The sequence below is a fragment of the Megalobrama amblycephala genome, linkage group LG15 (assembly GCF_018812025.1).
Source record: "Megalobrama amblycephala isolate DHTTF-2021 linkage group LG15, ASM1881202v1, whole genome shotgun sequence".
Lineage (NCBI taxonomy): Eukaryota > Metazoa > Chordata > Actinopteri > Cypriniformes > Xenocyprididae > Megalobrama > Megalobrama amblycephala.
In genome coordinates, this window is record NC_063058.1 from 280,793 (window position 1) to 352,881 (window position 72,089).

A 72,089-nucleotide genomic window follows, 5' to 3' on the forward strand; every position below is an offset into this window, starting at 1 on the left:
TGAAACCTGATTGGAAAATGTCCATTATATTATTGTGAGTTAAAAAATCTATAAGTTGAGTGTGGACAACTTTTTCTAAAATCTTACTCATAAAGGGGAGTTTTGATATCGGCCTAAAATTTTTGAGATCCTGACTATCCAAGTTAGTATTTTTTAGCACTGGCTCAATAATGGCCCGCTTGAACTCAAGTGGTACTATGCCAGCTTGTAGGCTACTGTTGATAATTAAAAGAATGCTAAGGCCAAGGACATTGCCTCTTTTAACAATTTAGTAGGGAGGCCATCATAAATAGATGTAGTAGATTTTAAATGCAAGACAATGCCCTACAACTGTTCCAAGGAAACCAACTTAAACTGACTCAAAACTGGGAGAGAAGATCTCTCTATTATATTAAACACTGTGTGCCCTACTCCTGATATACTCGACCTGATCAGATCCACTTTGTCCACAAAAAACTTCAAAAAAGCTTGGCATAAGTCATGAGATGGTCTTACGAGTACACTTTTAGGCGGGTTTAACAATTTTATCTATGGTCGCAAACAGCACTTTAGGGTTGCTCACCCCTTGTGATACAATCCTTGAGAAATAAGATGATCTTTCTGATTTAACTGCATTTTGATAATTTCTCAAGGATTCCCTAAAAATATCATATGAGATTTGTAATTAATTTTTAACCCACGGACGCTCAGCCAGCCTGCAGACCCGCCTAAAACCCTGTGTTACCTCATTTAGCCATGGTCGCTAATTCACTTTTTGCCTCTTCACCTTAAAAGGTGCAACAGTATCCAGAATCTTACTACATACATGATTAAAAGAGTGTACCATTTCATCTGGTGCTGTTACAGGCACTTCAGAGACACCATTTACAAGCTCTGCAGCCATAAAAGCAGCAATAAAAGCATCATGTGTATGATCTGTAATGACTCTGGACATTTTTGGAAGAAAAGAAACCTAACAGGCTTATGATCCGAAATAGGAATCTCATCAATGCAAATACTCTCAAGGCTTATACCCAAAGATAACACCAGATCCAGTGTATGCCCATGGACATGTGTATGTCCCATTACAATCTGGGTGAGATTGAAAGAGTCAATCAAAATTAAAAAATCCTTAGACATGGGTTTTTCTGGGCAACAAACATGAATATTAAAATCTCCCATAATCAGAATCTTGTCAGCACGTGTTATAACACCAGATAAAAACCTTAAAAATCCTTAAGGAATTCCTTACTCTAACCAGGTGGCCTATAAACTAATACGCAATACACTGGCGTAGACATGTCAACCTTCATAACTTGAACTTTTTAAAAGGATTTAAGGATTCTCAGTGGGGAGCTGCTTACATTTAAAGCTGTAGTCCGCAACTTTTTTGGTTAAAAATGATCCAAAATCAATTTTTGAGCAAGTACATAACCAGCCAGTGTTCAAAACTATCCAATGATCTTGTCTCGATTCACAACAGTAAGCTTGTAATAATGTTTTATAATAAGAGCGACATGGCGGATTTCCGCGGGAAATTTGAGCGTGCAGCAGTTCCTGTGCGTCATTACATCACGTCCGTAAACAAAGGAAGGAGTCCCGACTTGGACTGTGGAGTGGCTACAGAAATTGAAATCTACAGGTAACACTAATACACACTAAATACACAGTCACACAATGCTGATGTTGTTAACAATAACAATTTGAGAACAATATAACAGTAATAATAATTTGCACGGTTTGGTGTGATCCGAACTAAGCGATCGTTAGATTTAATCATCATTGGCAGCGTGATTTATTGTAGGCCTGATGCTTTTTTCCCTCAGTTGGTCAAAACAAAAGTGGCAGACATGATACTTACTTGTTCAGTTGATATTTTCCAGAGAAAATTCTTATATTGGTCATACTTTCAAGACGTAGAGTCTGTGATTCTGAAGTTCAGCATCCACACCGGTGCGGTGACTGACAGCAAGCATTAGATTCATCCGCGCTGTAGGGCCTCGTTCAACAGAACTTACCAAATGATGTTATCAACAGGGAACATGACCAAACAAAGCTTCAATTGACCAAGGATCCATTCGCTGACCCCAAAATCCCCGGGGGCACTGGATAGCTCCTAATTCCAGCTAGTCAGCATTAAGAGAAATGGTAACGTGACTTAAGAACAGAGAATATCTGTTTTGAGGCCTTCCTGATCACATTAAAATTATAGACCCTCACAAAACCCTTTTGTATCAAACAAACAGAACAGGAAACACTAATTAAACGGACCTGAAAAGAACAACGGATCCACACAGACATCCTCCTGATTAGGAGTCCATTTTGACCCGGTCACTTGTGACTCCGGTCGCTGTTCAATGACTCTATGCTTACAGACTCAATCTTGAATCTCAAATGGACAATCACTGAGAGATCATTTTAAACTATATTCAGAATAACAAATGCTATGATGTGATTACTAACATGTTGGATTCGATGCATTATATGTTTGTATTCCCGTATGCATTTTCTTTCTCTTGTAATCACTCTTTTAATTAGGTCAGTCTAGTAATGTGTGTGTAAGAAGTGTGTCATGTTTGAGTTCTAAATACAGGATTTATAATTATCTTTAATTCTGTGTGCATGAAACATTGAAATACAGTATTAGAAAGATATTGTGAAACATTATAAAGTTGTTAATAAAACAGGAGAATGTTCCGCGGATATCACGCGATGTAATCAATAGACAATAGACAAGGCGTGTCTAAGCTCCGTATAGCAACGTCTCATTGGAGGATCGCATCTGAAGGATGGAGCCAACTTGCTCCTTTAAAACTATGCTGTCCGAACAAGCTAGTCGTTGAAGCACCGATACTTTGACCACGGCTGAAAAGTTGTTTGGGTTATGCTGAAAAGAAGTAGATGAAGAACCGCTACTTTGACCGTGGCTGAACTTTACATCTTTACAACTTTACATCTAAGCTGCTTTGTCCCATCTAACGACCGGGGCTGATTTTCCATCTAAGATCGAGTCGCTGACTATCTTCATCCACGAGCCGCGCAGCTGATAGCCTACTTCTCATCCAACAGCCGTCACATCTCACAGTGAAGCACTGTATCGGAGCTTGATTCGTTTTGCCATGACCACGTGATCGGTGACGTCCGAAGCTTCGTTTTCGCACACAACCACATGACTGCTTCGTATTCTGGGCTGCGTTCAGCCCTGACAAAATGTTGCAAAATGTTTTTTAAACGGAAACGGTGGTGCGTTGAACACCCTGTTCTGATGACGCAAGAGTTGCAACTATGGCAGCTGAGAAGGCCATTCTTTGTGTTCTTTTTGAAGAATTTTCGGAGCCTGATGAAGTTAGTATAAATAGGTGTTTAATACTGCAAAATACGCTCGATGTTACAGCCACTGCCCTTGCTGTCCAGAATAAAAGAGAACATCCCAATCGAGTGAAGGGATTTGTGGAAACTTATAATTATTGTGATACAACACTTGCCTTGCATTTCAGGATGAAAAGACAAACATTTCAGGTGAAGGATAATCCACTTCTTACCTCTGTGCTGATCTAGACTGTGTTGATCTATATTATTTTTATTGTTTGTATTAGGCTTATAATAGAGTGCCCCAGGGATGACGCGTTTTTGTAGGCAAAACCCGGAAGCGAGTTAGCATTTTAGGGCTTCCGGTTCCAACGCCATAAAGTCTATGGATTTTTTGAATGGGTTTTTGCTAAATCGCCTGAAATAAGGTCTGTGGTTAACAAAGCCTCTAAATACTTTCACGTTTTGATCTATGACATAAAACACACCAGTTATAACCCACTTGTGATTTTTTAAACTTTTACTGTGTCTTAAAATCGGCGGTTGCTAACAAATTGCTAAAAGGGACTACTTCCTTTGGCGGGGTCTTTAGACGTCATCATGACAAACGGGACATTTGGACAGCATTTCTCATGAAAAAGTGGATAAGTATTAATAACAGTGCAGATCATAATTGTCACAGACACGTCAGGTTCCACCTCACTGCAGTACCCACGCACTCAATCACCAGCCTTCTAATCACCGCCACCTGCACGTCATTAACTCTGCAATCACCAGCACCATAAAACCACCACACTCACACACACTCACTGTCCGGTCTCGTTTGCACTACAGCACATGTATGCTTACCTTAAGGACTCCCAACGACATACTTACCTGCTCCAGCGATCCCCTTCATCTCCTTCGTCTCCTGTTCTCCTCGTGTGCCTACCTGCCTGTGTGTGTGAGTGTCTCCACCGTCTTCCTCCAGTGCATCTCTGCTTCAGCTTCTGCAAGTTTGAAAAGGACAGTATTACATTCCATTCATCTCTCAAGAACCTCATATCTGCTTACTATCACTCAGTGCTCTGCTTATTTTGCAATAAACTCACCTGGTTTGCTTTTACATCTGTCTCCGTGTCTCTGTACGTAACAGAAGACCGGACCATAACAACTTCACAGCATGAGCACCAACGATCCATTTCAAGAGCTCGTGGACGCGCTGCGCCGAGCACTCACACCACAGCCATCATCACCGTCACCCATCAACGCGGCTGCTTCCGCACCCACCATCACCGCTTCTTCTCCAGCATTCACTGCCAGTCCCATGGCCAAACCGGCGCCCTACAGTGGATCGGCGGAGGAATGCAGCGGATTCCTTCTCCAATGCGAACTGGTCCTGGAGATGCAGCCGCACCTCTACACTACCGACACAGCAAAAATAGCATTTATCATTTCGCAACTGCAAGGTAAGGCCCTGCAATGGGCAGACTCCCTGTGGACACAGAAGGGCCCTGTTATCAAGTCTTACTCGGCGTTCGTCTCTCACTTCCGTGAGGTCTTCGGGAAACCTCTGGCGGACTCTTCGACTGGTGAGAAACTCTATAATCTGAAGCAAAGAAATCTATCTGTTAACGATTATGCCTTGCAGTTCCGAACGCTTGCTGCCACCAGCGGATGGAATGAACAAGCCCTCATCACTACTTTCCGTCAGGGGTTGGAACCCAACGTGCGGCTGCATCTCGCTGCATACGAGGACTCGATGGGACTAGAACGCTTCATCCAACTCGCCATCCGCGTGGGTTCTCGTATGCAGTCGTGTCTCTTAGAGCACCAGGGCCAGTCATCCACCACCAACCTCCTCCGTCGGTCCGAGCCCGTCAGCCCTCCAGAACCAGCCAACGAACCCATGCAAATAGATCATTCACGTCTCACACCGAATGAACGACAAAGAAGGCTGACCCTAAACCTGTGTTTATACTGTGGATCTCCGGGGCATGTAATCTCCACATGCCCAACTCGTCCTCCTCGGCCCGTGGTGAGTGCAATTTTCCCCTCCATTCAGAAAATGAAACCACTCACTACTATTGTAATTCTTACTGCTGCAAATGCCTCTATTCCAGTGGTGGCGCTCCTCGACTCAGGGTCAGCAGGAAATTTCATCTCAGGAACCCTCTGTCGTCAACTCAAGCTCAAGATATCCCCGTCTCCGACTAGCTATCAAATCCACTCCATCACGGGCAAACCCCTGAGCCGTAAGAACATCCGTCATTGTGCGGGACCTCTTCAACTCTGTGTCGGCATTCTGCATACGGAAAATATACATCTGCTGGTTCTGGAGGAATCCACCGCTGACGTGGTTCTAGGGCGCCCGTGGCTGGAACAACACAACCCCACCATCTCTTGGCGCACGGGCGAAGTCCTGAAGTGGGGCGACCACTGCTTCCCAGACTGTTTCCCAGCGCTTCCCGTTCCGAAATCTCCACGCTCCAAGTCTCTCGCCATCAATGCCACGTCCATCGAAAGCCCTGTAGAGAAGCGCTCTGTGGATGTTCCCCCGGACTACGCCCCCTTCAGTGACGTCTTCTGCCCGCAACGCGCCTCCAAGCTTCCTCCACACCGGCCATGGGACTGTGCCATCGATCTGCTACCGGGTGAGCCAGTGCCCAGGGGACGCATCTACCCCCTTTCACAACCGGAGGAGAAGGCCATGGAGGAATACATCAAGGAGGCACTCGAACAAGGTTACATCCGCCCGTCTACTTCCCCTGCTGCTTCAAGCTTCTTTTTTGTGGCAAAGAAGGACGGAGGCTTGAGGCCCTGCATTGATTACCGTGCCCTCAACAAGATCACTGTTAAATTCCGCTACCCACTTCCCCTCGTCCCAGCGGCCCTGGAACATCTCCGCGGTGCCACTGTGTTCACTAAGTTGGACCTCCGCAGCGCGTACAACCTCGTCCGGATACGTGAGGGGGACGAGTGGAAGACCGCCTTTGTCACGCCCACCGGACACTACGAGTATCTCGTCATGCCGTATGGCCTGGTCAACGCCCCCTCCGTATTCCAGGACTTCATACACGAGGTGCTCCGGGAGTTTCTCCACAAGTTCGTACTGGTATATATTGATGACATCCTCATCTACTCCCGGAGCTTGGCCGAACATCGCCACCACGTTGCGGAGGTCCTCCAACGCTTACGGCAATACCATCTCTTCCTTAAAGCGGAAAAATGCTCCTTCCACCAGCCCTCTGTCCATTTCCTGGGGTATATAATTGATCACAGTGGCATCCGGATGGACGAGGGGAAGGTCTCCGCTATCCAGTCCTGGCCCATTCCATCAACAATCAAAGAACTCCAACGCTTACTAGGCTTCTCCAACTTCTACCGCCGATTTATCAAGAACTACAGTACCATCGTCAGTCCACTCACCAACCTACTCCGTCATCAGCCCAAGTCTCTGTCCTGGTCCCCACAAGCCACCAACGCCTTCGAGACCCTTAAAAGAGCCTTCACCACCGCTCCCCTCCTCGTCCACCCTAATCCAGATCTCCCATTCGTCGTGGAAGTGGACGCCTCCACCACCGGAGTGGGAGCGGTCCTTTCACAGCAGCAGGGGACACCAAGTAGACTCCATCCATGCGCCTTCTTCTCCCGCAAGCTCAACCCGGCGGAGGTCAACTATGACATCGGTGACCGCGAACTCCTGGCCGTCAAACTTGCCCTTGAGGAGTGGAGGCATTGGTTGGAGGGGGCTACTCATCCCTTTCAAGTTCTCACTGATCATAAGAACCTAGAATATCTGAAAGCTGCCAAAAGGCTCAACCCTCGTCAAGCTCGCTGGGCCATGTTCTTCTCAAGGTTCAACTTCTCAATCTCTTATCGCCCTGGTTCTAAGAATACCAAAGCTGACGCCTTGTCTCGTCTCTACTCCCCTGAAGAAAAGCCTGAAGTTCCTGAAACAATTCTACCGGAGTCCATCTTCGTAAACCCAATCCAGTGGTCAGAGGAAACCATGCCCTCCTCCAATGCCTCCACACGCACTCCGCCGGGTTGCCCCCAAGGCTTGCAATACGTCACACGGGCACGTCGCACTCCACTCCTGCACAGCACCCACTCTTCACTTGGCACTGGCCACCCGGGGGCCAATGAGACCCTCTCGTTGCTCAAACAACGCTTCTGGTGGCCCAACATGGCCAACGATGTCAGGAGGTACGTGCAGGGCTGCAGGGAGTGCGCCATTTCAAAGAGCCCACGCCATCTTCCCACCGGCAAGCTTCTTCCTCTGCCCGTTCCTGAGAGACCCTGGTCACACCTGGGAGTGGACTTTGTCACTGACCTCCCTGTGTCTGACGGTCACACATGCATCCTGGTGGTAGTAGACCGCTTCTCAAAGTCCTGCCGTCTGATACCCCTGGAGGGTCTACCTACCGCCATGGCCACTGCTGAGTTGATGTTTAACCATGTGTTTCGCTATTACGGAATTCCTGAAGACATAGTCTCCGACAGAGGACCCCAATTCGTCTCTCACGTTTGGAAAGCCTTCTTCTCCCTCCTGGGTGTGACCGTCAGCCTGTCATCTGGGTACCACCCTCAGTCGAACGGGCAGACGGAACGGAAGATTCAGGAAATAGGCCGCTTCCTGCGTACCTTCTGTCACGGCCACCAGAACTCCTGGAACCAGTACCTGGGTTGGGCCGAGTACGCACAGAACTCCCTCCGCCAAGCCACAACTGGACTAACACCCTTCCAGTGCGTACTCGGCTACCAACCCCCACTGTTCCCCTGGGATGGGGAACCCTCCAACGTCCCTGCAGTCGACTACTGGTTCCGGGAGAGCGAGAGGGTTTGGGACTCAGCTCACCACCAACTGCAGAGAGCCCTGCGCAGACGCAAGATGGCAGCCGACCTTCGGCGCTCCGACGCTCCAGTATACCAACCGGGGCAGAAGGTCTGGCTGTCCACCAGGGACATCAGGATGCGTCTGCCCTGCAAGAAGCTGAGTCCCCGCTTCATTGGCCCGTTCACCATCCTTCGGCAGATCAACCCCGTCACCTACCGACTCCAACTCCCTCCACAGTACAGTAGGATTCACCCCACATTTCATGTATCACTGCTGAAACCTCACCACCCTTCTGTTGTTCCCTCCACAGAACCTGACGTGACAGCCGCCGAGCCCCCCTTCCACTCATCCTGGAGGACGGCACAGCTTACGTGGTTCGAGAGATCCTGGACTCCCGGCGCCGTGGTGGTCGACTCGAGTACCTCGTCGACTGGGAAGGCTATGGCCCCGAGGAACGCTCATGGGTCCCCAAGAATGATATCCTTGATCCTATTCTGTTACAGACCTTCCACACCAACCACCCAGACAGACCTGCTCCACGCCCCAGAGGAAGACCACCACGACGTCGGGGTCCGCGGCCCTCAGGAGCGGGCCGTGGGAGGGGGGTACTGTCACAGACACGTCAGGTTCCACCTCACTGCAGTACCCACGCACTCAATCACCAGCCTTCTAATCACCGCCACCTGCACGTCATTAACTCTGCAATCACCAGCACCATAAAACCACCACACTCACACACACTCACTGTCCGGTCTCGTTTGCACTACAGCACATGTATGCTTACCTTAAGGACTCCCAACGACATACTTACCTGCTCCAGCAATCCCCTTCATCTCCTTCGTCTCCTGTTCTCCTCGTGTGCCTACCTGCCTGTGTGTGTGAGTGTCTCCACCGTCTTCCTCCAGTGCATCTCTGCTTCAGCTTCTGCAAGTTTGAAAAGGACAGTATTACATTCCATTCATCTCTCAAGAACCTCATATCTGCTTACTATCACTCAGTGCTCTGCTTATTTTGCAATAAACTCACCTGGTTTGCTTTTACATCTGTCTCCGTGTCTCTGTACGTAACAATAATCAGCGAGCATGTTTTTAAATAAAGTTGTTTTTTAAATGCAGTTTGAGGAAGTTTGGTGGTGGTGACAACGTTGATCCGCGACCATGGTGTGCTGTAGTCCGTTTATAGCCAACTGTTAGCCTTTTATATCTGACGACTTTATTTAGGCTTCAAAATCTATAAATGTTGTGTTAACTTGTAAAGATTATCTTGATAGACAAAACGTGTAAGTGTCATAACCCTTTGTTAAACACAGAGCTTTTCTGTGATTTTCCAAAAGTCTATGGGAAAAATGAATAGGCTTTCAGTCGAGGGAACCCGTGCGCCGCTAACTTCCGGGTTGGCCTACAAAAACAGGTCATCCCTGGGGTACTCTATTATTGCTGATCACTGTTGTTGTGCTTTGATATTGTAATATTTACCATTATATAATCAGAGGAGTATAGAAAAGTTTATGAAAGTGTCACTTCTCAATACAACAGCAAAATATATAAGTATAGTATTTTTATATTACATTAATACTCATTGTGCAAGCTGTCTCTTTAATACCGCGTGGTTTATATCAGTGGCGTAGCCAGAATTTTATTTTTGGGGGGGCCCATCTAAAAATGAGGGGGTCGCTATATATATATATATATATATATATATATATATATATATATATATATATTTATTTATTTATTTATATATATATATATATATATATATATATATATATGACACTAATAATGACTACAATGACACTAATTCTTAATTTCTAAAAGAAATGCAAAATCAGTCGGTAGTTATTAATAGAATAACGAGACACAAACCTTTACATTAAATCGCGCTTGGTCCCATTTATTTTTGATCAAAGTGCATACTACATATACAAACTTTTACTGTCAAAGTGCGCACACGCAATTCTTGAGTGCGCGCCACGAGCACAGTATAATGACTGATTTGACAGTCGTGTTAATTTTTCTGAGTTTTACCGACATAGCCTGACAACACCTCATCTGACCGCAGTTCACTGTTGTTCAAGTGAAGCTCCCTCGTCGTCACCTGCACCTTTTCCGCGCTCGTTTGACTTGCGCCAGGCGCTGAGGCGAAGTCGGAATGCGCGTCTAAAAAGTGTCCCGTTTGTTGTGTCGTAAAGAGACAGTTAAACACAGCGTTTTACTTGGCGATGTTTTAAAAAAAACGATTTTTATTTTTGGTATTTTATATGCTCTGTTGGTGGTTTGTGGAGTAGCGACACCCGGGAGGGATATTTTTTTTATCCCCACCAGGGATAAAAATAATTCAGCAGAGGCAGGGATACATAGACCAGACCATAAACCATTTATAAATTAATTTTAAACAATAAAAGGTAACACTTTATTTTAAGGTGACATTAATACAGAGTAATTACCTCATTAAGTACTTAGTAGTAGACGGTGTAATAACATGCAACAAAATGTACTTAATATGTAACTAAGTTATGGAACAGAATGTACTTACAGATTGTAATTATGCACATGTAATAGGCAGCAACTGTTACACTTATGTAACAGGGCGAGTCCGTTACACAGCTACCTACTGATGTAACAAAAGATCTTGTTACATATGTGTTACAATGTAATTATATAAAAAGTACTTAGTACTACACAATGTAACAACAAGTACCTACATATGTTACTAAGGTGTGGAAAAGCCTGTGGTTACATAGGGTAATTTTGTATGTTCTGTAGGCTGCTACACATATGAAAGGGCAAAGTTGATTACACAGCTGTTGGTGTAACAGGGTGATCCAGATCTTTTTAATTATTTATTCTCACAAAACACTGCTACATCAGAAGAACATAATTCTTGCCACAAATCATTGCTGCTTACATAGGATCTGCATGAGCACAGACCATCCCAACAGAAGGTAAAATGGTAAAACAATAGCTTCTCTTCCTCTTCTTTCCATATGAATTGCTATGAGCTGCATAGATGGACGTAAGTCAGATGTGAATGAATCAACGGCTTACAACCTATCAAGTTCTGTAGTAGGCCTATGTGTTGTACTAAGCCATCTTAGTTTGAATTAACTCGTCACAGCTTAAATAAATGCGCTAGCTTCGTAATAACAATTAAATTATAGAATATTACATGGGATAAGCATAAAATAAAGTGTATCAAGAGTGTACTTAAGTGTACTTCATGTATATCTATATACCTTATCCATCTGTAACATAGTTTGAATTGACTCACTAGTTCACAGTTTAAATACATGCACTAGCTTCCTAATTACATTTAAATTACAGAATATTACATGGGATAAGCTACGTAAAATAAAGTGTATCAAAATTGTACTTAAGTGTACTTCATGTATATCTATATACCTTATCCATCTGTAACGTAGTTTGAATCTACTCACTAGTTCACAGTTTAAATACATGCACTAGCTTCCTAATTTCATTTAAATTACAAAATATTACACAGGGATAAGCTACGTAAAATAAAGTGTATCAAGAGTGTACTTAAGTGTGCTTCATGTGTATCTATACCTTATCCATCTGTAACATAGTTTGAATTGACTCACTAGTTCACAGTTTAAATACATGCACTAGCTTCCTAATTACATTTAAATTACAAAATATTACACTGGGATAAGCTACGTAAAATAAAGTGTATCAATAATGTACTTAAGTGTACTTCATGTGTATCTATACCTTATCCATCTGTAACATAGTTTGAATTGACTCACTAGTTCACAGTTTAAATACATGCACTAGCTTCCTAATTTCATTTAAATTACAGAATATTACACTGGGATAAGCTACGTAAAATAAAGTGTATCAATAATGTAATTAAGTGTACTTCATGTGTATCTATACCTTATCCATCTTTAATATAGTTTGAATTGACTCACTAATTCACAGTTTAAATACATGCACTAGCTTCCTAATTACATTTAAATTACAAAATATTACACTGGGATAAGCTACGTAAAATAAAGTGTATCAAAATTGTACTTAAGTGTACTTCATGTGTATCTATACCTTATCCATCTTTAACATAGTTTGAATTGACTCACTAGTTCACAGTTTAAATACATGCACTAGCTTCCTAATTACATTTAAATTACAAAATATTACACTGGGATAAGCTACGTAAAATAAAGTGTATCACACATGAATAACACTTGTGCACTCAACTGTGTGGTAAACAGAGCGGGATGTGGAAAATTATACCCAAATCTTAAGGTCCGGTTTCATTAAGCCAGGATTAGGCCTTAGTTCAATTAGGACATTTAAGTAGCTTTTAGAAATGTTACTGGTGTGTATCTTGAGACAAAACAATGGCACTGACATATTTTAAGATACATCAGTGCAAGTTACTTTCAGTTAAAACAGCTCAAACATGCATTTTAGCTTAGAACTAGCTTAAGCCTTGTCTGTGAAACCAGGAATAAGTGTTCTTATACTTTCTATCCACCTGCCTACCAACACATTGATGGAAATGAATGATGTGAGTAGATTTATACAATTCAAAACCTTTATTATTAAGCTTTAAAACAATGGAACACTAGAATAGAATGGCTTTTAATACATTGCTAAGCAAAACATATTACTTAAACACATTTTAAGTGCATTCTAACATAGTGGAACTGCTTGTGAAACAAATTAAATGAATAAATAAAAAACAAAAATAGCCCCAATATAAAACTATAACATTATTAAACTATTAAATATTAAGGGGCTTATCTGTATTTGTACTTGATTGGCAGAAGCTTGCCTTTAGCTTTTAGCTCTTCAATTTTAGTGCTGACCTCTGGAGTCATTGACTCCGCACAACGCTTAGAGTAGTCTAAAAGCTTCTCTTTTCTGAGGTTAAATGGTGGAAGGCTCTTTAAGAATTTTGGACATGCAATTGCAATTTCTGCCAGGGGAGCAGACAGCGCCAGTGTGTTCCGATCCACACCTACCATTTTAAATGCCTTAGTCATGCTCCCCTGACTCTTATAGGCCTTCATAACTTTATGGTACCTATGTACCACATCATCAGTTGTGCGAGCTGCAAAGAAAACAAGAAAAACAGAATTATCAGCCATTCACTTTAAATGGACTACAATAGGATTGAAATTATATATTAAATAGCATTGCTTTCTCCCAACTACTTTTCATAGGCAGTATTATAAATAATCAAAAATATATCAAAGATAATTATTCATTGTTATTCAATATACAAAAAGAAACTGGGTTGGAACCACTGCAGTAGACTACAGACCAGCAGAATTCTTTAAATAGTTTAACATTTTTTGCAGTTGCAAAATGGTTGCCAACCACAGATATACCGTTTAAAGTACCTCTTGCCATTGCCAGAGGATGACGGTGCTTCTTTTTACTTTTCTTGTGGGGTTTCTTCATTTTGGAGAATGAAGTAGATGAAAACAAGGAACTGGAGGTGGAACTGGAGGTGGAGCTGGAGGTGGAACTGGAGGTGGAGCTGGAGCTGGAGGTGGAGCTGGAATCATCTGAATCTCAGGATTTGTACTTTTTTGATTTCCCTGCCCCCAAAAAACATCACATTATAAAATCTACTTTTTGTGTGAACTGATTTTCATTGTTATTCTATATTTTTATTTCTTTTTTTTTATTTTTATTATTAAGTGCCTTCACACCATAAATAAGCCTCAACTGCCACCCAAAGAAAAATAAATTTTACTTTGGATGTATTTGAGCTTATATTAGCATGTGTGCTATCTCCTGACAAAGCTATAGCTGCATGCAAAATTAGTTTAGTTTGATCAAGTTCTTTAAAGGGGTCATGAAATGGGGGAATCAAATTTTCCTTTATAATTCAACATTTGACATACTTTGCAAAAAACAGCTAATTTGAATATCAGCCCCATCCTGATGTTGCAACACCACAATAGAATTAAAAGTAATACAGAGTGGCTCAGGTACAATAATTGACACTAATGGTGCAACATGCAAGCAAACATGTTAGTTATAATGTGTAATCTGTGATCAATGATTGTTCTGATATGTAAGGACTACTTTGCTGCTAAATTGTTTTTGGTGGTTTACTTTATACATTCGTAAATCAAAACAGTGGTCCACTTCACGTTGTTTAATACAGAAATCTTAGTAACAAACTTGTATAACTAGAATTTTAAAAAGTGGACCTCTAGGAACATTATAAAATAATAAAAAGAAAACATTTCATTGACCCTTTACAACTAGTTTAAAAAAGGATATAGAATATACATGTACTTTATACTGTTTTTATTGGGTCACTTTCTCTTTAATTACATGTCTAACATAACAGACCTCACCCAGCCAGTCACCAACCTGTTCTTGCTCTCAACTTTTTCTTCAAGGTGTCAATTTCCTCTTGCTTTTTCTTAATTTTTTTCCGCAGTCTTTTATTTTTCTGCTGCAACTTCAGGGAGCTGGTTTTATCTACAATCAACAAAATATTCAATGTACAGTTAATGCATTTTATTTATGAAGCATTTAGAAAGAGGTTTAATGAAAGTGCTAAATAAGATTTCAATAAGAGATTTAAAAGATAAACATAAGTTAGCATAATGACATTTAATAACATTTTAACAGAAGGTAAAAAGCATGATATTAAAAATAACTGACTAAACTAAAATCAGTGACAATATGTGATAATAATAGTGGACTTGAAAAATACATGTTAATAAAATAAGCAATGGATGGGTAGGACCTAATGTGCATTCCCTTTTCTTTTACCAGTTAAAATTTAAGGAAGTAGCTGCTTTTTATGAAGACACTTATCTATATTTCTAAATTTCAATTGAGGAATGCTTACATTCCCAGAATCAAGGCAGAATACAATGAAATAAACTCTTACCACTGAACAGAGTCTCATCACACTGTTCACTCTCCTTGCTGGACACATGATCTTCATCTTCCATTCTCTGGTCTTCTCCTACATGCTTCTCTAACGTTACTTCTTTAGCAGCTTGCAGATCTTGTGTCACATTTTTGGGGCTCTCTACAGTCTCTTCATCCCATATTTTTTGTCCTCTCCTTTTCACTCTTTTGCTGGCCATAGTGGACCTGAGTCCGAATAGTGATGTACACATCAGATATGATGTAAACCACATCATTAAAACATTTTTTTGCTATGGTATTTAGTATTAAAAAATGGTGAATCTTCATTTTTCTTAAAAGTGTATGTATATCTGCACAAAAGAGACTAGCAAGGTTCGTAGTAAAGCAGTCAAATGAGACAATAATGCAGTCAACAATCCTATACATAATTTAATACATTTCGATCTCACCTTACTGTATATTCTTCTAAAAAAGTATATCTACCAACAAAAACACTATTACTTACCAGTTGTGTAGGTGTCTCTCCAGGATTCTAAGCGATTCCTTTTCTAACCAATAAAGGCCGTTACTAAGGTCACGTGATAACGCGGTTCGATGACGTATATTACACGTATAGAAATAAACCGCGCAGGTAGGCAGCTAGGCGCGAAATTTAAAATATGGTGTCTTTACATACAGTATCACGACTGCACGAAAAAAATGATAAGATAAAGCTTATCAAATGGATGCAGCGAAAAAAATTATTAGCCAAAATAATGCGATGTGGACACTGCAGAAGAAAAATGAAGTTTGTCAAAGACAACAGAATAGATGGATATGCCTGGTAAGTGGGTTGGAGAAAAAAGTAATTTATTTAAATGTATTTATTTAACAGTTAGGCTACTGATTACTTTAGTACAATCAATCTTCTTTTTTTTTTTTTTTTCTTTTTTTTTTTTTTTATTAAGGGTGTGCAATCGCAAACAGAGCCACGTCCAAAAGAAGAAAAAATCGATCAGGACTGGATCGATTTTTTCAGGATCCCATAAAGGACTCCATGAATGGTTAATGTTTATTTACAGGTGAGTTAATGTTAACGCAATTTCTACGTTTTTTTTTTTTTTTTTTTAAATCATTAAACACAAAACATGCTTTCTGAGAAATTAAAGTAAAAGTAAGTTACCAATCAGACATGTTACAGGGTTTCCGTGATTGTTTGATCAGATTTGGGCCATAAAGAGGCTTCAGTAACTTAAAATATTATAACGTTAGCAGAAGTCTTAATTATAATTTCGAGTGTTATTCTTTTTTTCGCGGACGAAAAAACAGCATATTCCACTGGCTCGCGGTTTCAGAACATTTAGTAAGTGCTTGCTTATTAAAATGAACCTTTGATGCATTATTATACTGTTTTATACGTGCCTTATAAATGTTGGTTGTAAAAGTGCATACTTAGTAGTAAAGACAAATAACATTATTTAACACATTCAATATATAGATTAACTATAGTGTCAACACAATAATCCTTATTGTGTTTCTTTAAACTCAATTTTATACTAGGAAAACACAATATGATCAACCTCTAATTAGTATGTATTGATATTTTAGTATATAAACCAAGTTTAATATATATGTATAGAATGGACCATAAATTAGCCTGTTTTGCAGTTAAATGCATGCCCCAACCTGTTTAAGTAAAATAATCTGAGATACACAATTTATTTCCTTATTGTTTGGGTTTTTTTCTGTAAGTACATGTGGTATTTAATCGTGCAGGTTTAAAAGTTATTCTAAATTTGATGAAACTGCAGAACATATCAAGAATTATATCTAAAATGTTTTTTTGTTTTATTTGAATGCATGGCAAAAAAAATAATCTATAAATATATATTATGTTTTATAATTTAAAAGTTTAATATTTAAAATTTCCATTTCCTTTTAATAAGGTTGGGGGGGGGGGGGGGGGGATAGTTTTCAGTGGGAAAGTGTCATAAAAGCATTTATTTCTGACACTGGTGAGGCTTTAAATTTTGTAAATACTAACTTGGTTGTTTTATAGGTTTGCACAAGGATTGAGATTACGTCAGATTGACATGATGGAAGACGGAGTGGCATCCAGTTCAGCAACACTCTCAAAAATGACCAAAAAGCTCAGAAAGGTAGAATCTATATGCTTGAAACAATAAAAGCTGATGTAATAGTTCGCTTTTTGTGGTTACTAATGGTGGTTTTTAATTAAAAGGTGTGCACAACTGCATTGAGAATGAAAATGAAAAGAAAGCATCAATTCAAAATTGGAGGGCACTCAAGACATCGTTTTGTTGTAATTGATGAGTCCAAATTCAGTCATAAAAGAAAGGTACTCAAATAAATGTTTTTTTAGTTTTTTTTCCATCTCAAATCTAGTTCAGTAATTTAGCATTAGCAGAACTGCATTTGGTTAAAATTTGATTTTGTGGGCACACTTATAAGATCTATTGTGTATTTGTGTGTAAATAACTGAAATTGTGTATTTCTTACAGTATAACCGTGGACGGTATGGTGGTACCTGGGCAAGACATGGATGGGTGTTCGGTCTGTTAGAAGTACACCACTGTAGCCGAAGGCCTATTCTTAAGATGGTCCCTTCACGAGCACGCAGAACTCTGCTTCCAATCATTAAGCGGCATGTGCGCAGAGGTTCAACAATTTATAGTGATTCCTGGCGGGCATATGTACAGTCCCTCACTACACAAGGCTATCACCACTATCCAGTAAACCACAAAAACAACTTTGTGGATCCACAGACTGGTAGCCACACTCAACACATTGAGAGATACTGGCAAACAATTAAAGGACAAGTGTGGAGATTAAGGGGGAACCGTACTGAGAAAATGCTGAAGAGTCACTTAAAGTTTATTGAATGGACATATTGGCTAGGAAAGAAAAACAAGAAAGGCATCTTTGGAAGGCTAATTCAGGACATAAGTCAAAAGTACAGAGTGTGAATGGACTGTGACCTCAGTGGACTTTCAAGAATACACTTTAGAGAGTATAATATACTATAGATTTAATTAATAAAATATGTATTATCAATTACCATTAAAGTTTGTGAAACAGTCAATTTTAGCAGATGGTTATATGTTGTATTTGATGTAAAGGTCTATAATTTTTGAGTTTTTGAGGGTAAAAATAAATATATTTACATTTTGACTTTTCAATTTATTAGTCACCCCTTTGTGTTTACTGGCAGGTGGACAGAAAAGGCAATTCATCACATCAATTCAACTCTAGACTATTGAGTTAAAGCACTTTATTCTTAAATTTAAATGTAATTAGGAAGCTAGTGCATGTATTTAAGCTGTGAACTAGTGAGTCAATTCAAACTATGTTACAGATGGATAAGGTATAGATACACATGAAGCACACTTAAGTACAATTTTGATACACTTTATTTTACGTAGCTTATCCCAGTGTAATATTTTGTAATTTAAATGTAATTAGGAAGCTAGTGCATGTATTTAAACTGTGAATTAGTAAGTCAATTCAAACTATGTTAAAGATGGATAAGGTATAAATACACACGAAGTACACTTAAGTACAATTTTGATACATTTTAATTTACGTAGCTTATCCCAGTGTAATATTTTGTAATTTAAATGTAATTAGGAAGCTAGTGCATGTATTTAAACTGAACTAGTGAGTCAATTCAAACTACGTTACAGATGGATAAGGTATAGATACACATGAAGTACACTTAAGTACAATTTTGATACACTTTATTTTACGTAGCTTATCCCAGTGTAATATTCTGTAATTTAAATGTAATTAGGAAGCTAGTCCATGTATTTAAACTGTGAACTAGTGAGTCAATTCAAACTATATTAAAGATGGATAAGGTATATAGATATACATGAAGTACACTTAAGTACACTCTTGATACACTTTATTTTACGTAGCTTATCCCAGTGTAATATTCTGTAATTTAAATGAAATTAGGAAGCTAGTCCATGTATTTAAACTGTGAACTAGTGAGTCAATTCAAACTACGTTACAGATGGATAAGGTATAGATACACATGAAGTACACTTAAGTACAATTTTGATACACTTTATTTTACGTAGCTTATCCCAGTGTAATATTCTGTAATTTAAATGTAATTAGGAAGCTAGTCCATGTATTTAAACTGTGAACTAGTGAGTCAATTCAAACTATATTAAAGATGGATAAGGTATATAGATATACATGAAGTACACTTAAGTACACTCTTGATACACTTTATTTTACGTAGCTTATCCCAGTGTAATATTCTGTAATTTAAATGAAATTAGGAAGCTAGTCCATGTATTTAAACTGTGAACTAGTGAGTCAATTCAAACTACGTTACAGATGGATAAGGTATATAGATATACATGAAGTACACTTAAGTACACTCTTGATACACTTTATTTTATGCTTATCCCATGTAATATTCTGTAATTTAAATGTAATTAGGAAGCTAGTGCATGTATTTAAACTGTGAACTAGTGAGTCAGATTCAAACTACGTTACAGATGGATAAGGTATATAGATACACATGAAGTACACTTAAGTACACTCTTGATACACTTTATTTTATGCTTATCCCATGTAATATTCTATAATTTAATTGTTATTACGAAGCTAGCGCATTTATTTAAGCTGTGACGAGTTAATTCAAACTAAGATGGCTTAGTACAACACATAGGCCTACTACAGAACTTGATAGGTTGTAAGCCGTTGATTCATTCACATCTGACTTACGTCCATCTATGCAGCTCATAGCAATTCATATGGAAAGAAGAGGAAGAGAAGCTATTGTTTTACCATTTTACCTTCTGTTGGGATGGTCTGTGCTCATGCAGATCCTATGTAAGCAGCAATGATTTGTGGCAAGAATTATGTTCTTCTGATGTAGCAGTGTTTTGTGAGAATAAATAATTAAAAAGATCTGGATCACCCTGTTACACCAACAGCTGTGTAATCAACTTTGCCCTTTCATATGTGTAGCAGCCTACAGAACATACAAAATTACCCTATGTAACCACAGGCTTTTCCACACCTTAGTAACATATGTAGGTACTTGTTGTTACATTGTGTAGTACTAAGTACTTTTTATATAATTACATTGTAACACATATGTAACAAGATCTTTTGTTACATCAGTAGGTAGCTGTGTAACGGACTCGCCCTGTTACATAAGTGTAACAGTTGCTGCCTATTACATGTGCATAATTACAATCTGTAAGTACATTCTGTTCCATAACTTAGTTACATATTAAGTACATTTTGTTGCATGTTATTACACCGTCTACTACGAAGTACTTAATGAGGTAATTACTCTGTATTAATGTCACCTTAAAATAAAGTGTTACCCAATAGAACGTTTTGTCATAACCTAAAGTAAATTATCCCTACATATTGTTTTGTTTGATTGTGTAATTTGCTTTTTGAATCGTGGAAAAACCGTTATTTCTATTCTAAAAACTACAGATTATCCAGACTCATAACCATTTTGATTACACTCATGCTGATATTGTACTATTTGATGATCAGTAGTGGTTCGCTAAATATAATAATTCAATAAGCATTCAGGCTACAATAAGCACTTAACTTTTTAAAAATATATATTAAATAGATAATAAAAATATCTAGATAGCTGGCTGACTAAAGTAGGCTAAGTTTGAAAATGATATAATTTGTACATGGAGTTATTATATAAAAAGATACTTAATTTCTTTACAATTTATAGGTGTTATTTTAACAGTCAGTTATGTAAGTTTGATGATTAATAGCTTCTAGCAACATTAAATTCAGGAGAGAAGACAATTCTAGAGAAAAAGCATGTTTGATTTACATATAGGCCTAACAAAGTTTGTGCGCGCACAGCCGCGCATGCAATATCTGAGCGAGAGCAAATAACGCCACGGAAACTGCCTCAAATTAAGTATAATGACGAGAAGAAAGCTGTGTGCGCTACAGTCAGAGGTTCTTGATTCTCTAACGACTTTTTATTGGTTAAAATGAATGGAGAGTTAGGAGCCCGAGCACCCACCGGATTTCACTGCATTGACATGCGCGTCTTGGAAACGGGAAGCCTCGGGTGCCGCTTCACATTGCCACTCACTGCATAATAACGAACTCTCACGCGCAAAGATATAACAGCAGAGGCTACGTGCAACACGTGAAATAATCAAACCAATAAGTCTTAAAACAGCTGTTGCATTTTACCGCGCAGCATATGCATCAGTGTAACAAATAAACATAAAAATTGAAAAAATCGCTCAGAAATCTGGGGGGGCCTGCATGTTAATGAGGGGGCCTAGGCCCCCTCAGGCCCCCCCGTGGCTACGCCACTGGTTTATATACATCTTGCCGCTGATTGTGCTGACATTTCTGACATGCCCACCAAACAAGAGAAAACATATCTCAAATCCGTTGCACACCGTGTCGTTCAACCCGGAAAACGTAGCAAAAAGTTGTGCACCGGTTTGAGCTTGAATGTGCCCCTGATTCACATAACACGAACCCTTGTGCAGATGTGAAGTGTCATTTGCTTTTTAGCAAAAGAATATGCCATAATACGAATAAATATTTACATGTGTTCAGTTCGTATTTATTCCCAGTTCATACTTCATTCTATGACAATCATTTATTTTGATAATATATGCCAAAGCTTGCCTATTTCTCCCCCCAAATTTTATTCAGACTCATTTATTCAAATTGTGTGAGTGAAATGACTTTTTTTTATGTATAATAATAATTTACATTGTTTTATACGCTTTTCATAGCACAAACTGATTTATTACATGAAACAGTCCAAAAATAGCTGGGTCGTCTGGGACACAAAGGCAGTTTTTCCACCTTTTGACCACAAGATGTCGTTAGTGTGCACTGTGTTGAAAAGCTTTGAGTAATGAACCTTTTTATGATACACTTGAGGGGAAAGCCTCGGTGCTTCACAAAGCTTCATTTCGCTATCACTACATCCAACTCCGAAACACTCCGTGAACTATCTGACCAAAGTCTCCAAAGAAGAGAGCCGCTCAAGCCAGACGCTCAGAACAGCGCGTTTCACCAGCCGGCAACTTCCTTCAAAGCTTCCGCGCAACCCAACGCCGGGCTTCCCTGAGAAGACGTCACCGCAAAACAGCCAATCCGAGTTGGGATTCCGCTCAACCAGAGCCACGAAACACCCACCTACCTCCGCTGTCAGAGTGAACGCAGGTACAAGCCAAACTTCTCTCTCTCTCTCTGGAAACTGGTGAAACTCCTTTAAACCGAAAGAATCAAGCCAAAGCGCTGTTTTTGTGATTTTCCTCAGGTTACGAGTTAAGTTAGTACTGAACTTGGGAGTTTTCATAGCTCATATCAACTCCGCGAATGTGTGTGCATGTATGTATGTGTGTGTGTGTGTGTGTGTGTGTGTGTGTGTGTGTGTTTAGCCTTAGTTTCATGTAGTCATTAGAAGTAGTCAATAAAGCTTTGTTTTGATTTTCACATATACGAGTTTCTTGTGCTGTGTATCAAGTTACTGTCTTAAACTTAAAGATAAAGTTACCTCTTGTTTATAATAATAATCATAATAAAATATTGTAACTGTTGGCCACAGAATAATATTCTATCCAGAATTGATGAAATACTGTAACCTCAATTTTTCGCTGGACGAATAATTGGTTGAGTGTTAAATATTAATTCTGAATCAGTTACAGTGACTCATTTACAGTTGATTTGATTCTTATTCCCTGTAACTTAATTACCCCTCTTTATAATTAATTGAGCTAATAAATAGGCGAAGTCCTACAGCGCTGACGAGCTGCGGCGAGTCACAACGATAACTGTTCCGCATATGACTGCAATGGCATGTTTCAAACAGAGATGGCGACAAAGAGGAAAAATCGCGGACTGCAGTTTTAAACAAATTACTAAAAATAGCAGCTAGACCTCCCCCACGATTATTTATCCACAGGGTATGTAAAAACTGGCTGTCCAGCGGTAAAAACTCAGCTACAGGACTCATGTCATTATCGTTTAGCCAAGTCTCAGTAATGAAGAGAAAGTCCAGGCAATGAGTAATATAAAAGTCATTCAAGTCTTATTTACAATAGAACGGGCATTTATTAAACCCATGTTCACAGTAGTCGAAGCAAGACATGTGCCCGTGGAGTGAGCACCTAGCTCACCGGAACCAACTCGTTTCAAGTGGCGCAGATTTGCGCAGTCCACCCCTCTGCTTTCCCACCGCCTCATCCACGTAGTCCGGATCAAAGGTGGCCAAGATGCAGGAGGGACCACAGGTACAGAGAAAGAAGGCCGTATCTCCACAATTCGTCTGCATCCACAATCTGACCTCAGTTTCTCGCTTTACCATAATTCCCACACGCGTCCCCCGTTTCCTCCGACGTCTAGTGAACCAGCATGCACAGCCCGGTGAACCACACAATATAAAAGGTAAGTGTGGTATCCGTCTCTGCTCAGCGAACAGTTTTATATGGAAATCGCAAGTGTTAGTATCCGATACCATCTGTCGAAGGTTTAGTAGATAAACCTGATCGTACATCAGCCGTAGACAGTCAATGTGATTTAAGAAGCATAATAAATCCAGAAAACATAATGTAAGCAGTCTATACACGGAGCGACGGCACGCCAAAACACCACCTGGTGCCATCTTGCTCGCGCAATTTGGGGACATTTCTGCCAAATTTCTTTGAGAAATGAATAGATGAAATAAAAGAATAACAAGTAATAAGATGAGTAACAAATAATAAAAATAAAATTGTACTAGAGGACTTGGATCTGTGAAAATTTCACTCAAACAGAAGTGCCGTGACACAAACACAGAAACTCTGGTTAAAGCAGGTAAAAACAACCTCCACTGGAGCAGCTGAGATGGACTGACCCACAGAAGAGGTTAAAAGGAAAGAAAAGTGTACATTATTTATAACTGGACCCTGGAGCACATCTAAAAAAGATCCCACTGTTCTTTGAGATGATTCACGTCACATCTATAACTGTCCTAATACAGCCAAAACATGAAATAAAATCAGCAATAATAAATTATATTGGGCAGATTTACTATTAGCCAAGCAAGGAGAAGACACCATCAAAAACTGTAAATGATTTAAGATAATCTTCACAGTAGTAATGTGCTGAAGTATCAGTGACCGACTGTGATCAAGGAAAAGCTGCAGCTGCTCCAGAACGACGCAGAACTTTATCGGCCGAGGGTCAGAAGAGCAGAAGATCAAGAGCGATGTCCGATTGTGAACAAGTTGATCTTTCCTGATGAATTGTTTCAATGATTCATTCATGAACTGGTCTGATGTGATTGCAGCTATTCTTGAGTCAGAAACTCAGTCATAATCTGGGATATTATTGGAGCTTGAATTTGTAGATTTTCACAATAAATCTTGGTAATAAAATAAAAAGTTTGCTGACTTGCAGATTAACACATATTAAATGTCTGCAGTAATCTTTCCTATTAGTGCTCACTAATGACTCGACTATGAAGCTTGTTTAAATAAAAACAAAAAAGATAACTGTGACTTTTTAGCTCACAATTATGACTTTTTTCTCACATTTGCAAGATTTAAACTCACAACTGCGAGTTGTAGCGAAAATTAACTCAAAGGGGAAATATTAATAATTATCCATAACTCATTATGATTATTAATTATGATTAATTATGAATATGCAAATCCGTTAATCAGATTAACTGGACGTAGCTACATTAAAATTAACATTACAATCAGTTAACCTGTTCGTCCAGTGAACGCTCAGTGTTGATTGTCGTATTAATTCTAAGAAATGTCAATTTCCAAGTTATGGAAAAATAATATTTCTTATTGTACTGTACTACTCAGAGCACGTAGTCCGGATCTATCACTTAAGAGGCAATTCATTAGCAGACGGAGTCAGAACCAAACGTGTATTGTGCACAATCTTTATTAACTAACTCACAAACACATAACTAAACTAACAAACACATAACATAACATACATAAAGGGTCTCACACACACACACACAAAGGAGTGGCACTGTTCGCTGGTTTTTAACCTCTGGTCAAAGTCACACCTCTCAGTTGTTGACCGGACCAATGAAGATGTTGTAATTCTGGGTGGCAACACCCCTCCTGTCAGGGCTTTTACAACCCAGAAAGATTAACAAGCTGAGTTCTTGAATCAGAACTATTAAATATTCTTTTAATACTGATGTGTTGCACAGGTATGGATGTACCGCATACACAAGCATTTAAATCTTCCCGCTACGAACGTATAGATACTAAACATGACATGATTGAAGTTACCGTGCAGGTCATAACATTTAACAATCATCAAACATGTAAATACAATGAGTACAATACAACATCAGTAATAATGGATACCATTTCCTGAGAAGGAATCATTTATAGCACAGTCTGTCTATACATTAATGCCATAGAGTCTGTGTTCTGTGTGGAAAATGCAGGGAAGATGCAGATTTTCTGTGTCTCTACTCTGTTCTCCATGCGGCAACCACATTCCTCAGCGCAATAAACTTGTAACTGAAAACTTCCCGGGGGATGGGGACAGACTCCAGAGTGAGCTTAAAACTATTGGTTAACTAACCAATAATTGTGTCTGATTTGCCTCAGTCATTACAGAGTTATACAGTCAGAATTGAGTTATAAAGTCAGATTTGTGTGATATAAACTCACAACTGTGTGTTACATAAACTGGTGATTCTGATCATGAGTTTTTAATCACACAATTCTGACTTTATAACTTGTAAATGTAAGTTTAGAACTTGTAAATCTGAGAAAAGTCATAATTATGAAGTGTAAAGTCAGAATCGCTTGATAAAAACAATTTTGAGTTATAAGATATAAACTAACAATTATGAGAAAAAAGTATGAATTGTGATTTTATATCACACAATTGTAAGAAAAAAGTCAGAATTGTGAGATAAAATGTCACAATGACCTTTTTTATTGTGTATTCAGTGGCTGAAACAAGCTTCCATACTAGTCTGACTAGTGCTGGCTAGAATAAATAAAGCTTGTTCATCGATCAGTATTTGATGAATTTGTTATTTTGTGCTTTAGTGGATCGGACAGTTGAGATGGACAGAAAAGCGTAGGGTGGAGAGAGGGGAACAGGATCGGTGAAGGACCTCGAGACGGGATTCAAACTCTGGTCAGCGAAGGAACAGTTGTGCTGTACGTCAGTGCATTATCGCTATCAGAGCTGACATTGATCTGGAGTACTGAAAACTGACTCCAGAACTGTTGAGCTGTGTGTGTACCTGGATGAAGGATCTAAAGATTCTCAATAGCATTCATTTTTACACCATTTATCATTTATTCATTATTCTATTATTATTATTATTCATTTATGTCATTTACATTACTTATTCTTTTACTTATTGATAGACTATAGATCTTCTGGCAGTGATTCTGTGTCCAGTATATATTTGAGAGAAGGTTTAGGGGTAGATTAGTGAAGGGGGAGAGAATATACAGACTGTACTCTGTTTCCACAGCAGATCTTACTTTGGGCTGCATGCGGTCAGTGCCTGTGATGAACTGAGCATGACCAGAACCTTCTCTGGACATTCCTGTGTCTTACTTTTGTTATTTACTGTTCAGTCTGTGGAAAGGAGTCCAGTTAGGAGGACAAAGGCTCTAGAAGCTCATGACGCATGTCCAGATCTGAATTCTGAAGAGACTCATGTGAAATCATACAGGAGAGAAGCCAGTCAGTTAAGTTTGTGTCAAAGAAAAACAACACTAGTGTGCTCAGGCATGAGCCGGCCTTATATACCCGTATGTCCAGGGGCGTAGCTTCACATGAAATGTCACATGTCTGTTTTCATTGGCCTTTTCTGATGTGCTCAGATGTGATTGGGCTCTCAAGGATGATCCCATAAATCAAACATAACTGATTCATTAAAGCATGTAGAAAGACACAGTGGTAAAAACTCTTGTGTAATTAATTGACAGAATGGACAGTCCCTGTTGAGCTCTATATATGATGATGATCTTGAGCTCTTAGTGTGGTTCTGTTGTGAGATCAGGTAAGCTGTGCACCTGCAGGTGAGTATCTGGGGTTGAGTACAGCCGGCAGACTGAAGCGCAGCGCATGATCGGCCTGAACACTGAGCTCAATGATGTAGACGATGGAGATGATGGCAGTCTGACCACAAATAAAGTATACTTATAACACAAACTAAGTACACTTTAATATCACTAATCAAGCATGTAATTAGTCTGGCATATACTTAAAGTGTACTAAGTGTGGCGGTTTGGTATTTCAACAAAACTCTCAATAAACTGACTACGCCACCCTGTCAACCAGGGAAAGATATTTATAAATTGATCACCTTTAAATGGGCATACAAGAACGTGGTTTCAAATATGGAGGCCTGAGACGTGGATAACAAAATACAAAACTTTATTTCAACAATAATCAAGCACAAATCTTAAAACATTCCTGCAGGCTGGGCATATTTTATATGGAGATGGATGAAGAAAGAAAAAAAACAAAGAAAACAAAAACAACCAAATGGAAACCGAGGCTTACCTAGGGCAGGTAACTAGTGTGATGAGCACACGGCTACAATAATCGCAAAAGATCTTACCACCAGGTGCACAGGTCTCACTACACACACACACACACACACACACACACACACACACACACTCACTCACGTCAAGCGTGAACACACAGCACTCCGTGACAGAGTCCCACCACCGCACACGAGGGCCAACCAGCGACCTGCCTGAAGCCTCGGTTCCTACAACAAGAAGCAAAAATTAACCCAAAACCTCAAACACAAGAGAAAATAATAATAATAATAATAATAATAAATACTTTAATTGAAGTAACACAAACAGATAGGACTATAAGTATGAGACCAGAAGATCAAGACCTACTGATGAAGGTTAGGAACAGTCTCAATGGGAGATGTTCGCTCCCAGTGCCATACTGATATAATCAACAAAACATGAGCAAAATACATATTAAACAACAAAATTAAACAAAAAAAAATACATACAAATGATTAACACAAATAATCAACAAAATAAACCAAGTAAACAAATGAATAACTGAAAAATAAACTTGAACAACAAAATACACAAAAGTGCTGACCCAACGAGAAGGACCAATGAACAGTGCGCTATCGCGCCGATGGTGACCTTGAATAGTCGGAGACAGATCACAGAAACAAACGTAAACAAAACAGCAGCATCAAAGAATGTTGCCCCACAGGCTGCACGACGTGCAATGGATCCTAAAATCAGCTATTCTTCCTAAAAAAAAAAAAAATGTAAACATTAAATTACTTACCACGTAAAAAAAGTATAGACCTTAGTGATAGTTACACATACCTCCATATTGTCGCTGTAGTCACGAGTCAGTCCGTACGCACACTCGGACATCAAACCCACAAAAGGATATAATCACAGCAGGAGCATGTTGAGTGAGAGGGCAGCCGCCAACCAAACACTATGAATGATTTTCGTCGGAAACTACAACCCAAATAAAACCAGTTACCTCAGACACGCATTCTAATGCTCACTAGTTAGCAAACACATACCTGACAGACGGAAAGAGCCAAAAACCGGAATGGGCGGGCCTCGGGCAGTGACGCATAGCGGTGAGCAAAGACACAATAGTGCTTTAAAAGTCCCCTTTTATATAGCCGTGAAAGTATATGATTGGACAATTCGTGCACTTGTGGCCAATTTAAAGAACGCACACCGTTCATCCCACTACAATCTACCCCCCACTCACGGATCGTCGCCCCGACGGTCCTGCTACTAAAGGTCAGCATTACCTAATCCCAAGGCCTAAAAATGCCTAACCATGGCATGCATTTGCTGCAAATAAACCTCACCAGTTTCGCCCACTGAACGGGGGAGGTGATGCAGGTTTGGGTGCTGGCCAGCATTTGCACGTGTCGTCCTGCGTAAGGCACCCTCCTCTGCCCTAACCAGGCCTTCAGGCTGCGACTCCTGTAAACTGGTTGTATCCCTAGCTGGAACCTGCAATCCTGGCAAACTAACTGGAGTTGATCCCATAACACTCACCCTCTCCTGTGGACCAAGTTCCACCCCAGATGCCGGCCCACCAAGTTCTGGATCAACACAAACTTGATTCCGTTCTTGCACCAAAGCTAGTAAATCTACCTCATCCTCTTCCTCAACCAATGATGCTTCCACAACTGGGTCATGTGAAGGACTGCCATAATTAACAACCACTGTCTCTTTACAGACTCGACGCTTTAACAGTGAACGATGCACATTCCTTACCTTGGTCAGGTCATCTAGAGGCGCAATGGTGTAAACTACACCACCCTCCTTGGGTGCCCTTATCACTTGATAAACCACTGGGCTCCACAGGTCCTGGATTTTATGGCGGCCCCTTACCCCATAATCGCGGAGGTACACTAACTGACCCTCCACCAGTGGATCATCTCGGACATACTGATCATGATTGGCCTTGCGCCTATCAGCCATGACCTGCAATCGTTCACGTGCCCCTGCAAAGGCCACTTGGAGCCTCGTTTGATGCTCCACGACCCAGTCATGCACACTACCTTCTCTTACCTGTGGTTCTCTTCCCAACAGGAAATCAACAGGCAATCGTGGCTCCTGACCAAACATCAAAAAGTGTGGCGATTCCCCTGTGCCCTGATGAGGAGTGCTATTATAACTGAACACCACCTGGGGAAGACAAGCCACCCAATCTCGTTTCCTGGATACTGGCAGAGTGCGCAACAGATTGTGTAAGGTGCGATTAAAACGTTCACACTGGCCGTTACCAGCCGGGTGATAGGGAGTAGTACGAGACTTCACCACACCGTAGAGCTCACATAACTGGCGTATCAACAGGGACTCAAAATTTCTACCCTGGTCTGGTTCTACCAAACCTGTAGAACCATTCAGTCACAAGAGCTTGTGCCACAGTCTCAGCTCGCTGATCCCTTGTCGGAACAGCCAGGGTATACTTACTGAATACATCAGTCATCACCAAGATGTTTTCAGTGCCAGAATTTGTGGGCTCTAACACGGTGAAATCCACTGCCAGGATATCATTTGGCCTAGATGACATTAACCGCCCATGAACGTCTGAGTAAGTGGCTGGGTGTCCTTGGCTGCCTGGCACCGATCACACTCTTGACACCAACTTGCCACATCTGAGGACAACCCCGGCCAATAACACCTTTGCCGCACTAACTCAAGAGTACGCTCTCTGCCCTGGTGTCCATGTTGTTGGTGCAATTGCCTTAACACCTCTGACCTCAAAGCAGCAGGCAAAACCAACTGCAACACCTCCTCCTTACCATTAGGGCAGTGAACAAGGCGATAAAGCATACCATCTAGCTCCCCCAACCGATCCCACTGGCGAAGCAACGTTAAGGCTGCCTTGGTCATTTGGCGCCGTTCATCAGGGCCTGGGCGAGTACCTTGTTTCCAAAATCGCAACACTTCCCAAATAACCGGGTCAGCTGCCTGCAATGAACCCAACTCACCAGCTGAATAACCAGGAAGAGTAGAAATCACACATTGGGTCACTATTTCAGCAGTATCCAACCCAGTTAATGGCCGCAAAGACTCAGGAATTGCAGTACCTGGGGCCAACCTGTCCAAAACCACAGGTTCCAGGGGATCCCTCCGTGAAAGCGCATCAGCATTTTTATTACTCTTACCTGAACGATACTTGATCTCAAAGTCGAATGCAGCCAGCTGAGAAGCCCAACGCTGCTCAGTCGCACCAAGCTTTGCAGAAGTCAGGTGGCTAAGGGGGTTATTATCGGTAAATACCACGCACTTATTACCCAGCAGGTATTCGCGGAAATTCTCTGTCATGGCCCACTTGAGCGCAACAAACTCCAGCTTCATAGAGCTATAATTGGACATGTTGCGCTCAGTGGGCCTTAAACTATGACTGGCATATGCAACTGGTCTTACCTTACCTTCATTTTCCTGGGAAAGGACCGCCCCTAGACCTTGATGGCTGGCATCCACCTCCAGGATGAAAGGTTTGGAGAAATCCGCATACGCAAGTACTGGTGTGGTGGTAAGTTTCCGTTTTAACCCCTCAAAGCTCACCTGGCATCTTTCACTCCAAGCACTATTAAAGCTCTTACCTGTCTGTTTACCCTTTGCACCAGCGAATTCTCCTACCAGCTTATGCAGAGGGGCAGCCAACTTTGCAAACCCCTCTACAAACCGCCGGTAGTAGCTGCAAAAACCCAGGAAGGATCGCAGTTCTGTGACACTAGAGGGGCGAGGCCACTGGGCCACAGCCTCGATCTTACTAGGGTCAGTTGCCACTCCCCTTGAGGAGATCACATGACCCAGATATTTCACCTCTTGTTGGAGAAAGGCACACTTATCTAGCCTAGCCTTTAACCCTTCCTGTTCAAGACGGCCTAAAACGACCTCCAACCTCTCCAAATGTTGAGCAATAGAGGTAGAGAACACCACAATATCATCTAGATATAAAAGTAAAGACTGGCATTGCTGATCACCAAATAATCTCTCCATAAGTCGCTGGAAGGTAGAGGGAGCATTGCACAACCCAAAAGGCATTAGATTCCATTCAAACAAGCCGAATGGGGTGCAAAAAGCGGTCTTCGGCTTATCCCCCTCTGTGACAGGGACCTGGTTATAACCACTAGCTAAATCCATAGTGGAAAACCAACAGGCCCCTGTCAACGCATCCAGCGACTCCTCAATCCGAGGCAAGGGAAACGCATCCCTTCTAGTCTTGGCGTTTAACTGGCGGTAGTCAACGCACAAGCGTAGACCACCATCCTTCTTTTTTACCAAGACAATTGGGGAGGCATACGGACTGCAACTTTCCCTAATTACCTGAGACTCCAGCAGTTGATTAATGTGGGCCCTAACAACCTCATATTCGGAGGGGGGTATACGGCGATGTCGCTGCCGCACCGGAACGTCATCCAACAATGGGATATCATGGGAGATGAGACTTGTACATCCCAGATCGCCATCATGTTCAGAAAACACCATCTGGTACTTTCTAAGCAAGGCCCTCACACTGTCTTGTTCTAATTCTGGCAATGCAGTCAGATCTACCTCTGCAATCTGCTTTAAAACAGTGGAGCTAGCTGCTAGGGTGGCTTGACAATAGACATTTCCTGTAGTGGGTGTAACTTCAGTAACACCTGCTGGCAAACTTACCACATGAACTCTAACCAGGGTACCTAATAGTCTGCGTGGAAAAAGCAGGACATCAGACGTGCCTACGTTGACCACAGGCACATAAACTGAGCCTCTAACCACTCGCACCAAGGCAGGGGAGGCTAACAACCCTTCAGGTAGCCCAGACTCAGAGGGCTCAAACAGTACGGTACTACCTGCCAACTGTTCTGCACAAGTTGCCGCAACCAGCTTAATAGTACCACTTGTGACGTGACATGCCCGAGGACCGCGCACCCTTACCTTAGTCTCACACTCAATGGGAGGTTGCTCATTACCTTGATGGCAATGTTGCAATGCTTGAAAAACTGAAAGTGGCGCACTAGAAACCGGAGGAAAGTCAAACAAAGAGGGGCCATGCTGTCCAAAGAGCTCCTGGTAGCATCGCCCGAGGACATTCATCCCCAACACACCAGGGACTCGAGAGCGTAAGCCACCAGGAGGATCCCTGACCACCAATACCCCACATCGCGGTACTATCCTACCACAGAGCTCAATATCCAATTCCATATAACCAATATATGGAATTGAAAGCCCATTGGCAGCCCTTAGCTGCAACCATGAACACGACCTCAACCGTTCTTGACCCCATGGCTCAAAATGTTGGGCAAAACAACTTTCCGTAATAGTTGATACCATTGAACCGGTATCAATTAGACAAGGGACCGACACGCCACCAATTGAAACATCTAGATGCGGACAAGGGGACATTAAATTTGGAACTGAACTGGGTTTCTTACCGTCTGAGCCAGTCCTTTTCCCAACCGAGCTGTGGCTCTTCAGCACGGCGGGAACTAGTTTTCCGACACATTATTAGCTTGCGGCTGCCCACCACCAACTACTTGATCAACACGAGGCTGCAATGGCGACCCGGACGTGACCCGTTCCCCTTCACATTCCCGTGCAAAATGGCCTGGTTTTTGACACCGCCTACATATAATAGGCCCACTGCGAAAAGATTGTGTACGAGGGCGAGAATGGGGGCCCTGCAAACGGGCAATACTCCGGGTGAGCTGATTTAATTGCTCCTGTTGTGACTTTAACATTTCTCTAAGCTCCCCCATTTCCGACTTCTCAGCAGAACTACAATGCCCCTGCACTTCATACTGAAACCCATGCGCCAAAGGGACAGAAAGGCTCCGACCCCTTGCTCCACCTGGCATTCCCTCCTGCTCCCAACGGATAGCTTCGCCATGCACCTCCAAGAGTGTAGAATGGGGCTGGTGACGAACCAATTGCTTCAATTCACGGCGAAGGGAAGCGTCGCAAACATATTCGACAAATTGATCTCTCAATAAAATCTCTGCATTTGGCATAGCAGTAGGGGACTTCTGTCTTACTTTCTCTAGGAGGCCCATTAGGGCCAAGGAGAACTCCAACAAAGTTTCGCCCTCCTGTTGCCTCCTAGAGAAAAAGGCTTCCTGCAGGGCAACATAAGACTGCGAGCATCCATATAGCTCTTGCAAAATGGAAAAATTTTTCTCTGGGTCTCCGCGCTCAGAAACAGGGCGATGCCTAACCTCCTCACGTGCATTCCCTCCGAGGTGATCGAATAGGAAAAACGCCTGATCTGACACTGACAAATGACGAGTTCTTATGCAAGCTTTTGCTTCCTCGATCCATTCATTAATGCCAATACCCGATCTACCATCGAATATTGGACATTTTCTATCCCTTGGAATAAACACAAGGCGTTCAGTTAATGTGGCACTAGCACCCATGGATGGATCAGTGGGGGGCACTAAAGACTCCCGAGAGGGACCAGCTATTGGACTGGAGGGACCAGCCTGGCCCTGCTCCTGGCGCAACTTCTCGTTATCTGCCCTTAACTGAGCAACAAGATCCCTTAATTCCCGCAATTCCTCTTCCATTTTGTTTTGTTTACCAACCAAAACTTACCAACCAATCTTGAAATAAGTCAGGTAAGTAGGGAAACCCGCTACTGGAATACTCCAAGTCCACTGAAATGACACTGCTGCTTTGTTTCACACACTATAAAAAGAGAAAAAGAAAAACAACAACAACAACAACAACAACAAAAGCATAGAAACAAAACCCACTAATTCATCCACAATTAAAGTCTTTACTTAAATTACAATAAGCATCCACGTCTCAGCCCCACAAAGAGAAACAACCCTGCCGACTAAGCCAAAAATGTGGCAGTTTGGTATTTCAACAAAACTCTCAATAAACTGACTACGCCACCCTGTCAACCAGGGAAAGATATTTATAAATTGATCACCTTTAAATGGGCACACAAGAACGTGGTTTCAAATATGGAGGCCTGAGACGTGGATAACAAAATACAAAACTTTATTTCAACAATAATCAAGCACAAATCTTAAAACATTCCTGCAGGCTGGGCATATTTTATATGGAGATGGATGAAGAAAGAAAAAAAACAAAGAAAACAAAAACAACCAAAGGGAAACCGAGGCTTACCTAGGGCAGGTAACTAGTGTGATGAGCACACGGCTACAATAATCGCAAAAGATCTTACCACCAGGTGCACAGGTCTCACTACACACACACACACACACACACACACACACACACACACACACACACACACACACACACACACTCACGTCAAGCGTGAACACACAGCACTCCGTGACAGAGTCCCACCACCGCACACGAGGGCCAACCAGTGACCTGCCTGAAGCCTCGGTTCCTACAACAAGAAGCAAAAATTAACCCAAAACCTCAAACACAAGAGAAAATAATAATAATAATAATAATAATAATAATAATAAATACTTTAATTGCAGTAACACAAACAGATAGGACTATAAGTATGAGACCAGAAGATCAAGACCTACTGATGAAGGTTAGGAACAGTCTCAATGGGAGATGTTCGCTCCCAGTGCCATACTGATATAATCAACAAAACATGAGCAAAATACATATTAAACAACAAAATGAAAAAAAAAAAAATACATACAAATGATTAACACAAATAATCAACAAAATAAACCAAGTAAACAAATGAATAACTGAAAAATAAACTTGAACAACAAAATACACAAAGAGCAATTACAACACATCCAAATAAACATCAAATCCAAAGAAAAAAATAAAACAAATGAACCAAACACAAAAGCGCTGACCCAACGAGAAGGACCGATGAACAGTGCGCTATCGCGCCGATGGTGACCTTGAATAGTCGGAGACAGATCACAGAAACAAACGTAAACAAAACAGCAGCATCAAAGAATGTTGCCCCACAGGCTGCACGACGTGCAATGGATCCTAAAATCAGCTATTCTTCCTAAAAAAAAAAAAAAAATGTAAACATTAAATTACTTACCACGTAAAAATAGTATAGACCTTAGTGATAGTTACACATACCTCCATATTGTCGCTATAGTCACGAGTCAGTCCGCACGCACACTCGGACATCAAACTCACAAAAGGATATAATCACAGCAGGAGCAGCCGCCAACCAAACACTATGAATGATTTTCGTCGGAAACTACAACCCAAATAAAACCAGTTACCTCAGACACGCATTCTAATGCTCACTAGTTAGCAAACACATACCTGACAGACGGAAAGAGCCAAAAACCGGAATGGGCGGGCCTCGGGCAGTGACGCACAGCGATGCACAGCGGTGAGCAAACACACAATAGTGCTTTAAAAGTCCCCTTTTATATAGCCGTGAAAGTATATGATTGGACAATTCGTGCACTTGTGGCCAATTTAAAGAACGCACACCGTTCATCCCACTACATAAGCATACTTGAAGTTGTTCCAATTTAGCACCCAAAAGTATTCTAAATATACTTAAAGTTGTGATTTTATACAACGTAATTACAACTAAAATATACTTAGCACAAAATTAGTTGTTTCAAAATAGCACACTTTAACTAATCATTAACACACTTGAAATATACTGATAATTAGTCTGGCTGCAAGTATACTTAGCATAATTATTTTTTTCACTAGGGCACCCCCCGGCTCTTAATGCATCATGTTTCCTTCTGGAGCATCAGTGAATGTTTGAACCTTTTTTAATAGTTGAGTTTGAGTCCCTCAGTCGTCCTCAGTGTGAAAAGACGGATCTCAAAATCATTCAGTCACTGCTGGAAAGGGTTCAAATATACAGAAAATGTTTGAAAACTGATGAATCTGCAGGAGCTGGAGGATTTTTCTGAAGAACAGAGCTCAGTTTAACTGCTCAGGACAAACAAGAGACTCATGAACAACCATCACAAAACACAAAAATAGTCGTGGATGGTTCACACACTTTTGAACGGGGTTATTTTAATAAATTCAGCTTTTTTTTTTTTTTTTTTGTCTTGTGAACTAAATGCAAACATTTTTTTTTATGTAAAATATCTCACTCAAGACAGTACTAAATAAAAAAAAATAATATGCATTTTGTATGATCCCTCTTATTTTGTTAAATGTTTTCACATTTTCACAGATTCTGTAAGGGGTTCACAAACTTTCAAGTGGCACTGTATATACATATGAAATAAATGACACTGCCCATCTGTTTAGATAATATCAGGTAGCAGGAAGTGTCTTGCATATTTAATTTTACACAACAGATTTTCGGTGACTTTCAGTAGCCATGTTTAGTTATATTGTGTAGACAAATGCAAACAGCAGTTTACAGTAACTCTCCCTCAGTTTGAGTGGGTGTATGTGCCACTGGATGTTAAATATCAGTTGTCTTGGCCCACTATTTGTCTACACAGAGTTAAAGGTCAGTAGCTGTCCTTTTCTCTGTAGATAAAGATGAGAGTTTGTTTTCAGAATATCACATGTACACTTTCATTTACTTTAAAGATCTAAGCTGACTTTTTGCATGTGATTTCTTGCCTACTAAAAATTGAACATACGTTCTCATTTGTTTATTGACAAGATGGCTGCCTGACTCTGAGTGTGTGTTGCAGATCCAGGGTTTTCTGATTAAATTGGCTACTAACCATTGATATTCTGCATATCTGATCGGTTTGTTAAATAACTAAACAACAAAGCTCCTTAATGAAGTAATTTTGAGACAACCATACTGAGAATACTCAAGACCACACCAGCAAACAATGGAGCAAGCCGCAGATATTACACTCAAGCATATTTGGGATGCAATTCTTCAGACTAAAACTGATATCTATGCACATATTGATGCAAAAATTGCACCAATACAAGCAAGCATTGAAAAAATACAAGGCTCTATGTCAACAATAAGTGACCAGATAAATATGCTGGAACAAAGAGTGAGCTCCAACGAGGACAATGTCGAGGATCTCACCAAACGCGTGAAGCTACTTGAAAAGGAAAATATTTACCTCAGAGCCAAAGTTGACGATGCTGAAAACAGGAGCCGTGCTTGTAATCTCCGGTTCTTAAATATTCCTGAAAAGTCTGAAGGCAGGGACACCATTGCATTTATGAACCAGTTAATTCCACAGCTCCTGGGCAAGGAAAGTTTTCCGACTCCGGCTTCTATTGAGAAGGCGCATCGCACTTCAACTTTCCTGCCTGGGAACAAAACTACATTCGTCGGGAGGAGTCTCTCACATCTATGGAGTAGTGAGTACTATGAACGGTCAATGTGGCCTTATCAATTAGAATGTGACACTAAACTTGTTTGGATATAGACTGAGAACACTGGAAATATTTGCTTCCATTAGAAAACAGTTATGATGACTTCTACTTGAAGACTTGGCAAAGCTTCTGATAAACTGCATAATTGAGCAGGAGACATTGCTATTTGTTGTAAAGTGCATACACCTATAACGTGATGATGTAATAATTGTTGTAAAATTGGAATGCAGATTTCTCATAGGCCCTTGCTTTTGGTTACAGCTGATACTGGTAAAATAGAAAGATGAAATAGTAATTTAATTTGATATGTTGTGCCTATCATTTATTCAAACTAGGGTTCTCTTTGTTTTTTTTTTTTTTTTTTTTTTTGTTTTTTTTTCTGTTTTTTTCTTTATATGTCACAGACACGTCAGGTTCCACCTCACTCCCTTACCCACGCACCCAATCACCAGAGTACTGATCACCGCCACCTGCAACTCATTATCACCATGATCACCTCACTACTTAAGCCCCACACTCACACACACACATTGTCCGGTCTCGTTCATGATACACTAGTTGTATGCTTACCTCAAGGACTCCCAAAACGACACTTACCTGTCTCCATACTCTCCATCGTCTCCATCGTCTCCTGGTCTCCTCGTGTCTCTACCTACCTGTGTGTGTGAGTGTTCCCGTCTGCCAACTCCAACGTCTTCATCAAACTGCATCTGCAATACAAACAAGGACAGTATTACCTCTCTTTCATCCTCAAGATCTTCATTACCATCATTGCACTTACCTGTTGCTCTGCTGATTTTTCTAAATAAACATCCGAACTGCATTTACATCTGTCTCCGGTGTCTCTACTGTAACAGAAGACCGGACCATAACAGCTTACAATCAGCATGAGCCGTCAAGACCCTTTCCAGGAGCTCGTGGATGCAGTTCGGCGAGCACTCACCCCTCAACCACCGTCACCATCACCAGCACCAGCCACCGCTGCTGCCACCGCCGCCACAGTCACCTCTACTTCGCCGGTATTCACCGCCAGTCCCATGGCCAAACCGGCGCCCTACTCAGGATCGGCGGAGGATTGCAGCGGATTCCTCCTTCAGTGTGAGCTGGTCCTGGAGATGCAGCCGCACCTCTTACCCCACCGATACGGCGAAAATAGCGTTCATTATCTCCCAACTGCAAGGTAAGGCCCTACAATGGGCAGATTCGCTCTGGACTCAAAATGGATCAGTTGTCAAATCCTACACGGCATTCGTTACCCACTTCAGAGAAGTCTTCGGAAAACCTTTGGCAGATTCTTCAACTGGTGAGAAATTGTATAATTTAAAACAAGGAAATAAGACTGTTAACGATTATGCCTTGCAGTTCAGAACGCTCGCCGCAACCAGCGGATGGAACGAACAAGCCCTCATCACTACCTTTCGACAAGGTCTGGAGCCAAACGTGCGGCTGCATCTCGCTGCATACGAGGACTCCATAGGACTTGAAAGATTCATCCAACTCGCCATCCGCGTGGGTTCTCGTATGCAGTCGTGTCTCCTCGAGCACCAGGGCCAGTCACAGGCTACACCTCTCCTCCGTCGGTCCGAACCCGTCAGCTCCCCAGAACCAGCCCCCGAGCCCATGCAAGTGGATAACTCCCGTTTGTCACCCACAGAAAGACAGAGAAGGCTGACCCTGAATCTATGCTTATACTGTGGATCTCCTGGGCATGTCATCTCCACATGCCCAACCCGTCCTCCTCGACCTGTGGTGAGTGCTATCATTCCCTCTATCCAAAAGATGAAACCACTCACTACTGTAGTAAACCTTACTGCTGCTAATGCTTCCATTCCAGTGGTGGCGCTCCTCGATTCAGGGTCAGCAGGAAATTTCATCTCCGGCGCCCTCTGTCGACACCTCGGGATTAAGACCTCGCCTTCTCCGATTAACTACCAGGTCCACTCTATCACGGGCAAACCCCTGAGCCGCAAGACGATTCGACGCGTCACTGGACCCCTTCAACTGCACGTGGGTATCTTCCACACCGAATCCATCCATCTGCTGGTTCTGGAGGAATCCACCGCTGACGTGGTTCTAGGGCGCCCGTGGCTGGAACTCCACAATCCCAACATCTCATGGCGCACGGGCGAAGTCCTGAAGTGGGGCGACCACTGTTTCCCTGGCTGTTTTCCAGAACTTCCCATTCCAAGATCTCCTCTCTCAACAAGTCTCTCTATCAACGCTACCTCCATCGAAAGCCCCATGGAAAAACGCTCCGTCGAAGTTCCACCCGACTACGCCCCCTTCAGTGACGTCTTCTGCCCGCAACGCGCCTCCAAGCTTCCTCCACACCGGCCATGGGACTGTGCCATCGATCTGTTACCGGGTGAACCAGTGCCCAGGGGACGCATATACCCCCTGTCAGTACCGGAGGAGAAGGCCATGGAGGAATACATCAAAGAGGCCCTTAATCAAGGATACATCCGCCCGTCTACTTCCCCTGCTGCTTCAAGCTTCTTCTTCGTGGCCAAGAAGGACGGAGGCTTGAGGCCTTGCATTGATTACCGCTCATTAAACAAGATCACAGTCAAATTCCGGTATCCACTTCCCCTCGTCCCAGCGGCTCTGGAACATCTCCGCGGTGCCACTGTGTTCACCAAGCTGGACCTCCGCAGCGCGTACAACCTCATCCGGATACGCGAGGGGGACGAGTGGAAGACCGCCTTCGTCACGCCCACCGGCCACTATGAATACCTAGTTATGCCGTATGGCCTGGTCAACGCCCCCTCCGTATTCCAGGACTTTATCCATGAGGTGCTCCGGGAGTTCCTCCACAAGTTCGTTCTCGTGTATATTGATGACATCCTCATCTACTCCCGGAGCTTGGCCGAACATCGCCACCACGTTGCGGAGGTCCTCAAGCGCTTACGGCAGTTCCATCTCTTCCTAAAAGCAGAGAAGTGCTCGTTCCATCAGCCCTCAGTCCACTTCCTAGGATATGTGATTGACCACAGTGGCATCCGGATGGACGAGGGGAAGGTCTCTGCCATCCAGAACTGGCCCACTCCAAGTACCATAAAAGAACTCCAACGTTTCCTCGGATTTTCCAATTTCTACCGCCGATTCATCAAGAATTACAGCACCATAGTCAGTCCACTCACCAACCTCCTCCGGAAGCAGCCCAAGTCTCTGTCCTGGTCCCAGCCTGCCACAGAAGCTTTCGAGTCACTCAAGAAGGCCTTCACCACCGCTCCCCTCCTCGTCCACCCCAATCCAGACCTCCCATTCGTCGTGGAGGTGGACGCCTCCACCACCGGAGTGGGAGCGGTACTATCACAGCAGCAGGGGAACCCAAGTAGGCTCCATCCATGCGCCTTCTTCTCCCGTAAGCTCAACCCGGCGGAGGTGAACTATGATATCGGGGATCGCGAACTCCTGGCTGTAAAGCTCGCCCTTGAAGAGTGGAGGCATTGGTTGGAGGGGGCAAACCACCCATTCCAAGTTCTAACCGACCATAAGAACCTCGAGTATCTGAAAGCTGCCAAGCGACTCAACCCTCGTCAAGCCCGGTGGGCGATGTTCTTCTCACGATTCAACTTCACAATTTCATACCGCCCTGGTGTCAAGAACATTAAAGCCGATGCTCTCTCACGTCTCCACGCCCCCGAGGAAAAGAACGACGAACCTGAACCTATCCTGCCTGATACCCTCTTCGTGAGCCCCATCGAATGGTCAGAAGAGACCTTACCCTCCTCCAATGCCTCCTCACGCACTCCGCCGGGTTGCCCCCAAGGCTTACGCTACATCACCCGGACACGACGCACTCCACTCCTGCACTCCGTTCACTCTTCACTTGGCACTGGTCACCCGGGGGTCAATGAGACCCTCTCGCTGCTTAAACAGCGCTTCTGGTGGCCCAACATGGCCAGCGACGTCAGAAGGTACGTGCAGGGCTGCAGGGAGTGCGCCATCTCCAAGAGCCCACGCCATCTACCAACCGGCAAGCTCAATCCTCTGCCCGTTCCTGAGAGACCCTGGTCACACCTGGGAGTGGATTTCGTCACGGATCTCCCAGAGTCTGATGGTCACACCTGCATTCTGGTCGTCGTGGACCGTTTCTCCAAAGCCTGCCGTCTAATACCCCTGGAAGGTCTACCGACTGCCATGGCCACAGCGGAATTAATGTTCAACCATGTCTTTCGTCACTATGGAATCCCCGAAGATATAGTCTCTGACAGAGGACCTCAATTCGTCTCTCGAGTCTGGAAGGCGTTCTTCTCCCTCCTGGGTGTGACCGTCAGCCTATCGTCTGGATACCATCCTCAGTCGAACGGGCAGACGGAACGGAAGATCCAGGAGATCGGCCGCTTCCTGCGTACCTTCTGTCACGGCCACCAGAACTCCTGGAACCAGTACCTGGGTTGGGCCGAGTACGCCCAGAACTCCCTCCGTCAAGCCACTACTGGATTAACACCTTTCCAATGCGTACTCGGTTTCCAACCCCCACTGTTCCCCTGGGACGGGGAACCCTCCAACGTTCCTGCAGTTGACTACTGGTTCCGGGAGAGCGAGAGGGTATGGGACTCAGCTCACCACCAGCTGCAGAGAGCCCTGCGCAGGCGCAAGATGACAGCCGACCTTCGGCGCTCCCAAGCTCCAACCTACCAACCGGGGCAGAAGGTCTGGCTGTCCACCAGAGACATCAGGATGCGCCTGCCCTGCAAGAAGCTGAGTCCCCGCTTCATTGGCCCGTTCACCATCCTTCGACAGATCAACCCCGTCACCTACAGACTACAACTCCCTGCACAGTACAAAAGAATTCATCCCACTTTCCACGTGTCACTATTAAAACCTCACCACCCTTCTGTTCTTCCTTCCACAGAACCTGACGTGGCAGCCGCCGAGCCCCCCCTCCACTCATCCTGGACGATGGAACTGCTTACGTGGTGCGAGAGATCCTGGACTCCCGGCGCCGTGGTGGTCTCTTAGAATACCTGGTGGATTGGGAAGGCTATGGCCCCGAGGAACGCTCATGGGTCCCCAAGAATGATATCCTTGATCCTACTCTGTTACAGACTTTCCACACCAACCACCCAGACAGACCTGCCCCACGACCTCGAGGACGACCACCACGACGTCGGGGTCCTCGGCCCTCAGGAGCGGGCCGTGGGAGGGGGGGTACTGTCACAGACACGTCAGGTTCCACCTCACTCCCTTACCCACGCACCCAATCACCAGAGTACTGATCACCGCCACCTGCAACTCATTATCACCATGATCACCTCACTACTTAAGCCCCACACTCACACACACACATTGTCCGGTCTCGTTCATGATACACTAGTTGTATGCTTACCTCAAGGACTCCCAAAACGACACTTACCTGTCTCCATACTCTCCATCGTCTCCATCGTCTCCTGGTCTCCTCGTGTCTCTACCTACCTGTGTGTGTGAGTGTTCCCGTCTGCCAACTCCAACGTCTTCATCAAACTGCATCTGCAATACAAACAAGGACAGTATTACCTCTCTTTCATCCTCAAGATCTTCATTACCATCATTGCACTTACCTGTTGCTCTGCTGATTTTTCTAAATAAACATCCAAACTGCATTTACATCTGTCTCCGGTGTCTCTACTGTAACATTATAAGCCATTATTTCCATTTTTTCTTCAATGATACCTGGATCTGCTGAAACATGCAAGAATACAAAATATGTCGCACACAAGTCGTTGTTTGTCTTCGTCTCTGGATGTCTATGTTTGTGACAGAATGTATGTCTATGTATATGTCTGGTATGTGTGTGTATGTTTGTCTAGGTTGCCCTGCTCACCGTCGCCTAACTCCTATCTCAGTGAAATCCCACTTTTAAGAATATATTAAACTAGATAATATAATAGAACTAGTAAAAGGCCTAAAAATAATTCACCTAAATATAAGGAGTTTACCCTTGAAAATCAACCTTCTACGGGCCTGGGTCACTATCTACAAACCAAATATTATAACAATTTCTGAGACTTGGCTACATTCTAATATTGCAGATACTGAAATGATAATTGAAGGATTTACAATGTATAGAGCTGACAGAGGTACGAGAGGAGGTGGGGTAGTGATCTATGTGGACATGAGTCTCAATTCTAAATGTATTGTATCTTCAATTGAGCCAATTCATTTTGAAAGTATTTTTGTTAAAATAACATTTCATGCCAATAAGTCATTAATTGTGGGTAGTATTTATAGGCCCCCCTCTGCTCCAACTGACTCATTGTCAAATATCCTAAATACAATTGGCTCATTAGACAAAAGTAACATAAAAGAATTAATAATTCTAGGTGACTTCAATAGAAATTGGCTTGACCATTCTTCTACTAAGGACAAGAACTTAATTAAAAGTGTAAATTTAACTCAGCTAATTAATGAGACTACCAGGGTTAACGGCCAATCATCATCACTTCTGGATTGGATTTTGGTCACCAACCCAGAACGAATAATTACTTCGGGGGTAATGTCGGACTGTATGAGTGACCATTCCATTGTATACTGTGTGTGGAAAATTAAAGTACCAAAATTATTGCCTAAATTTATAAAATTTAGGCAATGTAAAAAATTTAATCTTGACTACTTTAGAAATGACTTACTCAATATACAATGGGATCGTATGTCATTAATCCCTTCAATTGATGATGCCTGGGAATTTTTTTATTCTGAGGTGATGAATGTGATTGATAAACATGCCCCATATAAAGTTCAAAGGGTTAAGGGAAGGACTCTGCCATGGTTGAGCTCTGATTTACTGAGCCTTTATAAACTAAGAGATAAAGCATGGGATAAATATCATAACAGTAAACACCCTGATGACTGGGGGGTTTACAGGCGCTTACGTAATGACTGCAAAACTAGAACTAGAAATGCTCAATCCAATTATTATAAAAATAGCCTATCCCAAGAAACCAATAACCCAAGGCATTTTTGGAAAAAGCTAAATGCAGTTCTTAATCGGAACAACAAAAATCTGATTAAACAGATCTGTGTAAATGATGGTTTTATCTCTAAGCCAGAAGAAATATCCCATATTTTTAATGAACATTTTTCAAATATTAGCCAGTCACGACCATCACCATATTTGAATACAGCTTATCAAAATGAAACTCCCTCACATCTTTTTTGTTTTAAAATGATCTCACCACAGGAAGTGCTTAAAGTTATACGTAAAATGAAAACCAATACGAGTGCTGGGCCTGACGGCATTGAAGCAAAATTTATAAAATATGCTGACTATATTCTTATGTATCCCTTGGCAGAGCTTTTTAACTTGTCTTTTACAACCAATTCATTGCCATCTATCTGGAAATGTGCCAGATTAACACCAGTGTTCAAAGGGGGGGATTCTACAGATATCAACAATTATAGACCTATTTCAATTATATGTGCTGTCCAAAAGATATTTGAAAAACTAATGTTTAATCAACTATCATCATATGTCAACAACAATAATATTTTATCTCCCTGTCAATCAGGGTTTAGATATAACTACTCAACAACAACAGCTTTACTTAATCTCACCAATGATATCTTAATAGGTTTTGATAAGCAGGAGTCTACCGGTGCAATTTTTATAGATTTCACCAAAGCTTTTGACACTGTTGACCACTATCTTTTGCTGGACAAGCTTTATTCAATTGGTGCCTCCAGAGAGGTACTGCTCTGGTTCAATTCGTATCTACATTGTCGAAAACAATTTGTCATGGTACAGGGTAAATCTTCAGAGACTAACATAATTATTAAAGGTGTTATACCATATATTTATCAGAGGGAAAACAACTCGAAAGCACAAACTCTTTTAAATATTTGGGGGTGTGGGTTGACCCAGAACTTACCTTTAAACCACACATTGATTATATATTTAAAAAAGTCCATGCATGTCTTGGTCAGCTCTACAGATCAATCAATAGCTTTACACAAACGATTAGGAAAAGAATAGTACAGCAACTTATTCTGCCAATAATTGATTATGGGGATGTAATCTATCAAAATGCAACAGAATCCGCTCTTTAACCTATAACCATATTAACCAATTCACTATGCAGATTTGTTTTAAAATGTCATTACAACACTCATCACTGCTTAATGTATAACTCTCTTAATTGGCTGCAGCCGAAAGAAAGGAGAACATTCCATTGGTTAATCTTAATCTTTAAGTGCATTTATTATGATTTTCCTTATTATCTGAAACAATACTTGGTACCACTTAGGTCCTCATATGCTCTTAGAAATTTAACATCTCCTTTCTTTCGAGTTCCTTCTGTTAAAAGAGAAACTGGAAAGAAGGCCTTTTGCTTTAAGGCTCCGTCAGATTGGAATAATTTGCCAGCTGCTCTCCGTTCTCTAACGACATTACAACTGTATAAATCCTCATTATACTTCTATTTAAATATGCCTTGCACTTGTTATTGATGTGCCATATTATAAATGTTTTTAATATCATTATTCCCATGTTTGGTATTCTTATTACAGATGAATGTCTATCTTGTATATGTATCAGAAGTATTTATATGTTATAATAATTTATACCAAATAACCTGTATGAATTATGTGAAATCTTATAAAGGACAGTGACTTAATGTTTATCCAATGTAAAAGAGATTGTCACCATTAAAAGGTGAGGATTCTGAGGGAACAGGGTTGGAGACGTGTTAAGCAGGACAATTGTTAGTCATTTATTGGATATGTGTTTTTGTTATGTGTTTATTGTATAATGTGGGATGTATTGTGATGTTGTACATGTAACAGCTATCCTTGTGCTTTAGGACCCCCTCGAAAAAGAGATGGATCATCTCAAGGGGCTATCCTTAAATAAATAAATAAATAAATAAATTTGACTGCAAATAAAATAATTTTGATTATTTAGATTTACATTCTTGAGTATTCTAACATTAAGTTCCTTTAAGTTCAACCTTTAAGTTCAACCCTGAATTATGTGGTCAGGAGTAAAGCTTTTGCATGTTTTTACTTGAGCTGAGCCCATTTGTATTTATCAAACTCATCACAAATGAATTTTTGGACAAACTAACAAACTGCATATTAGCACAGGTTTTTGAACTCCATTGCCTACATGGTTGAATCATTAATCAGATGATCAATACAGATGTTTTGAAGGACCTCCTTTAGCATGAGAGTCCCTTTAAAAGAGACGGTCCAGTTGATCTCATGACCTGGATGATCGCTCGTCATCATGGCTCTGAATATGAGCTGCTGTTGGAAAGGGTTTCTTCTGCTCTCTTTCCTCCTGATATGTGTCAATGGACAAACAAGGCCGTGAGTCTTTAACCATTTCTGCTGAGGAAGGCAGACATGGTTTGTTTTCTAAGTGTGATAAATTAGTAGTATACCTTTAGTCATTGTGTCAGATAAGTCTTGATGCTTTCTCCTGTATTTATTAAACTGATCTGTGTTGCACAGTAGAGGTTTGCTGTTTGAAACACAACTTAAGGCATGTATAACATGACTCATAATTGATTCATCATTGATTTTTGCTCCCAGTTTAATTTTTTGTTATATTTCTTAATGTATCTAACTACACAGGCAATATTGTATGATAATTGTGTCTGGACAGATCTTTCATGGTGACATTTCCTGCTGTGATTGAGTCGGGATCTGAGGCCAAACTGTGTGCAAGTCTTCTCAAGCCCAATGAAAGCCTTGTCATGAACATTCATCTTGTTCATGGAAACCAGAGCACGTTACTGCTGCAGGAGAAAGCCGAGGAGGAGTTTCACCGCTGCTTTAACTTCAAGGTCTGCCATCAACAAAATGTGCCCAAGATGATGACAATATAATCGAATATGTTCGTTTCAGCATAATGCATCTAGTTTTTGTGATGGCAGGTTGTAAATACAGTACATAATTTCTCATCAGGTTCCTCTGGTCGAAGCAGAATCAGTGCAGAATATAAAGGTAGAACTTCACGGAAAGGCTTTCAATATGACCGAAGAGAGAAAAGTCATGTTCAAGCCTCTGACCTTTATCCATCCTCTGACCTTTATCCAGACTGATAAACCCATCTATAATCCAGGACAGACAGGTGAGCTGTGAATGCTTCAAAGACTAAACCTCAGTAAATAATGCTGGTGTCACTGACATCTAATACACATCAAGTAAAGCACGTTATGGTCATGCAGTGAGCTGATGTTTCACCATAGGTCAAAAATGACAAATGTTGCACAAACCAGCAGATGGTGAAAGAGTATGAAGTACACATGTATTTCACACTTTTACACAGAAAAGAGGAGCAGAAGAAAAGACAAGGGAAGCAGATAAGTTTGAGGAGCTTTGGAAACATGAGAATTGGTCATCTAGTGTGTGTTTGAACAATCCCCTCACATTATTCAGCCTAAATACTGTAATTACAAATATCTGATGAAGTAAATCTCTTGATATCAGTATCTCTATGACTTTATTTTATATGAAATCTAGAGATGCTATAGACCAGGGGTGTCTAACTTAGTTCCTGGAGAGCCACAGCCCTACAGAGCAAAAGACATGTTCACCCAGCAGCAGAATGCAGTTGTCAACCCTGTATTTGGTCCTTAATACGGTTACGTTCACACACATTTCAGTCATTGAGTGAAATATTGACTGACTGTCCCTTACATAAGAGCTGAAGACGTCAAAAGTGGAGTTTTCTTTAATACACATTTCTATTTTACAGTAAACTTCAGAGTTGTTTCCATGGATACAAACTTTGCACCCCTTGTTCAGCAGGTCTGATGTGTTTATCTTGCATTGTTGAATACACGTTTAATAAATAAACACATTTTTAGCTTTTAATCTTTAATTACTCTTTGCTCTTTTACAGTATAGTAGAGTGGTTCTTGAGGTAAGAACACAAAACTGTCTGTGCAGTCATTACAAACACACCTTTCAAATCTGATTCTATTACCTTTGCAATTATTGCATTTTCAGTAGGCTAATTAAACATTTCTTCATTGATAGTCAGGATGTTACTAAATCTCTGCACTGTGGCTTTGGTATTAAACAGGACAGTAAAGGTAACCGGATTGGTCAATGGACAAATGTTTCTTCACCAAGGTGGATTTTGCAGCGTTCTTATGAATTAAACCCCGAGGCCCGTGAAGGCATGTACAAACTGAAGGCTTTTATTAGTGACTGGATGATCTCACATCATTTTGAGGTGAAAAAGTATGGTAAGTCATAAAAACAAATGATTGCATTGTTGCGTGGGAAGAATTTCAATAATATGTTTGAATATTAATATCTAATTTGACTACTGATTTCTGCCTTCTGACTTCTAGTTTTGCCTAAGTTTGAAGTTACTGTAAAAAGCCAGAATAAATTAAATTTTGAAGAAGAGGAACTGATAATTGAGGTTTGCGGAAAGTGAGTGGTTTATTTTATTTCCTGCATTAAGAGAGCATTGTGTTCGTCCATTCTTGGCACAATTAAGTTGCTTGATTTAATTGATAATTAAATCAGTTACTTACTGTAACACCCATCCTAATATATCAGATGCTTAACTCAAGCCTGGGCTGTAGATCAGTTGCTTGTACCTTTTTCATAGATACACGTACGGACAGCCCGTAGCTGGTAAATCATGGGTGAAAGTGTGCCGTGATCATTCCCAGTCCCATCATTTTCTTTACTACTTCCATCAAATCACTTCAGTGTGTTTAGAGGAAACCATTGAGGTATATGAGTTGAAACGCAGTAATAGTGCATTGTCTTTCCTCCATTTCTCCAATTAATTAGTCAGTATGCTATGTTTGTGTTCATTCATTATAATTAGATAAAAAAGACAGGCTGTGCCATCCATACCTTAGATACATCAGTCTTTCTGAACACCACACTAAAGGCTGTCCTGCAGAATTCCCTTCATGTTGAGGCAGTGCTGACGGAAGAAGGAACAGGTGAGCTGTTGGATTTGGTCAGATCCCATTACCCACATTTATTGAATTTCTCATTTTTGATGTTTTACTCTTATTTGAAGAAATACTTATTTTGGTGTTTTTACTATTTACAGAGATCACCATGAGACAATCTAAATTTGTATCTCTCACTCATGAAATTGGTAACGTCACATTTATTGACCTTCCCAAAACATATGAACATGGATCAGTTATAGAAGGAAAAGTAAGTATGTCTCTCTTTAACACCATTGATATGTACAGAATTATTCTGTCATTTATTCCTTCAAAACCTTATTTTCAACAGATCAAACTCTCAAATTTAAAAGGCGCACCAATTCAAAACAAACAGGTTTATCTTATAGAGGATAAACATTGGACTTCAAAACTGCTCCTAAATCTCACGACAGACAGCGATGGACTGGCCAGCTTCTCTCTCAATACATCCAGTCTTTCTGAACAGGATATTGACCTAATTGTAAGAGAGTTTGTGTTCACTTTTCTTTTGTGTTCAATTGCACGAGTTATTTGTGATTCTTTGTTATCCAGGCAAGTGTCTATCAAGGGGGGCGTTTTTATGACCACAACAGGCCTCACATCTCTGCGGATAAAAAAACAGTTCAGCTCCTCCATCCTGTTGCATATCCTGTTCCATATCCACACAATCCAACAAGTGAACTGATTATAGAGAATACTAAGCAGCCATTAAAGTGTGACTCTGAGTTTACAGCCACCATCAAGTATTCGTTTCTTGGGGAGACAGTTGAAGACTTCAAAACTGACATTGTCTATATGGTGAGAACATGCACAGTATGTTCATTCTTACAGTGATGTTTTTGTTTAACAGTGATAACTGGATGCCTGTTTCAGGTCTTGTCCAGAGGAGTGATCGTTCATCATGGATATGAGAAGGTTGAAGTGAAATCTTCTAATGGAGTAGCAAGAGGCACGGTGTCATTCAAACTGTCTGTTGGTGGATATCTGTCTCCTGTAATGCAGATTCTGGCGTACTGTGTTCTGCCCAGTGAAGATGTTGTTGCTGGTAGCAGAAATTTTGACACTGAAAAGTGTTTCAAAAACAAGGTGTGTATTGTAGCTTTAGAAATGAGCCTCTTTAAACTGTATTACTGACTCAATTCTAAAATAAAGCCTATTCACTGTATGTCACAGGTGTCTCTGCAGTTTTCTCCTGCTAAAGCAGTTCCTGGTGAGAAAAACACTCTCCAGCTCTCAGCTCAGCCTGGTTCGCTGTGTGGCCTCAGTGCTATAGATCAGAGCATCCTGATCCTGAAGTCTGGACAACGCCTGGATACTGACAAGGTGCAGATGCCTAAAGATTTAGGGCCCTATTTTAACGATCTAAACGCAAAGTGTAAAGCGCATGGCGCAGGTGCACTCAGGGCATGTCCAAATCCACTTTTGCTATTTTAACGACGGAAAAACGGTCCGTGCGCTGGGGCACATTTTTGAAATGGGTTGTCCCTATTCTCTTAATGAGTAATGGGCGTAACGTTCAATAAACCAATCAGAGTGTCATCTCCCATTCCCTTTAAGAGCGAGATGCGCTCGCGCTATAGCGGATTGCTATTTACATGGCGGAATTTGTTGGCGGAAAAGCTGAACGCTTTTCAAGCGAAGAAACCGATCTGCTCGTGCGCGAAGTTAAAGCGGGCTTGCAAATGCAGGCTTTCAAATAGCTCCGCGCGATGAGTCAGTTAATACATATGTGTGTGTATTGGCACGATTGTTCAATTAATTAGCCAATTTCGTTCATCATTATAAGTAGTAATAGGCTGAATTGAAAACAGGTAGCCTAATTCTAATACACGCAATGAGTATTCATCATTACATTTTTATATTTATGTAGCCTACACAATAATATTCTTTTACACTGTAATCCTTTTGTTTTTAATATTTGGCATGTTTGTGTGATGCGCATCCCTGTGTGTAATAAGCAAAGTCAACGCGCACTGTGGACGCGCCCAGAGGCGCAGTTTCTACCAACGCGCTCTAACAAAAAAATATTGCGCCATTGACTTGAGACTTTAGACCAGGTTTGAGTTGGTCTATGGCGTAGTCTATTTTCAGCTCCTTAAAATAGCAATGCGCCTGAACACACCTCTTTTTTAGACCAGCACGCCCATGGGCGCACTAACTGGCGCAAATGCATTTACTAATTTAAGGACGTGGCGCTGAATGGGAAAACGCGAACGGCGCCGGACGCAAACTAGCAAACACACTTGCGCTGCGCCTTGCGTTGCATTGCGCCGGGTGTAATATGGGGCCCTTAGTATTGAACTGTGACAGTGTGAATCAGACTTTAGTTATTACTGCTCTGATCCATCAGTGTTTAAACTGACATCCGTTCTCAGCAGATTTAACATTAATCTTCATTCTTTCTCACCAGAATGCATTTAAAGTTTTGTTGGAAAATACATGATTTATTTAGTGTAGAATTTTTAGAAATCATACTGATAGTGTGTGAATGTGGTCCCGTCACAGATCTTCAACCTGCTGCCAGTGCAATCGAGGTCAGATTTTCCTTACGCTGTTGAAGATGAGCAGGAGCAGGAGTGTCTGCACATGAGACCCCATCAACGTGTGCCGACAGGCAAAGCCTATGAATCCTTGAAGGTAACGGGTGCAGTAGATGATGATTAGTAGAGTAAATACTGCACATGCACCCCCTTGACTATACTGACAATTAAAAGTAATTTGAATTTTCTTGGCTTTTATTGTGGTTCATCTTTTCCATTTGACAGAGAGTGGGATTGAAGATGGCAACAAATTTGGTTGTGCGATTCCCTCGGTGTCTGTCATACAGTGGCTATACGCTAGGTACATCATGTACTGGTATTACAATTCAAGCTCTAATGTTTAAATATGTATGTGTTAGTAATGAAATATATTTCAAAAAATAAAATTGTGAGACTTGTTCAATTTGTACTCAATTATAGTGATGTGACAAAGGATTTTCTGGGGTTATTAACTTTGAATCAGTTATCGTTGGTAAAAAAAACCTAACTATTTAACTTTTGTAAAATAAAATCAACACATTAACTTTGGCAGCCCTAAAATCTAAATAAACTGAAACTAGAAAACTTTGATAACACTAAAATAATTCAGTATATGAAAATAAAATAATGTATATTAGAAAGATGATCCAACTTCCATTTGCTGTTCATATATGACTGATATAGACTTGGTTATTTTGAGGTGCTGTTCAAATACATAAAATATAAAACTATAAAATATCACTTTTTTCCAGAGATAGCTCCTGCTCCATTGCCTCCACAAGTGTCTTTTTCATTGCAACCTGATTTTAGTGCTGGTGATTTTATAACCACTGACAGAGATTCTCCAGTAGTTACGGTTCGGTCCGTCTTTCCAGAAACCTGGATCTGGGAACTTGTTGAAGTGGGGTATGTGAAGCGTAATCGTATATTTAACATCACATTTATCTTATTACTCATCTTTAATACATCATCTCCCATCACGACCACAGGACAGAAAATACATTGCTTGCTTTGCAGATTCTGAATCAGTTTTTTTAATCATCTGTGTGTTGAAACAATGGCAGAATCAAATATGCCTATTGTTGTATTTCCTCCACAGGGACTCTGGATCAGCTCAGATTCCTGTCACGGTTCCTGACACCATCACTTCTTGGGAGACGGAGGCCTTCTGTCTGTCCTCCGAAGGTCTGGGTCTGGCTCCTCCTGCTCAGCTGACAGTTTTCCAGCCCTTCTTCCTGGAGCTCTCTCTGCCTTACTCCATCATCCGTGGGGAGATCTTTGAGCTGAAGGCCACTGTCTTCAACTATCTGTCCAAGTGCATCATGGTGAGATTTCAGACTCAGTCTAATCAAATCATATCCAATATGCCACTAATCATGTGTGATTGATTGACAGGTTAAAGTGACTCCAGCTCCTTCATCAGACTACACTCTCAAAGCCTCCTCTGATGATCAGTATTCATCCTGTCTATGTGCTGCTGGAAGAAAAACCTTTAAATGGATCCTCAGTCCTTCTGTTCTTGGTGAGTTTTCCAGTCTGAATCGTTGTTTCTCAGTGTTTGTGTCTGCTGCATCTTCATGTACATGTCTTGTGCTGCAGGAGTCTTGAATATCACTGTCAGTGCGGAGGCAGAGGCGTCCCAGACTGTGTGTGACAATGAGATCGTGAGCGTCCCAGAGAGAGGACGCATTGACACGGTCACACGAAGTCTGCTCGTACAGGTCAGCGCACATCAAACAGCTTTAATGCTGCTTCTGTCAGTATGATGTGTTGATGTGATTGTTTTATGCTGCAGGCGGAAGGAACTGAAAAGACTGAGACTCACAGCTGGTTACTGTGTCCAAAGGGTAAGTCCACAGACTCTATTTAACATCATAGCGTTACTCTGCTGATCATCGCTGATATGTGTTTCTGCCTCTTCACAGGTGACACTCTCTCAGAGGAAGTGGCTCTGACCCTCCCTAAAGATGTGATAGAGGGATCAGTCAGATCCTCTGTTTCAGTCATTGGTAACATTAACAAATACAAGCAGAAATGAGGAGAATAGGTTTGGATTATAAAATGTAGTGAGTTTTATTTGGAAATGGTTTCTAGGAGACATATTGGGTCGGGCGCTGAGGAATCTTCACGGATTATTACGGATGCCGTACGGCTGTGGAGAACAAAACATGGCTGTTCTTTCTCCCAATATTTACATACTGCAGTATCTGGAGAACACGGAGCAGCTCACCTCAGCCATCCGAGAGACAGCCACAGGCTTCCTGAAGAGCGGTGAGAGACATAAACCATGTCAAGAAAATACTAAGAATAAGAAAATACTGAGATTGTGTTTTTTTTATATACCAAATTACACATTTTTAACACACCTGAATGTCATTCAGTAAAGTTAAATTATCAGACACATTGATTGAGTCAACCCAAACAAACTGTTGAAGTGTTAACCATCATCACACTAAACAGGATACCAGAGACAAATGAACTACAGGCATTTTGATGGATCATACAGCACATTTGGTAATGGTGATGGGAATACATGGTAAATATATTTCCACTATTTCTTTTGTTAAACAGAAATAATATCAAGGTAATCTTCAGTAACAAACCTAAGAAAATGGTACAAAAACACATTTAAAAATGTGTCTCTCAGTTCAAATGATTTGTGTTTAGATTTGTGATGAATAGAATGATTTATTGAATTGAATTATATCTTCCACACCATCAGGTTGACTGCCTTTGTGCTGAGGTCCTTTGGCAGAGCACAGAAATACATATTTATCGATCCAAACATTATTCAGAGTGCAAAGGAATGGTTAATAAACAGACGGGATTCAGACGGCTGTTTTCTCCAACAGGGAAGACTGTTCCACAACAGAATGAAGGTCTGTTAACATCTAGAAATCTATCTATATATATATATATATATATATATATATATATATATATATATATATGTCACAGTCACATGGACTTTCAGTTAGTTTGTTGTCATCTGTTATCTGTCACATGTTCCGTTGTTCTAGTTTCCCGCCACAATCAGTATCCATGGACACTAATCCCATTCATCACAGCTGTCTGTCATTTGAGTTAATCAGTCTGTCTATTTAAGGTTCTGTATCTGTTCAGTTAGTTGTCGGGTGTCGTTCGTGTGTACCTTGGTGTTTGTTCCTGTCCTGTTCCTGTACTCTCCAGTTGGATTATCTAGTAAAAGACTTGTTTGTATCTTATCTCCTCGTCGTGTGCTTTATACACCCTAGGTATTGTAACAATATATATATATATATATATATATATATATATATAGAACACCATAGCAACCACCTAGAAATGGCCTGGTAACTATCTAGAAAACCTGGAATCTATAAGACCATTTAGGGCCCTATTTTAATGATCTAAGCGCATGGTCTGAAGCGCACAGCACAAGTGCAGTTAAGGCGTGTCCGAATCCACTTTTGCCAGTTTAACGATGGGAAAAATGATCAGTGCGCCTGGCGCATGGTCTAACAAGGTTGTCCCTTTTCTCTTAATGAGTAATTTGTGTTTAATACAGTAGTCAATATTTGAAGTGGATCAAAACCTTTCATTAAAGTAAACTTTTTTGATCCACTTCAAATGTTGACTATTATATTTGGCATGTTTGTGTGCTGCTGCGTGTGTCTGTGTGTGTAATAAGCAGAAGCATATAGGCACATATTACTAATGTAACGGGGGTAAACCTCCTCTGATCTCAAGAGATGCTCTAGCGACTGACGCTGGAGGTTGCAGCCTTTAGCCTCCTTGTTAGAGCGTCCGACTCCCACGCTGGAGACCCAGGCAAACAGGTATGGCAGAGAGCAGGCAGAATCGTAGTCAAAGAACAGGCAATGGGTCAGGGCTGGCAGATAACAATCGTAAATCCAAAGCAGAGCAAATAGTCCAAAGGGCAGGCAGCAGAGAATCGTACAAAGGGAACAGACAGAATCAGGAACAGGCAGACAGACAAGATAGCTAACGCTCAGAATTGCAACAGGAGAATACAAGACCACGCAAAGTGTGTGAGGATGTGAGTGGCTTAAATAGTCCAGATAATGTGAGTGCAGGTGATTGGCAGGGAGGATTCTGGGAAATGTATTCCAGGAATGACTGAAACTGTGCCGGACTGAAACTAGCAAGAAATACTTGCGTTGCTCCTGGCGCCGCATTGTGCAGGGTGTATGATAGTGCCCAAAGACTTTCTCAAGCCAACATCAAAGTTTGTCTAGATACACTTTCCTTTAATCGTTTCAGTGTGTTGCTTTATTTATCCTTTATTTCCCATATATTGCAGGGTGGAGTCAATGATGAGGCAACCATGACTGCCTACATTACTGCATCATTGCTTGAACTGGAAACTCCAGTCACAGTAAGTTCATCTACAGGAAACACAGTATAAACTAGGGCTGCACAATATATCACGATTTATTGCAAATTTTATCGCACGCAATTTGGCAAAGGCTGCGATTATTTTATGTGCAGCTTGTCAGAGCTGTACGGCTCTGTGATCAGTAGTAAATGCTTCTCCATCTGAAAGCCAGAGGGCGCTCTTGTGCAGAAACTACAAATATGTCCTGCTGCGGTAGTAGATAACACGCGTCATTCCAGGAAATCCTGTATTATCGCTGCTGTAGCTGAATAAACAGAAGATTGTAATGCTTTGATTGATTAAACATGACTATTAAACACACGACTGCCTTATTCTGTGTAAGAAGACACATCATCTCACATGCTCAACTGTCGTTATGGAGTGAGTTTGGAGTAAAAACGTGTTATTAAATATTGTCTTTTGTTGGACAAGATGTTAATAAATGCTTCTCATGTCTACAAATGTACATTATAAGCGACTCAAACTAGCAGTGCTTTCAGATAGATTAGCATTTGGAGCCATACTTAGAACACTAAGAATGGCGTTTAAGCACTATATCAATGTTATTTTTCGTATCGTGCAATAAAACGTGCTGCCCTAGTATAAACTCATAGAAAAATGACACTCACAGTGTTTGTTTCTTTTCGTTTTTTGTCACAGGATCCTGTCATCAGTGAAGGTTTGTCATGCTTGAGGTCTGTCATTGCAGATGTCAGAAACACTTACACCACTGCTCTGCTCGCCTACACTTTCAGTCTGGCTAGAGACACGCTCACTCGACAGCAGCTTTTCAAGAAACTGGAAGAAGTTGCTATTTCAGACGGTAAGAGGTTTGTTTCTGATGACTTTGTTGTCTTTTATGACTGCACTATTGTACATGTGTGTCTTTTGTCCTTTAGAGTCTCTTCTCCACTGGTCTCAGTCTGCATCTGCTGATGACTCCGAGTCTCTGGCAGTGGAGATCAGCTCATATGTGCTGCTAGCCGTTCTCACTGCAGATTCAGTCACCACAGCTGATCTTGGCTATGCTAACAGGATTGTCAGCTGGCTTGTGAAGCAGCAGAATGCCTATGGAGGATTCTCCTCCACACAGGTTACTCAAACGTCTCCACTCAAACACACTATTGCTGAATGTGCTGGTGTGAATGAGTAAAAGTGACATTACTGAACACATTTATTTCCCAGGACACAGTGGTGGCTCTTCAGGCTCTGTCTTTGTACGCCACCAAAGTGTTCAGCTCTGACAGCTCCAGCACAGTGACTGTACAGTCAGCAGGAGACACTCACCACTTTGATGTCAATCAGGACAACAAGTTACTGTACCAGGAGAAGCAGCTGCAGAACGTTCCAGCCAAATACAGCATTGAAGTGAAGGGCTCGACCTGTGTGTCTGTGCAGGTCTGTAGTGTGTTCAGCTTCATTTACTCATACTCACTTTCTCTCTTTTGTGGTTATTCTGCTGTGAGATGATTTATGAATGTGTATTTGTTTGTGTTGACTCTCTCAGATGGCCCAGTTCTATAACATTCCCACTCCTACTGAAGCTAAAACATTGAGCATTGATGCTAAGATTGAGGGAGATTGCAAAAGATTGGGACAGAATTTCATTTTGAAGTTCACTGTCAAGTAAGAACATTTGTGTTCGTCAAAAGACAAGAACATGATTAGAACTTAATATTTACTGACAAAGAAAACTTTACTAAATATTTTGGTAACACTTTAATTTGATGGTTCCTTTTGAACATTCTATTGACTGTAAGTATCTTTGCAACAACATCGTACCGTTGTTTCCGGTGTTCCTCAAGGTTTGTATCTCGGCCCTGTTTTGTTCCTTATATATGCTCCTTCTGGGATTAATCTGTCAAAAACTGGCTTTTGTTCTCACTTATTTGTAAATTTATCATTTAAGAACCATATCTTTTCATTTTCTCTTTTCCAGATATGATGGTCTACAGGAAAGGACTAACATGGCCATTGTGGATATTAAACTCTTATCTGGATTCACAGCTGAGACATCACTTGTGAGTTTGAGTGATTCATCACAGCTTGGAAGTTCTTCCAGAATATATGCATCACTTGTGGAAAGGGTCGATTCTAAAAATGATCATCTCATAGTTTATTTGAAGGAGGTGAGAGAACAGCAACATTCATATGACTTTATGTCATTAGATTGATTCATCAACATATTATCTGTAATGTCCATGACTGATGAGTTTGTTTACTCCTGCAGATCCCACGAAATATTCCAATCAATTACCAGATACAAATGAAACGGGTTCTTCCAGTGAAGAATCTCAAGCCAGCTGTGGTCAAAGTGTATGATTACTACCAAACAAGTAAGATTTAATATGCCAGCGTTGAATGTTTTGATCATGTGATGCACATTGTTTATTCAGAGTTTTTCCCTGTACAGGTTTCCATTGTTGTATGAATGTGAACATCTTCCTTTTCTTTCAGGTGATCAGTCAGAGGCAGAGTACTCCTTCCACTGTGAATGAAGTGCATCAGCCATGACAAAGATGTTTGAACACTCTAAAGTTTAAAATTATTAATTAAGTTATTAATTAAGTTTATTCTTTATCCTGGACAAAATTATTTCCAATAGCCCAAATTTGAACAAACCCCCAAATCAGTTTTTGGCCAACTTGACTAATGAATTCTCAATGCATATGATTAATAAAAGTGATGAAAACAAGTTATGGTGAGCTGGTTGAATTGTTGAATGTGTAGTAGCTACATGATATGGCAACATTTCAGAATCCAATGAGATTATTATGGCGACATCTTGTGAATTTTCTGACACACTTTAGATTAGGGTCCAATTCTCACCAACTAACTATTAACTATGACTTTTGCCTCATAAACTCCTAATTACTGCTTATTAATAGTTAGTAAGATAGTTAAGTTTAGGTATTCGGTAGGATTATGGGATGTAGAAAATGGTCATGCAGAATAAGGCATTAATATGTGCTTTATAGGTACTAATAAACAGCCAATATTCTAGTCATATGCATCATAATAAGCAACTAGTTAATAGTGAGAATTAGACCCTAAACTAAAGTGTTACCATTTTTTTTAATCTTATCTCAGCTCTGCTTTTTTATCTTGTCGTGACACACTGTAAGAGGGCAATTTATATCCATTAGGTCCTCATGCTGTTGAATATTTATTTTGTCCTTCATTATTAACTGAACAGCATCAACAAACAACAACCAAATTATGAAAAATATGAACAAATATCAATTTTACAAATCACTTCATTGAGAGGTCAGAAACTTAACTCATCCCATCACATCATTATTCCTAAAAAAAACAAACAAACAGAAGAACTCACAATATTATATCAGGAAATTTGATAAACCTTGAGCTTTTCCTGCCTGTGTGTCGCACCTGCCGATCTGCATATCTATATGATGTTTTATAAACGTAGTTCAGGAGGAACAAGTCAAATAAGATACCCAATCATTACGTCATCTTAATGATTACGTCATCTCAACCAGCTGTCAACAATCTGTAATCAACATATCTACCCAATGGGCATGAGTTCAGGCCTGTATATAATCACAGTCAAACTCACCCAAGGATCCTCGACAGTTTCCAGCATTTGGTCCCGCCCTAAGTTCCTAACATGTCCGAAGTCGCGTCCGATGAAGAATCTTTCATCCTCGAGGAATCTTTGCCACAATCCTCTGGCCTTAAGAACAAATTTTCTCCAATCCAACGGCATTATTTCGGAGGGGCGTTAGCCCAAACAAATGGGTCCCTGCATGCCAAAACGCCGAGGCCTGTCATCACGTCCGAATCATCCGCAATATCCTTCTGTGTATTTCCCTACTCTGGCCCATTCAATCATTACTGTCATAGAAAAATGACAATAAGGCAGCCGAGCACCAAGCTCGAGTCTCGGGCAATGCCGCCTCTTCCTGCGACGGAACGGGCCTTCTTCCAGCGCCAGGCCGCCGCAGCAGGCCTTCAGTAAACCCGGAGCCACGCCGCAGCGCAGCGCAGATCCAGTTCCCAGCCAGCTTACACTCTCCACTCCATCGGCTCAACCCCGCAAGAAGCACAGTTTAAATCCTTCTCGTCTTCTTTCCTGAATTTTCAGTCATTCCATCTGGATCAATGTTGATCGGGGGATTGTTTCTGTGACTTGCCATTATAAATGACTGTGCCGCTTCCTTGCGGTTAAACACGCAAACAGTGGCTCATATATCACGTTCAGTTCGCACGCTGAATCACTATGAAACTCGGAACTTATTGTCATCGCTGTTCTGCGATTTATCAACAAATCGCTTGGAAACTTAAAGTAATGGTATGCATTTCTGTAATTTCAACCCACAGCTTCACTATTGAGACGAGGCACAGACTGGTAGGACAAATTCTTAAAATCGTTCTCTTGCTGATGCATTTAAATACATTTTACCGTTCCTATTCATCTGTATGTTCATCTATATTTAGAACTAGCAGAAATCTGTAAGTAACGTAACGAACCATAGACAAATAACCAGTGAATAAACTGTTATGTTGTATGTTCCTACGCAGTTTGATAAAGCATGGAATTTGATTTGAGTAATTTCCCAGCAAACATGCTTCTTTGGGGCCCGTGTGGGGCCATTGCGGGCAGCCCACTGTGGGCCCAGATACCGGCGTGAAATGCGGGGCACGTGTGGGCCCCACACTATGGTTCCAGTGCGGGGCCCTAGTGGGACAGCCCAAAGTGTGGGCTGACTGTGGGCTGGCCCACACTATGCAGAGTGGGCCCCTGTTGGGGCCAGAAGTGGGCCCACAGCAAGCCCCTTAGGGGCCCGTGTGGGGCCATTGCGGGCAGCCCACTGTGGGCCCAGATACCGGCGTGAAATGCGGGGCACATGTGGGTCCCGCACTATGGGACCCAGGTGGGGCGCCAGTGGGACAGCCCAAAGTGTGGGCTGACTGGGCTGGCCCACACTAAGCAGAGCAAAACTAACCATTTGTGGGCCCACAGCAAGCCCCCACTGTGGGCAAAGTGTGGGAATACTGTGGGTACACTGGGAAAAGAGTGGGCATACTGTGAACAATGCACAGATGTGTAAGAACATACCTTTGGCTTTAACAAACAACAAGATTAGTTTGGTTCTACTTTGCATTTGCCACAACACACACAAAACAAGTTCACTTGTTGAAAGAATACATTGAAAGTCATATGTTTCAAATAATTTCTTTTATTCACATTTATGTAAAAAATATATATATACACATACACACACAATACATTACCATTCAAAAGTTCAGTAATATTTTTAAAATGCTTTGGAAAAAAGTTATTTCTGCTCATCAATGCTGCATTTATTTGATTAAAAAAAAAAACATTAAAAAGAGTAATATTCTGAAATAATATTAACTTAAAATAACTGCAGGGCTCGACATTAATGCTTGTCTAGGACAAGTGGATTTTTTGAAGTGGCAAGTGAAAGAGAATTGTACTTGCCCGACTGGACAAGCAGCCTGATAAAAATGCCAATAACAAAAAATAACTAGGGAATCACCAAAAACATGAGAATTGTTCTGGATTCATTTAGTGTAAAAGGTGACTGATAGTAAAAAATTATATAATATATAATGTACTGACGGTAACAAGGTTGTGCTGTTGAGACTCGCACAGCCTCTCGAGGAAAAATCGCAACAAATGTGCCCAGCTCACTCAAAGAAACTCAGTTTTAGGGTTAGTTCACCCCCAAATTAAAATTCTGTCATTAATTACTCACCCTCATGTCGTTCCACACCCGTAAGACCTTCGTTTATCTTCGGAACACAAGTTAAGATATTTTTGATAAAATCCAATGGCTCATGAGGCCTGCACTGAGAGCAAGTTAACTTAGACTTTCAAATGCCCAGAAAGGTAACTGTTCCTAAAAACATTTTTAAAACAGTTCATGTGACTACAATTGTTCAACCTTAATGTTATGAAGTGACAAGAATACTTTTTGTGCACCAAAAAGACTAAATAACAAGCATGTATCATACGATCCCAAACTGCCAAAGTCACATGATTTCAGTAAACAAGGCTTCATTGCATCATAAGTGTTTCAAGATTTCAATGGTACAAGTGACTTTGGCAGTTTGATACCCGCTCTGTCTGAACGACTGATTCGAAACAAAAGATGCATAAAGCTTCAAAGCTTCATGAAGCAGTGTTTAGTTCAGTGACGAGTGCTAGATATTGTTGTATAAAGTCGTTATATTGTTTTTTTGGCACACAAGTATTCTCTTCGCTTCATAACATTAAGGTTGAACAATTGTAGTCACATGAACTGTTTTAAATATGTTTTTAGTAACAGTTACCTTTCTGGCTCCTCATGAGCCATTGGAGTTTATCAAAAATATCTTGTGTTCTGAAGACGAACGAAGGTCTTACGTGTGTGCAACGACATGAGGAGACATTTTTGGGTGAACTAACATGACCAAGAGTGCTGAATTCCATCACAATTGAAAATGTGACACTGATTTCATTTCATTGTTTGAATTAATGACTCAATGACTCACTCATTAAGAGTTACCTGCCGCCACCTACTGGCAGTTTAGTTTAATGTTTAAAAGTATCATTCTTTCTGACATTTTTTATTATCTAATCTCACAACATTTTTAAATGCAGTTGTAATTTTTCAGTGTAAATTATTTACTTTGACTAGTAATAGTGTCTTATTACAATTATTTAATTTATTGATCAGATTTAAGAATTTAAAATGAAAGATGAAGCATTTATTTAATAATGAGGAAAATGCCCTTTATAAAGGTAAAAATATCATAAATATGCAGATTTATACATGTCACAGCCGGCCTTAACACTGATGCTGCAGAATAAATTGTATTTACAACAAAGTTTGTGAATGACTGATTTACTCGTCACAGGAAAAGGCTTAATGTCGAGCCCTGAACTGTTTTAATATATTTTACAAAGAAAAATTTTCCTGTGATGTTAAAACTTAATATTCAGCAGCCTGCATCTAGTTGTCAGTGTCACATGATCATTCAGAAATCATTCATTTGTGGATGGAGATGAGTGATCAATCCCCCTCGGGTACCAGTAGATCTTTGCCTGATCTCCAGTCTTCTGGTTCTTCTGCTCCTTCCACCATCCCAGTCTCTTGCATTATGGAGCCATGATTTAACAGGAGTTTCCACTTCGGAAGCTGTGGCCGGGCCGCTTTTTGTGCGCTTTTTTATCTAAAGTGAGAAAAAAATAACAATTGAAACATTAATTTAAAAAACAAAAAACAAAACACGAGTTTTGTATACATTACATTTGTGTTTTCCCAAGGGTTAGGACATTTCCAACCCAGGGAACAATCTTATGAGAACATCTAAATGCACTTTGACTGGAGAATCCTGAGAATAATTTGAGTTCCTGAAAAATAGTTCCAGGTGTTGTTTATTAATATTAAAAACAATTTTAGACTGTTGTTGAGAGAGAAAGATACAGAGAGTGAACCAATTGAGGGCATGATGAACTGAGAGCATGAGAACAATTTACTAAAATTGTCAACACGATGTAAAGAAAAAAAATTGTTTGCTACTCACCCTCGTGTCATTCCAAACCTGCATGATTTCTTCTGTGGAAGATGATATTTTGAAAACTGACCATGTTTTTGTCAATACAATAAAAAGTCAATGGGATCCAATGCAGTTTACATTGTATGGACAAAACAGATGAAACATTCTTCAAAATATCTTCTTTTGAATTCCCCAGAAGGGTAACACTTTAGAATAATGGTCATTAGTTAACATTAGTTAATGTATTAACTAACATGAACTAACCATGAGCAGTTCATTTGTTACTGTATTTGTTCATTTTTGTTAACGTTAGTTAATAAAAATACAGCTGTTCATGGTTTGTTCATGTTAGTTCACGGTGCATTAACTAATGTTAACAAGATTTTAATAATGTATTAGTAAATGTTGAAATTAACATTAACAAAGATTAATAAATGCTTTATAAGTGCAGTTCATTATTAGGTCATGTTAACTAATGTAGTTAACTAATGTTAACTAATGACCATTATTCTAAAGTGTTACCAAAAGTAAGTAATACAAGTTTGGAACAACATGAAGAACTATACCTTTTAATGTAAGAAATCATTGATGACTTTAACTTTCAGCATGAATATGTAATTTTTATTAAAATAAATGCAAATACTGAGAATGTGTCTGACAGTCAAAAATGTACTTACACAGCAAAAGATGAAGTGACCTGTGCCTGAGCGCCTCTCCTTGGGTTTATTTAGCTGTGGTTAACAAAATCACAAAGCAGAAAAAGAGAGAAAGAACTATTGAATAAATCTATACAAATTAAAATGTACTGTATTCATTTTTCATCAGTGATTATTGACTAATCAGCATGTCAGGAGTTCTCAGCTCTGGTCCTCGAAGTGCACTGTCTTGCACAGTTTATGTCCACACCTGATCGATCTCACCACATGTGACTTTCTAGTCAGTAAACCAAAATAGCTCGATTGGCTTGTTCAGGTGTGTTGGACCAGGGTTGGTGCTAAAGTCTGCAGGATAGTGGTCCTCGAGGCCCAGAGCTGAGATCACCTGCGATATGTTCTGAACATGACAATTCAGAGATCCAGAATGACTGCTAGATCGATCACTTACGACAGTGGTGTCCAGTCCTGGTCATGGAGGACCAACGTCCTGCAGAGTGTAGCTCAAACCGTCCTGTAGTTCCTGGTCATCCTGAAGACCTGTAGTCAGGAATCAGGACTAGATGGCAAAGAATACTGAAAAGAGAGAGGACAAACAACATTTCAATGTACATATTCATGAATAAAAGATTTAAACTGGCTTCATACCAATGACATCTGAGAATGTGACACATGGCACCACTGTACTGTCAGATACAGTGATACCCAAAAGATTAACAGATAACAAGCAAAATGTTCATGAAAGTACAGTTATTTGGTGCAATCAACAATACAAAAACTGAGAATGTGTCAGACAGTGAGTCGAATACTTACAGAGCAGAACCAATGATCTCTTTACACACAATGAAAAGGAGAAAAAGAAACAAGAATTAATATTTCAGTTAAATATTGCTCTGTATGGATGAACGTGCTGATGAAATAGGCCTATACATTCAAGAGAAATTATACATCAATATTTAATGTGAATATAACTGAATTAAAAATTTTAGGCCATGAAATTATATCTTTTCATAATTAATTAATTACAGATGGTTGATTTCATTTGAAATACACAGGCCAATGACTTATCTCTCCCTGCGTCTCAATCAGCTCATCAGCTCCCTAGCTCATGAATCAGTATTTCATTAAAGTGAATGAGGCCGACTCCCTGATCAGTGCCCTAACTACTGAACTAGGGAGCTGATTGAGACACGCTCTCTCTCTCTCTCTCTCTCCCCCTCTCTCTCCCCGTGCACGTGCCAACTTGCGCGTGAGGCAAAGCGTTCAATTTGTTATTTTTAGGTCACATTAACATGATAGCAATATAAAAATACAAAGCACATGTATATAAATAAATATGGTTTGCTGTCTGAACTGTCAGCGCACAGGGTTTATCGATGTATGAACGGTTATAAAATCATATATAACGAGTTTTAATGTAGGCCTCGTTTACGTCGCTATTTTAACTATAAAACGGACATGACTGACTCATTTATGCCTAGCTCGGTTGTAGTTCACTAACATAGCAACAGGAGAACAATAATAAATCAAATTAACACCAAAATGAATGTAAAACAATTCAAGGCATTGAATTTATGCAGTTTTAAAGTACATATATAAAGTATAGATTACCAGAAAATGGGCTAGTCGACCGTTATAACCGTTAGTCATTTAAACGGCAGCATATGTTACAATCAGATTAAAACACTAAAACTTGTGGTTCCAACGCCGTAAAGTCTATGGGTTTTTTGAATGGGTTTTTGCTAAATCGCCTGAAATAAGGTCTGTGGTTAACAAAGCCTCTAAATATTTTCACGTTTTGATCTATGACATAAAACACACCAGTTATAACCCACTTGTGATTTTTTGAACTTTTACTGTGTCTTAAAATCGGCGGTTGCTAACAAGTTGCTAAAAGGGACTACTTCCTTTGGCGGGGACTTTAGACGTCATCATTAAAAACGGGACATTTGGACAGCATTTCTCATGAAAAAGTGGAAAAGTATTCATAACAGCACAGATCATAATCAGCGAGCATGTTTTTAAATAAAGTTGTTTTTTAAATGCAGTTTGAGGAAGTTTGGTGGTGACTTTGATCCGCGACCATGGTGTGCTGTAGTCCGTTTATAGCCTACTGTTAGCTTTTTATATCTGACGACTTTATTTAGGCTTCAAAATGGATAAATGTTGTGTTAACTTGTAAAGATTATCTTGATAGACAAAACGTGTAAGTGTCATAACCCTTTGTTAAACACAGAGCTTATTTTTCTGCGATTTTCCAAAAGTCTATGGGAAAAATGCATAGGCTTTCAACCGAGGGAACCCGTGCGCCGCTAACTTCCGGGTTGGCCTACAAAAACGCGTCATCCCTGGGGCACTCTATTACTAATAAAAATATATTTTTTCCTTTTTTGCCATTTCAGAAATATATAAAAATATCAAATTCATCAGTGATGTATTATATATATATATATATATATATATATATATATATATATACATACAAAACAAATACATCATTGATCAACCATTTACATTGTTTTATTGTGACAAATAAGTTAATTTTATTTAATAAATACAGTACAACTTTCTATTAAGTCTATGCCTATAATGAATTTTAGCTCCATTTATACTTATTTATGTTAAGTATTCTATAAATATATTTTAAAAACTCATTAAGACATATACTGCATTAAAAGAACAGTTATAGTTAAATTTATATATTTATTTCTGTCCAATAAGTGAATATATTGTTATTAATACCTGTGTTGTGTTTTTATAAATACTTATTGTGAGTGATAATAGTTACTAACCTCTATAAATGCATTGTTGATGGCTTTAAGTAAAGTCAAAACATAGGATGCAATTTTCCTAAAGAAAATGTTAAGTAATCATGAGGATGTGCACATTATACATTTTAAGTTGTTTTGCAAATGTACCTGAACAATAATTCCAATATATAAAAAAGAAAGAAATCATTATAAACAGTTCTTTTTAATATTGCATACTACTGGGGGCCCGTGTGGGTTTTCTGTGGGCAAGCCCACTGTGGGTTTGCCCACAGAAAGCCCACATGGGGCCCCAAAGGGTTTGCCCTTGCCCACACTGTCCCACAGAAAACCCACACTTACCCGCAGTGAGCCCACACTGGCATGTTTGCTGGGTTGAGTACCAGGTCTGGATAAGTATTGGGAAATAGAACTAAAAAGTAAACAAATAAATTTAATTTAAAAAAAAAAAAAAATCATTCAAGCAGCGTGTTCATGGTAAATTTAGTGCTTGTTGAACACCATTGAATAAATCCAAGTTGCACATTTTTATTATGCAAAGCTCTGTAATATGTAACGATGTAGCGGTTCGTACAGTTATTACTCAATTTATGGATTAAATATGAATATAATAATTCATAAGGTTTTATGAATAAATTATGATTCATATATCGACCCAACGGGGAATTAAACATATATTGTGAATCAATTACAACAAATTATAATCAATTACATATATGATTAATTCTGGTTTAATAATTATTTAGAGAAACTGTTGGCCAAGAGAATATTCCTATTATAGCATCAAAGCATAAAGCGATCGAAAAAACGTTAAAGTGACTTGGTCTTCAGTTGAAAGAACAAACAGAACAATCAAGCGTGAATAACATTTTAATATATGCAAACTACGAATACAGAGGTTATACGTCTAAATATATATACAGGAATATACACACCTATGTACAAGAGTGGAAGTAGAGAAGGAAAGAGAGGAGGCAAGTAGCAAACTCACAAACAGTCCTAAGCCAGCATGGAAATCAGTTTCATCATCTAAGATTGAGAAACGGCAGTATACTTGCATTGGTTGTGTGTGTCGAATTTCAGGTTAACGCTGGTGCAGTTCGTTGGCTTCCTCCGTTCCGTGGGAAGGTTTAAACTGAAGACTTGAGAGTGAGTTTCGCTGGAAGATGGCGGTCCCGAAGCTGAGCGCGATGGCAGCGCGTGGTCACTGGAGATCCGGGAAAGACGTGGACGAGGTGCTCGTGAGACAATCGGGAGAGCACACACCGGAGAATCTTGGTGTTCCTTTTTATGACAGATAGGCCGACACACCTCCTTGAGGTGGAATGGCCAATGACATTGATGCAAAGTTGGCGGGCAAGCTCTTTCTTTGTTTGGTCTCCTAGCTGAATTTGCATACTTAATGACTATCAGATCGGATTTCGAGCTGGAGTACGTTCTTCACAGTATCATTAAACACATCGAAAAATGCATTTGTCAGCTGTGTGACATATCTCAGTGAATAGCTTGTGTCTGGAGCTTTACGGAGAGATCAAACTCGATACATCAGAAATGCATACAAAAGAAGTTATGGTTTACAGACAGAATTCTATCATTAAAATGCACACTAGCACAAATACACTAATTTAAACACTAGGAAACATGCATACGCTTCAAAATACAGGATGGGTATATGTTGGCATAATTGTATCTTACATACACAGTCAAAAATGTATGTTTGTGTGTTTCTGTATGTGTCTGTGTGTGTGTTTTTGTGTGTGCCTGTGTGTGTGGGTGTTGGAATGTGGATCTGGTCAGTCTCTGGGGGGGGGGGGGGGGGGGCTCCTTTTGAAGTCACCAAAGTGAGGAAGTTGGAGTTTTCTGTTTACCCTCACAGGTCCACAAACCTGCCGAAAGTCACAGTCGTCCGGAGCCGAGTTAGTGATAAACAAACAAAGTTCATCAGGTTAAAAGCGTTCTGAAAACTCCAAAGTTTATTGACTCTGAACGGACCCATCCAGACGTTACAGTCCCCCTTTCGGCCAACGAAGTTCCTGTGCGGACTTCGTTGGACGTTAAGCAAGTTTGATGGCACATGGATCCGGATGGTCACGCAGCAGGTGGTTCCTACTGGTCCTTGAGGAAGGGCGGATGGGCACTTGTCTGTGGACTCTTGCATCCCTTTGGTCCCTTTGGATAGGATGAAGGCCAGGCCCAGGGCGAGTGCGTACTTGTTTGCCATGGGGAGGCAACGGACTGTGTTGGCAGCAGTCCAAGCTCGGGCTCTAGGTGAGCTGGTCAGGACAGGCATTCGTTAGAGTGCTTGGAGGGCTGCATCGATGGGAGTACTGTCACTTAGCTGGGACCCCCCTTTGTCAATCCTCAGTTCCAGTCCTGGATCTAAGGTGTGCTGGTGATTCCTGGAGGAGGATGGGATTTCCAGTTCTGACTGGTCCTCTTTGCTTGAGAGACAGTACACTGCCAGATGGCTGCGGTGAAGGATGGAACCCAGGGGTACCTGGATCCACTTACTTGGATTGGGCAGGCTGACACGAGTGGTGGTGTTGCGCTGATGGTAGGTTAGGGTGGCAGCATGAGTGGGGGTGTGGACAAGCAGTCGATCACCCACAATCTCGGCTTGTGTTCCGATGACTGGGGTGTGAGGCTTGGCCTCGGCAGGGCAGCGTGTGTCGCTGGTCATGGGCTGCGGCCGACCCATTCCTTCAGTGTGGCTTCTGAGGAAGAGCTGGTTTGGGCAGCAGTACTGAAAGTCTTTGGTGAAACTACACCTGCGAAAGTGGGGAGCCGGGCACAGCCGTGGGTTGCTGTTGTGGTAGGCTACCGCAACTGAGGTGTGTTTCTTGGCATGGGTGTTACGTTGCCGCCACCTGACATTGACCATGTCTTTGGGTCTGCCAGTAGCGAAGTCCAGCACAGTTTGTGTAGGAAACTGAGGAATCCTATTCATAGCCACTCCGTCCATAGAGAAGCTAACTTCTCGCAGCAGGTCTGTCATCAGAGCTATGACCAGCTGATTTTGGGCAAAATCATTTTGGAAGACTGTAAACAGTTGCTTCATTGAGTTCGCCGTTTGGATCAGCAGGAAACTGTGAGTATAGAGAACCACCACAATACCTTTCCGGGATTTGCAGGTGGTTTGCAGGGTTTGGCTCTGTGTTGCGAGTTGTTTTCTCAGTTGTAGGCGGAGCTTGTTGCGATGCTGATGAGGGGAGCAGGCTGTGATGATACTCAAGTCTCCTGGTTGGTACAGGTGCAACGGCAGTGGCACCTGCCGTGCCATCAGTATGTAACAGGGGTTAAATAAGGCCTAGGTTCGGCTCTGGGAGGATTTAAATGAGAAGTTTGGGCCAAATTCAAATTCAAGCAATTAACAGCCGGCAATTTTATTACAAAAAAAAAAAACCTCAAAAAAACTTTGAGTGAACAATTCTTCACAATGTACATGAAATCACAATTGTCCAGTTTCCACTCAACAAGAATGTGAAGTCAAGGAAACAATAAAATAAAACAAAAACAAAGTCTCAATAGTCCTTCTGGATCCCTTGTATGTATGTGCGTGTGTGTAAAATACTCAAATGTCCATTGTGTATAAAGGTCTTTTTGTGTTTTTCTACCCGGGTAGTGTATACGTGCTTAGCTCTCAGTTCGGATCCGTGTTGAATCACGATGATTCTTTTGAATCGTAGATCAGGGTCTGGCTCGCCGTTCAAAGGTAAATCACTCAATCAGAATCAGCATGCAAAAAAACCCAATCAGAGTTCTCGTAAAAGAAAAACCAGTAATCAAAAGCATTGACCGTTTTTTTTCCACAGTAACAGGATGAATTAGTAACCTCGTGCGTGCATGTTCAGCTAGCTTCTTTGTCTGAATTTAATATAAATCGACTCTCAACATGCTGCGGAGTTAACCGCCCTCTAGTGGTTAATCACAGTACTGCACCAAAGATACCGGTTTCCTTTTGTAGTATACAAATCAAAAGTAGTTAAAAATAGATTTACTGTAGAACAAAAAAAAAATAAATAAAATAAAATAAAGAAAATATGAATGTACAATTCAAAGGGGTTACATCTCCTCCCCTCCTGAACCTGCAAGCGTATCTGCATGCAGTGTACCTATAAAATCACTGATCTATCAGGGGTCAGTACCCTAACCTCAGGGAGATCATCTGACTGAAGGGCTTGTGTAAAGGCTTTGTTTAAACCACTTAACAGGGACTGCATAACTAACACTAAGGGATTTCCTAATGATGTGTAAGTTAGCCTATCAGATGGCTCCCTGATTCTGGTAGAGCGTCTGGACTCTGGCTCAGGTATTTCCTGCACAGGGGTATTTCCATTTCTTTCAACATTTTCCTCAATCAGTATTTCACTGTCATCGTCCTCTTTCCTCATTCCATCTCTTTTTCCTTCAACAGGTTCCATCCTATTCGTGATTGAATCCTCAGTACACTCATCATCGTTGACATCAACGGCCTCGGAATCCAGTTCCTTGACAGGTGAGTTCCCCACATTCTCTCCCAGGATGTCCTCAGGTAAGTTTGTTTCTCCCTTTTCAGATAAAGCTACTTCTTCTTCTGCATTTCTCTTATCCAATTGCACATGCTCAAATTCAACGTCAAGACTTTCC

The 72,089-nt window shown here is 41.0% G+C and overlaps 2 protein-coding genes and 3 long non-coding RNA genes across 8 annotated transcripts; 2 read left to right on the forward strand and 3 right to left on the reverse strand.

The window, feature by feature from the left end:
• Positions 1-12,664: 12,664 nt before the first annotated feature.
• Positions 12,665-15,911, reverse strand: LOC125247175. The gene is made up of 5 exons (XR_007180033.1): positions 15,482-15,911; positions 14,993-15,201; positions 14,464-14,574; positions 13,476-13,676; positions 12,665-13,183 (listed from the first exon to the last, which is right to left on the reverse strand). It is a non-coding gene; the product is annotated as an uncharacterized LOC125247175 (long non-coding RNA).
• Positions 15,912-15,922: 11 nt separating this feature from the next.
• Positions 15,923-18,155, forward strand: LOC125247176. Its single transcript, XR_007180034.1, has 3 exons — positions 15,923-16,037; positions 17,015-17,314; positions 17,478-18,155. It is a non-coding gene; the product is annotated as an uncharacterized LOC125247176 (long non-coding RNA).
• A 9,164-nt stretch (positions 18,156-27,319) lies between these two features.
• Positions 27,320-29,869, reverse strand: LOC125247166. The gene is made up of 2 exons (XM_048158384.1): positions 28,532-29,869; positions 27,320-28,463 (listed from the first exon to the last, which is right to left on the reverse strand). Exon 1 carries the CDS (start codon positions 29,598-29,600, stop codon positions 28,785-28,787), a length of 816 nt encoding a protein of 271 aa, XP_048014341.1. The 5' UTR covers positions 29,601-29,869; the 3' UTR covers positions 27,320-28,463; positions 28,532-28,784.
• A 16,997-nt stretch (positions 29,870-46,866) lies between these two features.
• On the forward strand, positions 46,867-59,207 carry LOC125247161 (alpha-2-macroglobulin-like). 3 transcript variants are annotated; one of them, XM_048158379.1, is made up of 33 exons: positions 46,867-47,012; positions 47,311-47,491; positions 47,613-47,778; positions 48,406-48,458; positions 48,553-48,573; positions 48,736-48,901; positions 49,010-49,094; positions 49,276-49,402; positions 49,501-49,621; positions 49,735-49,844; positions 49,926-50,096; positions 50,168-50,413; positions 50,489-50,701; positions 50,789-50,938; positions 52,121-52,252; positions 52,381-52,471; positions 52,887-53,040; positions 53,234-53,459; positions 53,530-53,656; positions 53,734-53,855; positions 53,930-53,981; positions 54,060-54,143; positions 54,229-54,405; positions 54,595-54,670; positions 54,857-55,013; positions 56,438-56,512; positions 57,173-57,335; positions 57,412-57,605; positions 57,698-57,910; positions 58,020-58,138; positions 58,452-58,641; positions 58,743-58,848; positions 58,970-59,207. In XM_048158379.1, exons 1-33 carry the CDS (start codon positions 46,930-46,932, stop codon positions 59,008-59,010), a joined length of 4,392 nt encoding a protein of 1,463 aa, XP_048014336.1. In that variant the 5' UTR covers positions 46,867-46,929; the 3' UTR covers positions 59,011-59,207. The 3 variants fall into 3 exon arrangements, 2 of the variants coding, with proteins under 2 accessions (XP_048014336.1, XP_048014337.1); XM_048158380.1 differs by having other exon boundaries at positions 52,381-52,456; XR_007180024.1 differs by lacking the exons at positions 58,020-58,138; positions 58,452-58,641; positions 58,743-58,848; positions 58,970-59,207 and having other exon boundaries at positions 57,222-57,335; positions 57,698-57,839.
• Positions 59,208-63,231: 4,024 nt separating this feature from the next.
• On the reverse strand, positions 63,232-66,059 carry LOC125247174. 2 transcript variants are annotated; one of them, XR_007180032.1, is made up of 4 exons: positions 65,509-66,055; positions 65,147-65,271; positions 64,720-64,773; positions 63,232-63,715 (listed from the first exon to the last, which is right to left on the reverse strand). It is a non-coding gene; the product is annotated as an uncharacterized LOC125247174 (long non-coding RNA). The 2 variants fall into 2 exon arrangements; XR_007180031.1 differs by lacking the exons at positions 63,232-63,715; positions 64,720-64,773 and having other exon boundaries at positions 65,509-66,059.
• Positions 66,060-72,089: the final 6,030 nt, after the last annotated feature.

Bases quoted from the DNA above. Each gene is read 5' to 3' on its own strand.
- LOC125247166 (XM_048158384.1), bottom strand. From the start codon at position 29,600: ATGTTTGGTCAGGAGCCACGATTGCCTGTTGATTTCCTGTTGGGAAGA.
- LOC125247161 (XM_048158379.1), top strand. From the start codon at position 46,930: ATGGCTCTGAATATGAGCTGCTGTTGGAAAGGGTTTCTTCTGCTCTCT. The intron at 50,702-50,788 runs GTGTGTATTGTA...TGTATGTCACAG, and splicing joins AAAAGTGTTTCAAAAACAAG to GTGTCTCTGCAGTTTTCTCC. The intron at 58,642-58,742 runs GTGAGAGAACAG...TTACTCCTGCAG, and splicing joins TCATAGTTTATTTGAAGGAG to ATCCCACGAAATATTCCAAT.